Source organism: Pristiophorus japonicus, chromosome 4 (genome assembly GCF_044704955.1).
Source record: "Pristiophorus japonicus isolate sPriJap1 chromosome 4, sPriJap1.hap1, whole genome shotgun sequence".
Lineage (NCBI taxonomy): Eukaryota > Metazoa > Chordata > Chondrichthyes > Pristiophoridae > Pristiophorus > Pristiophorus japonicus.
Genome location: NC_091980.1, coordinates 148,507,933 through 148,580,021, shown reverse-complemented (window position 1 = coordinate 148,580,021; position 72,089 = coordinate 148,507,933).

Sequence of the window (72,089 nt, the reverse complement as noted above, 5' to 3'; positions counted from 1 at the left end):
GTGACACAGAGCGAGGGTGACACAGAGCGAGGGTGACACAGAGCGAGAGTGACACAGAGCGAGGGTGACACCGAGCGAGGGTGACACAGAGCGAGGGTGACACCGAGCGAGGGTGACACAGAGCGAGGGTGACACAGAGCCAGGGTGACACCGAGCGAGAGTGACACAGAGCGAGGGTGACACAGAGCGAGAGTGACACCGAGCGAGGGTGACACAGAGCGAGGGTGACACAGAGCGAGGGTGACACAGAGCGAGGGTGACACCGAGCGAGGGTGACACAGAGCGAGAGTGACACAGAGCGAGGGTGACACAGAGCAAGGGTGACACAGAGCGAGGGTGACACAGAGCGAGAGTGACACAGAGCGAGGGTGACAGGGAGCGAGGGTGACACCGACCGAGGGTGACACAGAGCGAGGGTGACACAGAGCGAGGGTGACACAGAGCGAGGGTGACACAGAGCGAGGGTGTCACAGAGCGAGCGTGACACAGAGCGAGGGTGACACCGAGCGAGGGTGACACCGAGCGAGGGTGACACCGAGCGAGGGTGACACAGAGCGAGGGTGACACAGAGCGAGGGTGACTCCGAGCGAGGGTGACACAGAGCGAGGGTGACACAGAGCGAGGGTGACAGAGAGCGAGGGTGACACCGAGCGAGGGTGACACCGAGCGAGGGTGACAGGGAGCGAGGGTGACACCGAGAGAGAGTGACACAGAGCGAGGGTGACACCGAGCGAGGGTGACACAGAGCGAGGGTGACACCGAGCGAGAGTGACACAGAGCGAGAGTGACACAGAGCGAGGGTGACACCGAGCGAGGGTGACACAGAGCGAGGGTGACACAGAGCGAGAGTGACACAGAGCGAGGGTGACACAGAGCGAGGGTGACACAGAGTGAGGGTGACACAGAGCGAGGGTGACACAGAGCGAGAGTGACACAGAGCGAGGGTGACACCGAGCGAGGGTGACACAGAGCGAGGGTGACAGGGAGCGAGGGTGACACCGACCGAGGGTGACACAGAGCGAGGGTGACACAGAGCGAGGGTGACACAGTGCGAGGGTGACACAGAGCGAGTGTGTCACAGAGCGAGCGTGACACAGAGCGAGGGTGACACCGAGCGAGGGTGACACAGAGCGAGGGTGACACCGAGCGAGGGTGACACAGAGCGAGGGTGACACAGAGCGAGGGTGACACAGAGCGAGGGTGACACAGAGCGAGGGTGACACAGAGCGAGAGTGACACAGAGCGAGGGTGACACAGAGCGAGGGTGACACAGAGCGAGAGTGACACAGAGCGAGAGTGACACCGAGCGAGAGTGACACAGAGCGAGCGTGACACAGAGCGAGGGTGACACCGAGCGAGAGTGACACAGAGCGAGGGTGACACAGAGCGAGGGTGACACAGAGCGAGGGTGACACAGAGCGAGGGTGACAGGGAGCGAGAGTGACACAGAGCGAGAGTGACACAGAGCGAGGGTGACAGGGAGCGAGGGTGACACAGAGCGAGGCAGACACAGAGCGAGAGTGACACCGAGCGAGGGTGAGACCGAGCGAGGGTGACACCGAGCGAGAGTGACACAGAGCGAGGGTGACACAGAGCGAGGGTGACACAGAGCGAGAGTGACACAGAGCGAGGGTGACACAGAGCGAGGGTGACACAGAGCGAGGGTGACACAGAGCGAGGGTGACTCCGAGCGAGGGTGACAGGGAGCGAGAGTGACACCGAGCGAGGGTGACTCCGAGCGAGGGTGACACGGAGCGAGGGTGACAGGGAGCGAGGGTGACACCGAGCGAGGGTGACACAGAGCGAGGGTGACACAGAGCCAGGGTGACACCGAGCGAGAGTGACACAGAGCCAGGGTGACACCGAGCGAGAGTGACACAGAGCGAGGGTGACACCGAGCGAGGGTGACAGGGAGCGAGGGTGACACCGAGCGAGGGTGACACAGAGCGAGAGTGACACAGAGCGAGGGTGACACCGAGCGAGGGTGACACAGAGCGAGGGTGACACAGAGCGAGGGTGACAGGGAGCGAGAGTGACACCGAGCGAGGGTGACACAGAGCGAGGGTGACACCGAGCGAGGGTGACTCCGAGCGAGGGTGACAGGGAGCGAGAGTGACACAGAGCTAGGGTGACACAGAGCGAGGGTGACACCGAGCGAGGGTGACTCCGAGCGAGGGTGACACAGAGCGAGTGTGACACAGAGCGAGGGTGACACAGAGCGAGGGTGACACAGAGCGAGGGTGACAGGGAGCGAGAGTGACACAGAGCGAGAGTGACACCGAGCGAGGGTGACACAGAGCAAGGGTGACACAGAGCGAGGGTGACACAGAGCGAGGGTGACACCGAGCGAGAGTGACAGGGAGCGAGAGTGACACAGAGCGAGGGTGACACAGAGCGAGGGTGACACCGAGCGAGGGTGACAGGGAGCGAGAGTGACACAGCGAGGGTGACACAGAGCGAGGGTGACACCGAGCGAGAGTGACACAGAGCGAGGGTGACACCGAGCGAGAGTGACACAGAGCGAGGGTGACACAGAGCGAGGGTGACACAGAGCGAGGGTGACACAGAGCGAGGGTGACACCGAGCGAGAGTGACACCGAGCGAGGGTGACACCGAGCGAGGGTGACACCGAGCGAGGGTGACACAGAGCGAGGGTGACACAGAGCGAGGGTGACACAGACTGAGAGTGACACCGAGCGAGGGTGACACCGAGCGAGAGTGACACCGAGCGAGGGTGACACAGAGCGAGGGTGAAACCGAGCGAGGGTGACACCGAGCGAGGGTGACACAGAGCGAGGGTGACACCGAGCAAGGGTGACACAGAGCGAGGGTGACACAGAGCGAGGGTGACACAGAGCGAGGGTGACACCGAGCGAGGGTGACACAGAGCGAGAGTGACACAGAGCGAGGGTGACACCGAGCGAGGGTGACACAGAGCGAGGGTGACACCGAGCGAGGGTGACACAGAGCGAGGGTGACACAGAGCCAGGGTGACACCGAGCGAGAGTGACACAGAGCGAGGGTGACACAGAGCGAGAGTGACACCGAGCGAGGGTGACACAGAGCGAGGGTGACACAGAGCGAGGGTGACACAGAGCGAGGGTGACACAGAGCGAGAGTGACACAGAGCGAGGGTGACAGGGAGCGAGGGTGACACCGACCGAGGGTGACACAGAGCGAGGGTGACACAGAGCAAGGGTGACACAGAGCGAGGGTGACACAGAGCGAGGGTGTCACAGAGCGAGCGTGACACAGAGCGAGGGTGACACCGAGCGAGGGTGACACCGAGCGAGGGTGACACCGAGCGAGGGTGACACAGAGCGAGGGTGACACAGAGCGAGGGTGACTCCGAGCGAGGGTGACACAGAGCGAGGGTGACACAGAGCGAGGGTGACAGAGAGCGAGGGTGACACCGAGCGAGGGTGACACCGAGCGAGGGTGACAGGGAGCGAGGGTGACACCGAGAGAGAGTGACACAGAGCGAGGGTGACACCGAGCGAGGGTGACACAGAGCGAGGGTGACACCGAGCGAGAGTGATACCGAGCGAGAGTGACACAGAGCGAGAGTGACACAGAGCGAGGGTGACACCGAGCGAGGATGACACAGAGCGAGGGTGACACAGAGCGAGGGTGACACAGAGCGAGAGTGACACAGAGCGAGGGTGACACAGAGCGAGGGTGACACAGAGCGAGGGTGACACAGAGCGAGGGTGACACAGAGCGAGGGTGACACAGAGCGAGAGTGACACAGAGCGAGGGTGACACCGAGCGAGGGTGACACAGAGCGAGGGTGACAGGGAGCGAGGGTGACCCCGACCGAGGGTGACACAGAGCGAGGGTGACACAGAGCGAGGGTGACACAGAGCGAGGGTGACACAGAGCGAGTGTGTCACAGAGCGAGCGTGACACAGAGCGAGGGTGACAGCGAGCGAGGGTGACACAGAGCGAGGGTGACACCGAGCGAGGGTGACACAGAGCGAGGGTGACACAGAGCGAGGGTGACACAGAGCGAGGGTGACACAGAGCGAGGGTGATACAGAGCGAGGGTGACACCGAGCGAGAGTGACACAGAGCGAGGGTGACACAGAGCGAGGATGACACCGAGCGAGGGTGACACAGAGCGAGGGTGACACAGAGCGAGGGTGACACAGAGCGAGAGTGACACAGAGCGAGGATGACACAGAGCGAGGGTGACACAGAGCGAGGGTGACACAGATCGAGGGTGTCACCGAGCGAGGGTGACACCGAGCGAGAGTGACACAGAGCGAGGGTGACACAGAGCGAGGGTGACACAGAGCGAGGGTGACACAGAGCGAGGGTGACACCGAGCGAGGGTGACACCGAGCGAGGGTGACACAGAGCGAGGGTGACACCGAGCGAGGGTGACACCGAGCGAGGGTGACAGGGAGCGAGGGTGACACCGAGCGAGGGTGACACAGAGCGAGGGTGACACAGAGCGAGAGTGACACAGAGCGAGGGTGACACAGAGCGAGAGTGACACCGAGCGAGGGTGACACAGAGCGAGGGTGACACAGAGCGAGGGTGACACAGAGCCAGGGTGACACAGAGCGAGGGTGACACAGAGCCAATGGTGACACCGAGCGAGAGTGACACAGAGCGAGGGTGACACAGAGCGAGAGTGACACCGAGCGAGGGTGACACAGAGCGAGGGTGACACAGAGCGAGGGTGACACAGAGCGAGAGTGACACAGAGCGAGGGTGACACCGAGCGAGGGTGACACCGAGCGAGAGTGACACCGAGCGAGGGTGACACCGAGCGAGGGTGACACCGAGCGAGGGTGACACAGAGCGAGGGTGACACAGAGCGAGGGTGACACAGAGCGGGAGTGACACAGAGCGAGGGTGACACAGAGCGAGGGTGACACAGAGCGAGGGTGACACCGAGCGAGGGTGACAGGGAGCGAGGGTGACACAGAGCGAGGGTGACACAGAGCGAGGGTGACACAGAGCGAGGGTGACACAGAGCGAGAGTGACACAGAGCGAGGGTGACACAGAGCGAGGGTGACACAGAGCGAGGGTGACACCGAGCGAGGGTGACACAGAGCGAGGGTGACACCGAGCGAGGGTGACACAGAGCGAGGGTGACACAGAGCGAGGGTGACACAGAGCGAGGGTGACACCGAGCGAGGGTGACACAGAGCGAGGGTGACACAGAGCGAGGGTGACACAGAGCGAGGGTGACAGGGAGCGAGAGTGACACCGAGCGAGAGTGACACCGAGCGAGGGTGACACAGAGCGAGAGTGACACAGAACGAGGGTGACAGAGCGAGGGTGACACAGAGCGAGGGTGACACAGAGCGAGAGTGACACAGAGCGAGGGTGACACAGAGCGAGGGTGACACCGAGCGAGGGTGACACCGAGCGAGGGTGACACAGAGCGAGGATGACACCGAGCGAGGGTGACACAGAGCGAGGGTGACACAGAGCGAGAGTGACACAGAGCGAGAGTGACACAGAGCGAGGGTGACACAGAGCGAGGGTGACACCGAGCGAGGGTGACACAGAGCGAGGGTGACACAGAGCGAGGGTGACACAGAGCGAGGGTGACACCGAGCGAGGGTGACACAGAGCGAGAGTGACACAGAGCGAGGGTGAACAGAGCGAGGGTGACAGGGAGCGAGGGTGACACAGAGCGAGGGTGACACAGAGCGAGGGTGACACCGAGCGAGGGTGACACAGAGCGAGGATGACACCGAGCGAGGGTGACACAGAGCGAGGGTGACACAGAGCGAGAGTGACACAGAGCGAGGGTGACACCGAGCGAGGGTGACACAGAGCGAGGGTGACACAGAGCGAGAGTGACACCGAGCGAGAGTGACACAGAGCGAGCGTGACACAGAGCGAGGGTGACACCGAGCGAGAGTGACACAGAGCGAGGGTGACACAGAGCGAGGGTGACACAGAGCGAGGGTGACACAGAGCGAGGGTGACAGGGAGCGAGAGTGACACAGAGCGAGGGTGACAGGGAGCGAGGGTGACACAGAGCGAGGGAGACACAGAGCGAGAGTGACACCGAGCGAGGGTGACACCGAGCGAGGGTGACACCGAGCGAGAGTGACACAGAGCGAGGGTGACACAGAGCCAGGGTGACACCGAGCGAGAGTGACACAGAGCGAGGGTGACACAGAGCGAGAGTGACACCGAGCGAGGGTGACACCGAGCGAGGGTGACAGGGAGCGAGAGTGACACAGAGCTAGGGTGACACAGAGCGAGGGTGACACCGAGCGAGGGTGACTCCGAGCGAGGGTGACACAGAGCGAGGGTGACACAGAGCGAGGGTGACAGGGAGCGAGAGTGACACAGAGCGAGAGTGACACAGAGCAAGGGTGACACAGAGCGAGGGTGACACAGAGCGAGGGTGACACAGAGCGAGGGTGACAGGGAGCGAGAGTGACACAGAGCGAGAGTGACACCGAGCGAGGGTGACACAGAGCAAGGGTGACACAGAGCGAGGGTGACACCGAGCGAGGGTGACACCGAGCGAGGGTGACACAGAGCGAGGGTGACACAGAGCGAGGGTGACACCGAGCGAGAGTGACAGGGAGCGAGAGTGACACAGAGCGAGGGTGACACAGAGCGAGGGTGACACCGAGCGAGGGTGACAGGGAGCGAGAGTGACACAGAGCGAGGGTGACACAGAGCGAGGGTGACACCGAGCGAGAGTGACACAGAGCGAGAGTGACACCGAGCGAGGGTGACAGGGAGCGAGGGTGACAGGGAGCGAGAGTGACACAGAGCGAGGGTGACACAGAGCGAGGGTGACACAGAGCGAGGGTGACACAGAGCGAGAGTGACACAGAGCGAGGGTGACACCGAGCGAGAGTGACACCGAGCGAGGGTGACACAGAGCGAGGGTGACACCGAGCGAGGGTGACACAGAGCGAGGGTGACACAGAGCGAGGGTGACACAGAGCGAGAGTGACACCGAGCGAGGGTGACACCGAGCGAGAGTGACACCGAGCGAGGGTGACACCGAGCGAGGGTGACACCGAGCGAGGGTGACACCGAGCGAGGGTGACACAGAGCGAGGGTGACACAGAGCGAGGGTGACACAGAGCGAGAGTGACACAGAGCGAGGGTGACACCGAGCGAGGGTGACACAGAGCGAGGGTGACACAGAGCGAGGGTGACAGGGAGCGAGAGTGACACCGAGCGAGGGTGACACAGAGCGAGGGTGACACCGAGCGAGGGTGACTCCGAGCGAGGGTGACAGGGAGCGAGAGTGACACAGAGCTAGAGAGACACAGAGCGAGGGTGACACCGAGCGAGGGTGACTCCGAGCGAGGGTGACACAGAGCGAGGGTGACACAGAGCGAGGGTGACAGGGAGCGAGAGTGACACAGAGCGAGAGTGACACAGAGCAAGGGTGACACAGAGCGAGGGTGACACAGAGCGAGGGTGACACAGAGCGAGGGTGACAGGGAGCGAGAGTGACACAGAGCGAGAGTGACACCGAGCGAGGGTGACACAGAGCAAGGGTGACACAGAGCGAGGGTGACACAGAGCGAGGGTGACACCGAGCGAGAGTGACAGGGAGCGAGAGTGACACAGAGCGAGGGTGACACAGAGCGAGGGTGACACCGAGCGAGGGTGACAGGGAGCGAGAGTGACACAGAGCGAGGGTGACACAGAGCGAGGGTGACACCGAGCGAGAGTGACACAGAGCGAGGGTGACACCGAGCGAGGGTGACAGGGAGCGAGGGTGACAGGGAGCGAGCGTGACACAGAGCGAGGGTGACACAGAGCGAGGGTGACACAGAGCGAGGGTGACACAGAGCGAGAGTGACACAGAGCGAGGGTGACACCGAGCGAGAGTGACACCGAGCGAGGGTGACACAGAGCGAGGGTGACACCGAGCGAGGGTGACACAGAGCGAGGGTGACACAGAGCGAGGGTGACACAGAGCGAGAGTGACACCGAGCGAGGGTGACACCGAGCGAGAGTGACACCGAGCGAGGGTGACACAGAGCGAGGGTGACACCGAGCGAGGGTGACACCGAGCGAGGGTGACACAGAGCGAGGGTGACACCGAGCGAGGGTGACACAGAGCGAGGGTGACACAGAGCGAGGGTGACACAGAGCGAGAGTGACACAGAGCGAGGGTGACACCGAGCGAGGGTGACACAGAGCGAGGGTGACACCGAGCGAGGGTGACACAGAGCGAGGGTGACACAGAGCCAGGGTGACACCGAGCGAGAGTGACACAGAGCGAGGGTGACACAGAGCGAGAGTGACACCGAGCGAGGGTGACACAGAGCGAGGGTGACACAGAGCGAGGGTGACACAGAGCGAGGGTGACACCGAGCGAGGGTGACACAGAGCGAGAGTGACACAGAGCGAGGGTGACACAGAGCAAGGGTGACACAGAGCGAGGGTGACACAGAGCGAGAGTGACACAGAGCGAGGGTGACAGGGAGCGAGGGTGACACCGACCGAGGGTGACACAGAGCGAGGGTGACACAGAGCGAGGGTGACACAGAGCGAGGGTGACACAGAGCGAGGGTGTCACAGAGCGAGCGTGACACAGAGCGAGGGTGACACCGAGCGAGGGTGACACCGAGCGAGGGTGACACCGAGCGAGGGTGACACAGAGCGAGGGTGACTCCGAGCGAGGGTGACACAGAGCGAGGGTGACACAGAGCGAGGGTGACAGAGAGCGAGGGTGACACCGAGCGAGGGTGACACCGAGCGAGGGTGACAGGGAGCGAGGGTGACACCGAGAGAGAGTGACACAGAGCGAGGGTGACACCGAGCGAGGGTGACACAGAGCGAGGGTGACACAGAGCGAGGGTGACACAGAGCGAGGGTGACACCGAGCGAGGGTGACACAGAGCGAGGGTGACACCGAGCGAGAGTGACACAGAGCGAGAGTGACACAGAGCGAGGGTGACACCGAGCGAGGATGACACAGAGCGAGGGTGACACAGAGCGAGAGTGACACAGAGCGAGGGTGACACAGAGCGAGGGTGACACAGAGCGAGGGTGACACAGAGCGAGAGTGACACAGAGCGAGGGTGACACCGAGCGAGGGTGACACAGAGCGAGGGTGACAGGGAGCGAGGGTGACACCGACCGAGGGTGACACAGAGCGAGGGTGACACAGAGCGAGGGTGACACAGAGCGAGGGTGACACAGAGCGAGTGTGTCACAGAGCGAGCGTGACACAGAGCGAGGGTGACACCGAGCGAGGGTGACACAGAGCGAGGGTGACACCGAGCGAGGGTGACACAGAGCGAGGGTGACACAGAGCGAGGGTGACACAGAGCGAGGGTGACACCGAGCGAGGGTGACACAGAGCGAGAGTGACACAGAGCGAGGGTGAACAGAGCGAGGGTGACAGGGAGCGAGGGTGACACAGAGCGAGGGTGACACCGAGCGAGGGTGACACCGAGCGAGGGTGACACAGAGCGAGGATGACACCGAGCGAGGGTGACACAGAGCGAGGGTGACACAGAGCGAGAGTGACACAGAGCGAGGGTGACACCGAGCAAGGGTGACACAGAGCGAGGGTGACACAGAGCGAGAGTGACACAGAGCGAGGGTGACACAGAGCGAGGGTGACACAGAGCGAGAGTGACACCGAGCGAGAGTGACACAGAGCGAGCGTGACACAGAGCGAGGGTGACACCGAGCGAGAGTGACACAGAGCGAGGGTGACACAGAGCGAGGGTGACACAGAGCGAGGGTGACACAGAGCGAGGGTGACAGGGAGCGAGAGTGACACAGAGCGAGGGTGACAGGGAGCGAGGGTGACACAGAGCGAGGGAGACACAGAGCGAGAGTGACACCGAGCGAGGGTGACACCGAGCGAGGGTGACACCGAGCGAGAGTGACACAGAGCGAGGGTGACACAGAGCCAGGGTGACACCGAGCGAGAGTGACACAGAGCGAGGGTGACACAGAGCGAGAGTGACACCGAGCGAGGGTGACACCGAGCGAGGGTGACAGGGAGCGAGGGTGACACCGAGCGAGGGTGACACAGAGCGAGAGTGACACAGAGCGAGGGTGACACCGAGCGAGGGTGACACAGAGCGAGGGTGACACAGAGCGAGGGTGACAGGGAGCGAGAGTGACACCGAGCGAGGGTGACACAGAGCGAGGGTGACACCGAGCGAGGGTGACTCCGAGCGAGGGTGACAGGGAGCGAGAGTGACACAGAGCTAGGGTGACACAGAGCGAGGGTGACACCGAGCGAGGGTGACTCCGAGCGAGGGTGACACAGAGCGAGGGTGACACAGAGCGAGGGTGACAGGGAGCGAGAGTGACACAGAGCGAGAGTGACACAGAGCAAGGGTGACACAGAGCGAGGGTGACACAGAGCGAGGGTGACACAGAGCGAGGGTGACAGGGAGCGAGAGTGACACAGAGCGAGAGTGACACCGAGCGAGGGTGACACAGAGCAAGGGTGACACAGAGCGAGGGTGACACAGAGCGAGGGTGACACCGAGCGAGAGTGACAGGGAGCGAGAGTGACACAGAGCGAGGGTGACACAGAGCGAGGGTGACACCGAGCGAGGGTGACAGGGAGCGAGAGTGACACAGAGCGAGGGTGACACAGAGCGAGGGTGACACCGAGCGAGAGTGACACAGAGCGAGGGTGACACCGAGCGAGGGTGACAGGGAGCGAGGGTGACAGGGAGCGAGGGTGACACAGAGCGAGGGTGACACAGAGCGAGGGTGACACAGAGCGAGGGTGACACAGAGCGAGAGTGACACAGAGCGAGGGTGACACCGAGCGAGAGTGACACCGAGCGAGGGTGACACAGAGCGAGGGTGACACCGAGCGAGGGTGACACCGAGCGAGGGTGACACAGAGCGAGGGTGACACAGAGCGAGGGTGACACAGAGCGAGAGTGACACCGAGCGAGGGTGACACCGAGCGAGAGTGGCACCGAGCGAGGGTGACACAGAGCGAGGGTGACACCGAGCGAGGGTGACACCGAGCGAGGGTGACACCGAGCGAGGGTGACACAGAGCGAGGGTGACACAGAGCGAGGGTGACACAGAGCGAGAGTGACACAGAGCGAGGGTGACACCGAGCGAGGGTGACACAGAGCGAGGGTGACACAGAGCGAGGGTGACAGGGAGCGAGAGTGACACCGAGCGAGGGTGACACAGAGCGAGGGTGACACCGAGCGAGGGTGACTCCGAGCGAGGGTGACAGGGAGCGAGAGTGACACAGAGCTAGAGAGACACAGAGCGAGGGTGACACCGAGCGAGGGTGACTCCGAGCGAGGGTGACACAGAGCGAGGGTGACACAGAGCGAGGGTGACAGGGAGCGAGAGTGACACAGAGCGAGAGTGACACAGAGCAAGGGTGACACAGAGCGAGGGTGACACAGAGCGAGGGTGACACAGAGCGAGGGTGACAGGGAGCGAGAGTGACACAGAGCGAGAGTGACACCGAGCGAGGGTGACACAGAGCAAGGGTGACACAGAGCGAGGGTGACACAGAGCGAGGGTGACACCGAGCGAGAGTGACAGGGAGCGAGAGTGACACAGAGCGAGGGTGACACAGAGCGAGGGTGACACCGAGCGAGGGTGACAGGGAGCGAGAGTGACACAGAGCGAGGGTGACACAGAGCGAGGGTGACACAGAGCGAGGGTGACACCGAGCGAGAGTGACACAGAGCGAGGGTGACACCGAGCGAGGGTGACAGGGAGCGAGCGTGACACAGAGCGAGGGTGACACAGAGCGAGGGTGACACAGAGCGAGGGTGACACAGAGCGAGGGTGACACAGAGCGAGGGTGACACCGAGCGAGAGTGACACCGAGCGAGGGTGACACAGAGCGAGGGTGACACCGAGCGAGGGTGACACAGAGCGAGGGTGACACAGAGCGAGGGTGACACAGAGCGAGGGTGACACAGAGCGAGAGTGACACCGAGCGAGGGTGACACCGAGCGAGAGTGACACCGAGCGAGGGTGACACAGAGCGAGGGTGACACCGAGCGAGGGTGACACCGAGCGAGGGTGACACAGAGCGAGGGTGACACCGAGCGAGGGTGACACAGAGCGAGGGTGACACAGAGCGAGGGTGACACAGAGCGAGGGTGACACCGAGCGAGGGTGACACAGAGCGAGGGTGACACAGAGCCAGGGTGACACCGAGCGAGAGTGACACAGAGCGAGGGTGACACAGAGCGAGAGTGACACCGAGCGAGGGTGACACAGAGCGAGGGTGACACAGAGCGAGGGTGACACAGAGCGAGGGTGACACCGAGCGAGGGTGACACAGAGCGAGAGTGACACAGAGCGAGGGTGACACAGAGCAAGGGTGACACAGAGCGAGAGTGACACAGAGCGAGGGTGACAGGGAGCGAGGGTGACACCGACCGAGGGTGACACAGAGCGAGGGTGACACAGAGCGAGGGTGACACAGAGCGAGGGTGACACAGAGCGAGGGTGTCACAGAGCGAGCGTGACACAGAGCGAGGGTGACACCGAGCGAGGGTGACACCGAGCGAGGGTGACACCGAGCGAGGGTGACACAGAGCGAGGGTGACACAGAGCGAGGGTGACACAGAGCGAGGGTGACTCCGAGCGAGGGTGACACAGAGCGAGGGTGACACAGAGCGAGGGTGACAGAGAGCGAGGGTGACACCGAGCGAGGGTGACACCGAGCGAGGGTGACAGGGAGCGAGGGTGACACCGAGAGAGAGTGACACAGAGCGAGGGTGACACCGAGCGAGGGTGACACAGAGCGAGGGTGACACCGAGCGAGACTGACACAGAGCGAGAGTGACACAGAGCGAGGGTGACACCGAGCGAGGATGACACAGAGCGAGGGTGACACAGAGCGAGAGTGACACAGAGCGAGGGTGACACAGAGCGAGGGTGACACAGAGCGAGGGTGACACAGAGCGAGAGTGACACAGAGCGAGGGTGACACCGAGCGAGGGTGACACAGAGCGAGGGTGACAGGGAGCGAGGGTGACACCGACCGAGGGTGACACAGAGCGAGGGTGACACAGAGCGAGGGTGACACAGAGCGAGGGTGACACAGAGCGAGTGTGTCACAGAGCGAGCGTGACACAGAGCGAGGGTGACACCGAGCGAGGGTGACACAGAGCGAGGGTGACACAGAGCGAGGGTGACACCGAGCGAGGGTGACACAGAGCGAGGGTGACACAGAGCGAGGGTGACACAGAGCGAGGGTGACACAGAGCGAGGGTGATACAGAGCGAGGGTGACACCGAGCGAGAGTGACACAGAGCGAGGGTGACACAGAGCGAGGGTGACACAGAGCGAGGATGACACCGAGCGAGGGTGACACAGAGCGAGGGTGACACAGAGCGAGGGTGACACAGAGCGAGAGTGACACAGAGCGAGGGTGACACAGAGCGAGGGTGACACAGAGCGAGGGTGACACAGATCGAGGGTGTCACCGAGCGAGGGTGACACCGAGCGAGAGTGACACAGAGCGAGGGTGACACAGAGCGAGGGTGACACAGAGCGAGGGTGACACAGAGCGAGGGTGACATTGAGCGAGAGTGACACCGAGCGAGGGTGACAGGGAGCGAGCGTGACACCGAGCGAGGGTGACACAGAGCGAGGGTGACACAGAGCGAGAGTGACACCGAGCGAGGGTGACACAGAGCGAGGGTGACACAGAGCGAGGGTGACACAGAGCCAGGGTGACACAGAGCGAGGGTGACACAGAGCCAGGGTGACACCGAGCGAGGGTGACACAGAGCGAGGGTGACACAGAGCGAGAGTGACACCGAGCGAGGGTGACACAGAGCGAGGGTGACACAGAGCGAGGGTGACACAGAGCGAGAGTGACACAGAGCGAGGGTGACACCGAGCGAGGGTGACACCGAGCGAGAGTGACACCGAGCGAGGGTGACACCGAGCGAGGGTGACACCGAGCGAGGGTGACACAGAGCGAGGGTGACACAGAGCGAGGGTGACACAGAGCGAGGGTGACACCGAGCGAGGGTGACACCGAGCGAGGGTGACACAGAGCGAGGGTGACACCGAGCGAGGGTGACACAGAGCGAGAGTGACACAGAGCGAGGCTGACACCGAACGAGGGTGACACAGAGCCAGGGTGACACCGAGCGAGAGTGACACAGAGCGAGGGTGACACAGAGCGAGGGTGACACAGAGCGAGAGTGACACCGAGCGAGGGTGACACAGAGCGAGGGTGACACAGAGCGAGGGTGACACAGAGCGAGGGTGACACAGAGCGAGGGTGACACCGAGCGAGGGTGACACAGAGCGAGAGTGACACAGAGCGAGAGTGACACAGAGAGAGGGTGACACAGAGCGAGGGTGACACAGAGCGAGGGTGACAGGGAGCGAGGGTGACACCGACCGAGGGTGACACAGAGCGAGGGTGACACAGAGCGAGGGTGACACAGAGCGAGGGTGACACAGTGCGAGGGTGTCACAGAGCGAGGGTGACACAGAGCGAGGGTGACACAGAGCGAGAGTGACACAGAGCGAGGGTGACACAGAGCGAGGGTGACACAGAGCGAGAGTGACACCGAGCGAGGGTGACACAGAGCGAGGGTGACACAGAGCGAGGGTGACACAGAGCGAGAGTGACACAGAGCGAGAGTGACACCGAGCGAGGGTGACACAGAGCGAGGGTGACACAGAGCGAGAGTGACACCGAGCGAGGGTGACACAGAGCGAGGGTGACACAGAGCGAGGGTGACACAGAGCGAGAGTGACACAGAGCGAGGGTGACACAGAGCGAGGGTGACACAGAGCGAGGGTGACACCGAGCGAGGGTGACACAGAGCGAGAGTGACACAGAGCGAGAGTGACACAGAGCGAGGGTGACACAGAGCGAGGGTGACACAGAGCGAGGGTGACAGGGAGCGAGGGTGACACCGACCGAGGGTGACACAGAGCGAGGGTGACACAGAGCGAGGGTGACACAGAGCGAGGGTGACACAGAGCGAGGGTGACACCGAGCGAGGGTGACACAGAGCGAGGGTGACACCGAGCGAGGGTGACACAGAGCGAGGGTGACACAGAGCGAGGGTGGCTCCGAGCGAGGTGACACAGAGCGAGGGTGACACAGAGCGAGGGTGACAGAGAGCGAGGGTGACACCGAGCGAGGGTGACACAGAGCGAGGGTGACACCGAGCGAGGGTGACAGGGAGCGAGGGTGACACCGAGAGAGAGTGACACAGAGCGAGGGTGACACCGAGCGAGGGTGACACAGAGCGAGGGTGACACAGAGCGAGGATGACACAGAGCGAGGGTGACACCGAGCGAGAGTGACACAGAGCGAGAGTGACACAGAGCGAGGGTGACACAGAGCGAGGGTGACACAGAGCGAGGGTGACACCGAGCGAGGGTGACACAGAACGAGGGTGACAGGGAGCGAGGGTGACACCGACTGAGGGTGACACAGAGCGAGGGTGACACAGAGCGAGGGTGACACAGAGCGAGCGTGACACAGAGCGAGGGTGACACCGAGCGAGGGTGACACAGAGCGAGGGTGACACCGAGCGAGGGTGACACAGAGCGAGGGTGACACAGAGCGAGGGTGACTCCGAGCGAGGGTGACACAGAGCGAGGGTGACACAGAGCGAGGGTGACAGGGAGCGAGGGTGACACCGAGCGAGAGTGACACAGAGCGAGGGTGACACAGAGCGAGGGTGACACAGAGCGAGGATGACACAGAGCGAGGGTGACACAGAGCGAGGGTGACACAGAGCGAGGGTGACAGGGAGCGAGGGTGACACCGAGCGAGAGTGACACAGAGCGAGGGTGACACAGAGCGAGGATGACACAGAGCGAGGGTGACACAGAGCGAGGGTGACACAGAGCGAGGGTGACACCGAGCGAGAGTGACACAGAGCGAGGGTGACACAGAGCGAGGGTGACACAGAGCGAGAGTGACACAGAGCGAGGGTGACACCGATCGAGGGTGACACAGAGCAAGGGTGACACAGAGCGAGGGTGACACGGAGCGAGGGTGACACCGAGCGAGGGTGACACGGAGCGAGGGTGACACAGAGCGAGAGTGACACAGAGCGAGGGTGACACAGAGCGAGGGTAACACAGAGCGAGGGTGACACAGAGCGAGGGTGACACAGAGCGAGGGTGACACAGAGCGAGAGTGACACAGAGCGAGGGTGACACAGAGCGAGGGTGACACAGAGCGAGAGTGACTCCGAGCGAGGGTGACACAGAGCGAGAGTGACACAGAGCGAGGGTGACACAGAGCGAGGGTGACACCGAACGAGAGTGACACAGAGCGAGGGTGACTCCGAGCGAGGGTGACACAGAGCGAGGGTGACACAGAGCGAGAGTGACACAGAGCGAGGGTGACACCGAGCGAGGGTGACACAGAGCGAGGGTGACACCGAGCGAGGGTGACACAGAGCGAGGGTGACACAGAGCGAGGGTGACTCCGAGCGAGGGTGACACAGAGCGAGGGTGACACAGAGCGAGGGTGACACAGAGCGAGGGTGACAGGGAGCGATGGTGACACAGAGCGAGGGTGACACCGAGCGAGGGTGACACAGAGCGAGGGTGACACAGAGCGAGGGTGACACCGAGCGAGGGTGACACAGAACGAGGGTGACACAGAGCGAGGGTGACACAGAGCGAGGGTCACACAGAGCGAGGGTCACACAGAGCGAGGGTGACACAGAGCGAGGGTGACACAGAGCGAGGGTGACAGGGAGCGAGGGTGACACCGAGCGAGGGTGACACAGAGCGAGGGTGACACCGAGCGAGGGTGACACAGAGCGAGGGTGACACAGAGCGAGGGTGACACAGAGCGAGGGTGACACCGAGCGAGGGTGACAGGCAGCGAGGGTGACACCGAGCGAGGGTGACACAGAGCGAGGGTGACACCGAGCGAGGGTGACACAGAGCGATGGTGACAGGGAGCGAGGGTGACACCGACCGAGGGTGACACAGAGCGAGGGTGACACAGAGCGAGGGTGACACAGAGCGAGGGTGACACAGAGCGAGGGTGACACAGTGCGAGGGTGTCACAGAGCGAGGGTGACACAGAGCGAGGGTGACACAGAGCGAGAGTGACACAGAGCGAGGGTGACACAGAGCGAGGGTGACACAGAGCGAGAGTGACACCGAGCGAGGGTGACACAGAGCGAGGGTGACACAGAGCGAGGGTGACACAGAGCGAGAGTGACACAGAGCGAGAGTGACACCGAGCGAGGGTGACACAGAGCGAGGGTGACACAGAGCGAGAGTGACACCGAGCGAGGGTGACACAGAGCGAGGGTGACACAGAGCGAGGGTGACACAGAGCGAGAGTGACACAGAGCGAGGGTGACACAGAGCGAGGGTGACACAGAGCGAGGGTGACAGGGAGCGATGGTGACACAGAGCGAGGGTGACAAAGAGCGAGAGTGACACAGAGCGAGGGTGACACAGAGCGAGGGTGACACAGAGCGAGGGTGACACCGAGCGAGGGTGACACAGAGCGAGGGTGACACAGAGCGAGGGTGACAGGGAGCGATGGTGACACAGAGCGAGGGTGACACAGAGCGAGGGTGACACCGAGCGAGGGTGACACAGAGCGAGGGTGACAAAGAGCGAGGGTGACACAGAGCGAGGATGACACAGAGCGAGGGTGACACAGAGCGAGGGTGACAGGGAGCGAGGGTGACACAGAGCGAGAGTGACACAGAGCGAGGGTGACACGGAGCGAGGGTGACAGGGAGCGAGGGTGACACAGAGCGAGGGTGACAAAGAGCGAGGATGACACAGAGCGAGGATGACACCGAGCGAGGGTGACTCCGAGCGAGGGTGACACAGAGCGAGAGTGACACAGAGCGAGGGTGACACAGAGCAAGAGTGACACCGAGCGAGGGTGACACAGAGCGAGGGTGACACAGAGCGAGAGTGACACAGAGCGAGGGTGACACAGAGCGAGAGTGACACAGAGCGAGGGTGACACAGAGCGAGGGTGACACAGAGCGAGAGTGACACAGAGCGAGGGTGACACAGAGCGAGAGTGACACAGAGCGAGAGTGACACAGAGCGAGGGTGACACAGAGCGAGAGTGACACAGAGCGAGGGTGACAGGGAGCGAGGGTGACACAGAGCGAGAGTGACACAGAGCGAGAGTGACACAGAGCGAGAGTGACACAGAGCGAGGGTGACACAGAGCGAGAGTGACACAGAGCGAGGGTGACAGGGAGCGAGGGTGACACAGAGCGAGAGTGACACAGAGCGAGGGTGACACGGAGCGAGGGTGACAGGGAGCGAGGGTGACACAGAGCGAGGGTGACAAAGAGCGAGGATGACACAGAGCGAGGATGACACCGAGCGAGGGTGACTCCGAGCGAGGGTGACACAGAGCGAGAGTGACACAGAGCGAGAGTGACACAGAGCGAGGGTGACACAGAGCGAGGGTGACACCGAGCGAGGGTGACACAGAGCGAGGGTGACACAGAGCGAGGGTGACACCGAGCGAGGATGACACCGAGCGAGGGTGACACAGAGCGAGGGTGACACAGAGCGAGAGTGACACAGAGCGAGGGTGACACGGAGCGAGGATGACAGGGAGCGAGGGTGACACAGAGCGAGAGTGACACCGAGCGAGGGTGACACCGAGCGAGGGTGACAGGGAGCGAGGTTGACACCGAGCGAGGGTGACAGGGAGCGACGGTGACACAGAGCGAGGGTGACACAGAGCGAGGGTGACACAGAGCGAGAGTGACACAGAGCGAGGGTGACACAGAGCGAGGATGACACCGAGCGAGGGTGACACAGAGCGAGGGTGACAGGGAGCGAGGGTGACACAGAGCGAGAGTGACACAGACCGAGTGTGACACCGAGCGAGAGTGACAGGGAGCGAGGGTGACACAGAGCGAGGGTGACAGGGAGCGAGGGTGACACAGAGCGAGGGTGACACAGAGCGAGGGTGACACCGAGCGAGAGTGACACAGAGCGAGGGTGACACAGAGCGAGGGTGACACAGAGCGAGGGTGACACAGAGCGAGGGTGACACAGAGCGAGTGTGACAGGGAGCGAGGGTGACACAGAGCGAGGGTGACACAGAGCGAGGGTGACACAGAGCGAGGGTGACAGGGAGCGAGGGTGACACCGAGCGAGGGTGACACAGAGCGAGGGTGACACAGAGCGAGGGTGACACCGAGCGAGGGTGACACAGAGCGAGGGTGACACAGAGCGAGGGTGACAGGGAGCGAGGGTGACACAGAGCGAGGGTGACACAGAGCGAGGGTGACACAGAGCGAGGGTGACAGGGAGCGAGGGTGACACAGAGCGAGGGTGACACAGAGCGAGGATGACACAGAGCGAGGGTGACACCGAGCGAGAGTGACACAGAGCGAGAGTGACACAGAGCAAGGGTGACACAGAGCGAGGGTGACACAGAGCGAGGGTGACACCGAGCGAGGGTGACACAGAGCGAGGGTGACAGGGAGCGAGGGTGACACCGACTGAGGGTGACACAGAGCGAGGGTGACACAGAGCGAGGGTGACACAGAGCGAGCGTGACACAGAGCGAGGGTGACACCGAGCGAGGGTGACACAGAGCGAGGGTGACACCGAGCGAGGGTGACACAGAGCGAGGGTGACACAGAGCGAGGGTGACTCCGAGCGAGGGTGACACAGAGCGAGGGTGACACAGAGCGAGGGTGACACAGAGCGAGGGTGACAGGGAGCGAGGGTGACACAGAGCGAGGGTGACACAGAGCGAGGGTGACACAGAGCGAGGATGACACAGAGCGAGGGTGACACAGAGCGAGGGTGACACAGAGCGAGGGTGACAGGGAGCGAGGGTGACACCGAGCGAGAGTGACACAGAGCGAGGGTGACACAGAGCGAGGATGACACAGAGCGAGGGTGACACAGAGCGAGGGTGACACAGAGCGAGAGTGACACCGAGCGAGGGTGACACAGAGCGAGGGTGACACAGAGCGAGAGTGACACAGAGCGAGGGTGACACAGAGCGAGAGTGACACAGAGCGAGGGTGACACCGAGCGAGGGTGACACAGAGCGAGGGTGACACAGAGCGAGGGTGACTCCGAGCGAGGGTGACACAGAGCGAGGGTGACACAGAGCGAGGGTGACACAGAGCGAGGGTGACAGGGAGCGAGGGTGACACAGAGCGAGGGTGACACAGAGCGAGGGTGACACAGAGCGAGGATGACACGGAGCGAGGGTGACAGGGAGCGAGGGTGACACAGAGCGAGGGTGACAAAGAGCGAGGATGACACAGAGCGAGGATGACACCGAGCGAGGGTGACTCCGAGCGAGGGTGACACAGAACGAGAGTGACACAGAGCGAGGGTGACACAGAGCGAGAGTGACACCGAGCGAGGGTGACACAGAGCGAGGGTGACACAGAGCGAGAGTGACACAGAGCGAGGGTGACACAGAGCGAGAGTGACACAGAGCGAGGGTGACACAGAGCGAGGGTGACACAGAGCGAGAGTGACACAGAGCGAGGGTGACACAGAGCGAGAGTGACACAGAGCGAGGGTGACACAGAGCGAGAGTGACACAGAGCGAGGGTGACAGGGAGCGAGGGTGACACAGAGCGAGAGTGACACAGAGCGAGAGTGACACAGAGCGAGAGTGACACAGAGCGAGAGTGACACAGAGCGAGGGTGACAGGGAGCGAGGGTGACACAGAGCGAGAGTGACACAGAGCGAGGGTGACACGGAGCGAGGGTGACAGGGAGCGAGGGTGACACAGAGCGAGGGTGACAAAGAGCGAGGATGACACAGAGCGAGGATGACACCGAGCGAGGGTGACTCCGAGCGAGGGTGACACAGAGCGAGAGTGACACAGAGCGAGAGTGACACAGAGCGAGGGTGACACAGAGCGAGGGTGACACCGAGCGAGGGTGACACAGAGCGAGGGTGACACAGAGCGAGGATGACACCAAGCGAGGGTGACACCGAGCGAGGGTGACAGGGAGCGAGGGTGACACAGAGCGAGAGTGACACAGAGCGAGGGTGACACGGAGCGAGGATGACAGGGAGCGAGGGTGACACAGAGCGAGAGTGACACCGAGCGAGGGTGACACCGAGCGGGGGTGACAGGGAGCGAGGTTGACACCGAGCGAGGGTGACAGGGAGCGAGGGTGACACAGAGCGAGGGTGACACAGAGCGAGGGTGACACAGAGCGAGAGTGACACAGAGCGAGGGTGACACAGAGCGAGGATGACACCGAGCGAGGGTGACACAGAGCGAGGGTGACAGGGAGCGAGGGTGACACAGAGCGAGAGTGACACAGACCGAGGGTGACACCGAGCGAGGGTGACACAGAGCGAGGGTGACAGGGAGCGAGGGTGACACAGAGCGAGGGTGACACAGAGCGAGGGTGACACCGAGCGAGAGTGACACAGAGCGAGGGTGACACAGAGCGAGGGTGACACAGAGCGAGGGTGACACAGAGCGAGTGTGACAGGGAGCGAGGGTGACACAGAGCGAGGGTGACACAGAGCGAGGGTGACACAGAGCGAGGGTGACAGGGAGCGAGGGTGACACCGAGCGAGGGTGACACAGAGCGAGAGTGACACAGAGCGAGAGTGACACAGAGCGAGGGTGACACCGAGCGAGGGTGACACAGAGCGAGGGTGACACAGAGCGAGGGTGACAGGGAGCGAGGGTGACACAGAGCGAGGGTGACACAGAGCGAGGGTGACACAGAGCGAGGGTGACAGGGAGCGATGGTGACACAGAGCGAGGGTGACACAGAGCGAGGATGACACAGAGCGAGGGTGACACCGAGCGAGAGTGACACAGAGCGAGAGTGACACAGAGCGAGGGTGACACAGAGCGAGGGTGACACCGAGCGAGGGTGACACAGAGCGAGGGTGACAGGGAGCGAGGGTGACACCGACTGAGGGTGACACAGAGCGAGGGTGACACAGAGCGAGGGTGACACAGAGCGAGCGTGACACAGAGCGAGGGTGACACCGAGCGAGGGTGACACAGAGCGAGGGTGACACCGAGCGAGGGTGACACCGAGCGAGGGTGACACCGAGCGAGGGTGACACAGAGCGAGGGTGACACAGAGCGAGGGTGACTCCGAGCGAGGGTGACACAGAGCGAGGGTGACACAGAGCGAGGGTGACACAGAGCGAGGGTGACAGGGAGCGAGGGTGACACAGAGCGAGGGTGACACAGAGCGAGGATGACACAGAGCGAGGGTGACACAGAGCGAGGGTGACACAGAGCGAGGGTGACAGGGAGCGAGGGTGACACCGAGCGAGAGTGACACAGAGCGAGGGTGACACAGAGCGAGGATGACACAGAGCGAGGGTGACACAGAGCGAGGGTGACACAGAGCGAGGGTGACACCGAGCGAGAGTGACACAGAGCGAGGGTGACACAGAGCGAGGGTGACACAGAGCGAGGGTGACACAGAACGAGAGTGACACAGAGCGAGGGTGACACCGAGCGAGGGTGACACCGAGCGAGGGTGACACAGAGCGAGGGTGACACAGAGCGAGGGTGACTCCGAGCGAGGGTGACTCCGAGCGAGGGTGACACAGAGCGAGGGTGACACAGAGCGAGAGTGACACAGAGCGAGGGTGACACCGAGCGAGGGTGACACCGAGCGAGGGTGACACAGAGCGAGGGTGACACAGAGCGAGGGTGACTCCGAGCGAGGGTGACACAGAGCGAGGGTGACACAGAGCGAGAGTGACACAGAGCGAGGGTGACACAGAGCGAGGGTGACACAGAGCGAGGGTGACAGGGAGCGATGGTGACACAGAGTGAGGGTGACACAGAGCGAGGGTGACACCGAGCGAGGGTGACACAGAGCGAGAGTGACACAGAGCGAGGGTGACACCGAGCGAGGGTGACACAGAACGAGGGTGACACAGAGCGAGGGTGACACAGAGCGAGGGTGACACCGAGCGAGGGTGACACAGAGCGAGAGTGACACCGAGCGAGGGTGACACAGAGCGAGGGTGACACAGAGCGAGGGTGACACCGAGCGAGGGTGACACAGAGCGAGGGTGACACAGAGCGAGGGTGACAGGGAGCGATGGTGACACAGAGCGAGGGTGACACCGAGCGAGGGTGACACAGAGCGAGGGTGACACAGAGCGAGGGTGACACCGAGCGAGGGTGACACAGAACGAGGGTGACACAGAGCGAGGGTGACACAGAGCGAGGGTCATACAGAGCGAGGGTCACACAGAGCGAGGGTGACACAGAGCGAGGGTGACACAGAGCGAGGGTGACAGGGAGCGAGGGTGACACCGAGTGAGGGTGACACAGAGCGAGGGTGACACCGAGCGAGGGTGACACAGAGCGAGGGTGACAAAGAGCGAGGGTGACACAGAGCGAGGGTGACACCGAGCGAGGGTGACAGGGAGCGAGGGTGACACCGAGCGAGGGTGACACAGAGCGAGGGTGACACAGAGCGAGGGTGACACAGAGCGAGGGTGACACCGAGCGAGGGTGACAGGGAGCGAGGGTGACACAGAGCGAGGGTGACAGGGAGCGATGGTGACACAGAGCGAGGGTGACAAAGAGCGAGAGTGACACAGAGCGAGGGTGACACAGAGCGAGGGTGACACAGAGCGAGGGTGACACCGAGCGAGGGTGACACAGAGCGAGGGTGACACAGAGCGAGGGTGACAGGGAGCGATGGTGACACAGAGCGAGGGTGACACAGAGCGAGGGTGACACCGAGCGAGGGTGACACAGAGCGAGGGTGACAAAGAGCGAGGGTGACACAGAGCGAGGATGACACAGAGCGAGGGTGACACAGAGCGAGGGTGACAGGGAGCGAGGGTGACACAGAGCGAGAGTGACACAGAGCGAGGGTGACACGGAGCGAGGGTGACAGGGAGCGAGGGTGACACAGAGCGAGGGTGACACAGAGCGAGGGTGACAAAGAGCGAGGATGACACAGAGCGAGGATGACACCGAGCGAGGGTGACTCCGAGCGAGGGTGACACAGAGCGAGAGTGACACAGAGCGAGGGTGACACAGAGCGAGAGTGACACCGAGCGAGGGTGACACAGAGCGAGGGTGACACAGAGCGAGAGTGACACAGAGCGAGGGTGACACAGAGCGAGAGTGACACAGAGCGAGGGTGACACAGAGCGAGGGTGACACAGAGCGAGAGTGACACAGAGCGAGGGTGACACAGAGCGAGAGTGACACGGAGCGAGAGTGACACAGAGCGAGAGTGACACAGAGCGAGGGTGACAGGGAGCGAGGGTGACACAGAGCGAGAGTGACACAGAGCGAGGGTGACACGGAGCGAGGGTGACAGGGAGCGAGGGTGACACAGAGCGAGGGTGACAAAGAGCGAGGATGACACAGAGCGAGGATGACACCGAGCGAGGGTGACTCCGAGCGAGGGTGACACAGAGCGAGAGTGACACAGAGCAAGAGTGACACAGAGCGAGGGTGACACAGAGCGAGGGTGACACCGAGCGAGGGTGACACAGAGCGAGGGTGACACAGAGCGAGGATGACACCGAGCGAGGGTGACACCGAGCGAGGGTGACAGGGAGCGAGGGTGACACAGAGCGAGAGTGACACAGAGCGAGAGTGACACAGAGCGAGGGTGACAGGGAGCGAGGGTGACACAGAGCGAGAGTGACACAGAGCGAGGGTGACACGGAGCGAGGGTGACAGGGAGCGAGGGTGACACAGAGCGAGGGTGACAAAGAGCGAGGATGACACAGAGCGAGGATGACACCGAGCGAGGGTGACTCCGAGCGAGGGTGACACAGAGCGAGAGTGACACAGAGCAAGAGTGACACAGAGCGAGGGTGACACAGAGCGAGGGTGACACCGAGCGAGGGTGACACAGAGCGAGGGTGACACAGAGCGAGGATGACACCGAGCGAGGGTGACACCGAGCGAGGGTGACAGGGAGCGAGGGTGACACGGAGCGAGAGTGACACAGAGCGAGGGTGACACGGAGCGAGGGTGACAGGGAGCGAGGGTGACACAGAGCGAGAGTGACACCGAGCGAGGGCGACACCGAGCGAGGGTGACAGGGAGCGAGGTTGACACCGAGCGAGGGTGACAGGGAGCGAGGGTGACACAGAGCGAGGGTGACACAGAGCGAGGGTGACACAGAGCGAGAGTGACACAGAGCGAGGGTGACACAGAGCGAGGATGACACCGAGCGAGGGTGACACAGAGCGAGGGTGACAGGGAGCGAGGGTGACACAGAGCGAGAGTGACACAGACCGAGTGTGACACCGAGCGAGGGTGACAGGGAGCGAGGGTGACACAGAGCGAGGGTGACACAGAGCGAGGGTGACACCGAGCGAGAGTGACACAGAGCGAGGGTGACACAGAACGAGCGTGACACAGAGCGAGGGTGACACCGAGCGAGGGTGACACCGAGCGAGGGTGACACAGAGCGAGGGTGACACAGAGCGAGGGTGACACCGAGCGAGAGTGACACAGAGCGAGTGTGACAGGGAGCGAGGGTGACACAGAGCGAGGGTGACACAGAGCGAGGGTGACACAGAGCGAGGGTGACAGGGAGCGAGGGTGACACCGAGCGAGAGTGACACAGAGCGAGGGTGACACAGAGCGAGGGTGACACCGAGCGAGGGTGACACAGAGCGAGGGTGACAGGGAGCGAGGGTGACACAGAGCGAGGGTGACACAGAGCGAGGGTGACACAGAGCGAGGGTGACAGGGAGCGAGGGTGACACCGAGCGAGGGTGACACCGAGCGAGGGTGACACCGAGCGAGGGTGACACAGAGCGAGGGTGACAGGGAGCGAGGGTGACACCGAGCGAGGGTGACACAGAGCGAGGATGACACAGATCGAGGGTGACACCGAGCGAGGGTGACACCGAGCAAGGGTGACACCGAGCGAGGGTGACACAGAGCGAGGGTGACACAGAGCGAGGGTGACACAGAACGAGAGTGACACAGAGCGAGAGTGACAAAGAGCGAGGGTGACACCGAGCGAGGGTGACACCGAGCGAGGGTGACACCGAGCGAGAGTGGCACAGAGCGAGGGTGACACCGAGCGAGGGTGACACCGAGCGAGAGTGGCACAGAGCGAGGGTGACACAGAGCGAGGGTGACACAGAGCGAGAGTGACACAGAGCGAGGGTGACACAGAGCGAGGGTGACACCGAGCGAGGGTGACACAGAGCGAGAGTGGCACAGAGCGAGGGTGACACAGAGCGAGAGTGACACAGAGCGAGTGTGACACAGAGCGAGGGTGACACAGAGCGAGGGTGACAGGGAGCGAGGGTGACACTGAGCGAGGGTGACACAGAGCGAGGGTGACACCGAGCGAGAGTGACACAGAGCGAGGGTGACACAGAGCGAGGGTGACACAGAGCGAGGGTGACACAGAGCGAGGGTGACACAGAGCGAGGGTGACACAGAGCGAGTGTGACAGGGAGCGAGGGTGACACAGAGCGAGGGTGACACAGAGCGAGGGTGACACAGAGCGAGGGTCATACAGAGCGAGGGTCACACAGAGCGAGGGTGACACAGAGCGAGGGTGACACAGAGCGAGGGTGACAGGGAGCGAGGGTGACACCGAGTGAGGGTGACACAGAGCGAGGGTGACACAGAGCGAGGGTGACACAGAGCGAGGGTGACACAGAGCGAGGGTGACACCGAGCGAGGGTGACAGGGAGCGAGGGTGACACCGAGCGAGGGTGACACAGAGCGAGGGTGACACAGAGCGAGGGTGACACAGAGCGAGGGTGACACCGAGCGAGGGTGACAGGGAGCGAGGGTGACACAGAGCGAGGGTGACAGGGAGCGATGGTGACACAGAGCGAGGGTGACAAAGAGCGAGAGTGACACAGAGCGAGGGTGACACAGAGCGAGGGTGACACAGAGCGAGGGTGACACCGAGCGAGGGTGACACAGAGCGAGGGTGACACAGAGCGAGGATGACAGGGAGCGATGGTGACACAGAGCGAGGGTGACACAGAGCGAGGGTGACACCGAGCGAGGGTGACACAGAGCGAGGGTGACAAAGAGCGAGGGTGACACAGAGCGAGGATGACACAGAGCGAGGGTGACACAGAGCGAGGGTGACAGGGAGCGAGGGTGACACAGAGCGAGAGTGACACAGAGCGAGGGTGACACGGAGCGAGGGTGACAGGGAGCGAGGGTGACACAGAGCGAGGGTGACAAAGAGCGAGGATGACACAGAGCGAGGATGACACCGAGCGAGGGTGACTCCGAGCGAGGGTGACACAGAGCGAGAGTGACACAGAGCGAGGGTGACACAGAGCGAGAGTGACACCGAGCGAGGGTGACACAGAGCGAGGGTGACACAGAGCGAGAGTGACACAGAGCGAGGGTGAAACAGAGCGAGAGTGACACAGAGCGAGGGTGACACAGAGCGAGGGTGACACAGAGCGAGAGTGACACAGAGCGAGGGTGACACGGAGCGAGAGTGACACGGAGCGAGAGTGACACAGAGCGAGAGTGACACAGAGCGAGGGTGACAGGGAGCGAGGGTGACACAGAGCGAGAGTGACACAGAGCGAGGGTGACACGGAGCGAGGGTGACAGGGAGCGAGGGTGACACAGAGCGAGGGTGACAAAGAGCGAGGATGACACAGAGCGAGGATGACACCGAGCGAGGGTGACTCCGAGCGAGGGTGACACAGAGCGAGAGTGACACAGAGCAAGAGTGACACAGAGCGAGGGTGACACAGAGCGAGGGTGACACCGAGCGAGGGTGACACAGAGCGAGGGTGACACAGAGCGAGGATGACACCGAGCGAGGGTGACACCGAGCGAGGGTGACAGGGAGCGAGGGTGACACAGAGCGAGAGTGACACAGAGCGAGGGTGACACGGAGCGAGGGTGACAGGGAGCGAGGGTGACACAGAGCGAGAGTGACACCGAGCGAGGGCGACACCGAGCGAGGGTGACAGGGAGCGAGGTTGACACCGAGCGAGGGTGACAGGGAGCGAGGGTGACACAGAGCGAGGGTGACACAGAGCGAGGGTGACACAGAGCGAGAGTGACACAGAGCGAGGATGACACAGAGCGAGGATGACACCGAGCGAGGGTGACACAGAGCGAGGGTGACAGGGAGCGAGGGTGACACAGAGCGAGAGTGACACAGACCGAGTGTGACACCGAGCGAGGGTGACAGGGAGCGAGGGTGACACAGAGCGAGGGTGACACAGAGCGAGGGTGACACCGAGCGAGAGTGACACAGAGCGAGGGTGACACAGAACGAGCGTGACACAGAGCGAGGGTGACACCGAGCGAGGGTGACACAGAGCGAGGGTGACACAGAGCGAGGGTGACACCGAGCGAGGGTGACACCGAGCGAGAGTGACACAGAGCGAGTGTGACAGGGAGCGAGGGTGACACAGAGCGAGGGTGACACAGAGCGAGGGTGACACAGAGCGAGGGTGACAGGGAGCGAGGGTGACACCGAGCGAGGGTGACACAGAGCGAGGGTGACACAGAGCGAGGGTGACACCGAGCGAGGGTGACACAGAGCGAGGGTGACAGGGAGCGAGGGTGACACAGAGCGAGGGTGACACAGAGCGAGGGTGACACAGAGCGAGGGTGACAGGGAGCGAGGGTGACACCGAGCGAGGGTGACACCGAGCGAGGGTGACACCGAGCGAGGGTGACACAGAGCGAGGGTGACAGGGAGCGAGGGTGACACCGAGCGAGGGTGACACAGAGCGAGGATGACACAGATCGAGGGTGACACCGAGCGAGGGTGACACCGAGCGAGGGTGACACCGAGCGAGGGTGACACAGAGCGAGGGTGACACAGAGCGAGGGTGACACAGAGCGAGAGTGACACAGAGCGAGAGTGACAAAGAGCGAGGGTGACACCGAGCGAGGGTGACACCGAGCGAGGGTGACACCGAGCGAGAGTGGCACAGAGCGAGGGTGACACCGAGCGAGGGTGACACCGAGCGAGAGTGGCACAGAGCGAGGGTGACACAGAGCGAGGGTGACACAGAGCGAGAGTGACACAGAGCGAGGGTGACACAGAGCGAGGGTGACACCGAGCGAGGGTGACACCGAGCGAGAGTGGCACAGAGCGAGGGTGACACAGAGCGAGAGTGACACAGAGCGAGTGTGACACAGAGCGAGGGTGACACAGAGCGAGGGTGACAGGGAGCGAGGGTGACACTGAGCGAGGGTGACACAGAGCGAGGGTGACACCGAGCGAGAGTGACACAGAGCGAGGGTGACACAGAGCGAGGGTGACACCGAGCGAGGGTGACACAGAGCGAGGGTGACACAGAGCGAGGGTGACACAGAGCGAGTGTGACAGGGAGCGAGGGTGACACAGAGCGAGGGTGACACAGAGCGAGGGTGACACAGAGCGAGGGTGACAGGGAGCGAGGGTGACACCGAGCGAGGGTGACACAGAGCGAGGGTGACACAGAGCGAGGGTGACACAGAGCGAGGGTGACACCGAGCGAGGGTGACACAGAGCGAGGGTGACACAGAGCGAGGGTGACAGGGAGCGAGGGTGACACAGAGCGAGGGTGACACAGAGCGAGGGTGACACGGAGCGAGGGTGACAGGGAGCGAGGGTGACAGGGAGCGAGGGTGACACAGAGCGAGGGTGACACAGAGCGAGGGTGACACAGAGCGAGGGTGACACCGAGCGAGGGTGACACAGAGCGAGGGTGACACAGAGCGAGGGTGACACCGAGCGAGGGTGACACGGAGCGAGGGTGACAGGGAGCGAGGGTGACACCGAGCGAGGGTGACACAGAGCGAGGGTGACACCGAGCGAGGGTGACACCGAGCGAGGGTGACACAGAGCGAGGGTGACACAGAGCGAGAGTGACAAAGAGCGAGGGTGACACCGAGCGAGGGTGACACCGAGCGAGGGTGACACCGAGCGAGAGTGGCACAGAGCGAGGGTGACACCGAGCGAGGGTGACACCGAGCGAGAGTGGCACAGAGCGAGGGTGACACAGAGCGAGGGTGACACAGAGCGAGAGTGACACAGAGCGAGGGTGACACCGAGCGAGGGTGACACAGAGCGAGGGTGACACAGAGCGAGGGTGACACAGAGCGAGGGTGACACCGAGCGAGGGTGACAACGAGCGAGAGTGGCACAGAGAGAGGGTGACACAGAGCGAGAGTGACACAGAGCGAGTGTGACACAGAGCGAGGGTGACACGGAGCGAGGGTGACAGGGAGCGAGGGTGACACTGAGCGAGGGTGACACAGAGCGAGGGTGACACAGAGCGAGGGTGACACAGAGCGAGTGTGACAGGGAGCGAGGGTGACACTGAGCGAGGGTGACACAGAGCGAGTGTGACACAGCGCGAGGGTGACACGGAGCGAGGGTGACAGGGAGCGAGGGTGACACTGAGCGAGGGTGACACAGAGCGAGGGTGACACAGAGCGAGGGTGACACAGAGCGAGGGTGACAGGGAGCGAGAGTGACACAGAGCGAGGGTGACACAGAGCGAGGGTGACAGGGAGCGAGGGTGACACTGAGCGAGGGTGATACGGAGCGAGGGTGACACAGAGCGAGGGTGACACAGAGCGAGAGTGACACAGAGCGAGGGTGACACAGAGCGAGGGTGACACAGAGCGAGGGTGACACGGAGCGAGGGTGACAGGGAGCGAGAGTGACACAGAGCGAGAGTGACACAGAGCGAGAGTGACACAGAGCGAGGGTGACAGGGAGCGAGGGTGACACGGAGCGAGGGTGACAGGGAGCGAGGGTGACACAGAGCGAGGGTGACACAGAGCGAGGGTGACACCGAGCGAGGGTGACAGGGAGCGAGGGTGACACAGAGCGAGGGTGACACCGAGCGAGAGTGAAACAGAGCGAGGGTGACACCGAGCGAGAGTGAAACAGAGCGAGGGTGATACAGAGCGAGGGTGACACAGAGCGAGGGTGACACCGAGCGAGGGTGACAGGGAGCGAGAGTGACACAGAGCGAGGGTGACACAGAGCGAGGGTGACACAGAGCGAGCGTGACACCGAGCGAGGGTGACAGGGAGCGAGAGTGACACAGAGCGAGGGTGACACCGAGCGAGGGTGACACAGAGCGAGGGTGACACAGAGCGAGGGTGACACCGAGCGAGAGTGAAACAGAGCGAGGGTGATACAGAGCGAGGGTGACACAGAGCGAGGGTGACACCGAGCGAGGGTGACAGGGAGCGAGAGTGACACAGAGCGAGGGTGACACAGAGCGAGGGTGACACAGAGCGAGGGTGACACCGAGCGAGGGTGACACCGAGCGAGGGTGACACAGAGCGAGGGTGACACAGAGCGAGAGTGACACAGAGCGAGGGTGACACAGAGCGAGGGTGACACAGAGCGAGAGTGACACAGAGCGAGGGTGACACCGAGCGAGGGTGACTCCGAGCGAGGGTGACACAGAGCGAGAGTGACACAGAGCGAGGGTGACACAGAGCGAGAGTGACACAGAGCGAGGGTGACACCGAGCGAGGGTGACACAGAGCGAGGGTGACACCGAGCGAGGGTGACTCCGAGCGAGGGTGACACAGAGCGAGGGTGAAACCGAGCGAGGGTGAAACCGAGCGAGGGTGACACAGAGCGAGGGTGACACCGAGCGAGGGTGACTCCGAGCGAGGGTGACACAGAGCGAGGGTGACACAGAGCGAGGGTGACACCGAGCGAGGGTGACACCGAGCGAGGGTGACACAGAGCGAGAGTGACACCGAGCGAGGGTGACACAGAGCGAGTGTGACACAGAGCGAGAGTGACACAGAGCGAGGGTGACACCGAGCGAGGGTGACACAGAGCGAGGGTGACACCGAGCGAGGGTGACACAGAGCGAGGGTGACACAGAGCGAGGGTGACACCGAGCGAGAGTGACACAGAGCGAGGGTGACACAGAGCGAGGGTGACACCGAGCGAGAGTGACACAGAGCGAGGGTGACACAGAGCGAGGGTGACACCGAGCGAGGGTGACACAGAGCGAGGGTGACACAGAGCGAGGGTGACACAGAGCGAGGGTGACACCGAGCGAGGGTGACACAGAGCGAGGGTGACACAGAGCGAGGGTGACAGGGAGCGAGAGTGACACAGAGCGAGGGTGACACAGAGCGAGGGTGACACTGAGCGAGGGTGACACAGAGCGAGAGTGACACCGAGCGAGGGTGACACAGAGCGAGGGTGACACAGAGCGAGAGTGACACAGAGCGAGAGTGACACAGAGCGAGGGTGACACCGAGCGAGGGTGACACCGAGCGAGAGTGACACAGAGCGAGGGTGACACAGAGCGAGGGTGACACAGAGCGAGGGTGACACCGAGCGAGGGTGACACAGAGCGAGGGTGACACCGAGCGAGGGTGACACAGAGCGAGGGTGACACAGAGCGAGGGTGACACCGAGCGAGGGTGACACCGAGCGAGAGTGACACAGAGCGAGGGTGACACAGAGCGAGGGTGACACCGAGCGAGGGTGACACAGAGCGAGGGTGACACAGAGCGAGGGTGACACCGAGCGAGGGTGACAGGGAGCGAGGGTGACACAGAGCGAGGGTGACACAGAGCGATGGTGACACAGAGCGAGAGTGACACAGAGCGAGGGTGACACAGAGCGAGGGTGGCACAGAGCGAGGGTGACACAGAGCGAGAGTGACACAGAGCGAGGGTGACACAGAGCGAGGGTGACACCGAGCGAGGGTGACACCGAGCGAGGGTGACACAGAGCGAGGGTGACACCGAGCGAGGGTGACACAGAGCGAGGGTGACACAGAGCGAGGGTGACACCGAGCGAGGATGACACAGAGCGAGGGTGACACAGAGCGAAGGTGACAGGGAGCGAGAGTGACACCGAGCGAGAGTGACACCGAGCGAGGGTGACACAGAGCGAGAGTGACACAGAGCGAGAGTGACACAGAGCGAGGGTGACACAGAGCGAGGGTGACACAGAGCGAGGGTGACACAGAGCGAGGGTGACACAGAGCGAGGGTGACACAGAGCGAGGTTGACACAGAGCGAGGTTGACAGGGAGCGAGAGTGACACCGAGCGAGGGTGACACAGAGCGAGAGTGACACAGAGCGAGAGTGACACCGAGCGAGGGTGACACAGAGCGAGGGTGACACAGAGCGAGGGTGACACCGAGCGAGAGTGACACAGAGCGAGAGTGACACAGAGCGAGGGTTGCACAGAGCGAGAGTGACACAGAGCGAGAGTGACACAGAGCGAGGGTGACACAGAGCGAGGGTGACACAGAGCAAGGGTGACAAAGAGCGAGGGTGACACAGAGCGAGGGTGACACAGAGCGATGGTGACACAGAGCGAGGGTGACACCGAGCGAGGGTGACACAGAGCGAGGGTGACACAGAGCGAGAGTGACACAGAGCGAGGGTGACACCGAGCGAGGGTGACACAGAGCGAGGGTGACACCGAGCGAGAGTGACACAGAGCGAGAGTGACACAGAGCGAGGGTGACACCGAGCGAGAGTGACACAGAGCGAGGGTGACAAAGAGCGAGGGTGACACAGAGCGAGGGTGACACAGAGCGAGGGTGACACAGAGCGAGGGTGACACCGAGCGAGGGTGACAGGGAGCGAGAGTGACACAGAGCGAAGGTGACACAGAGCGAGGGTGACACCGAGCGAGGGTGACACAGAGCGAGGGTGAACAGAGCGAGGGTGACAGGGAGCGAGGGTGACACAGAGCGAGGGTGACACCGAGCGAGGGTGACACAGAGCGAGGATGACACCGAGCGAGGGTGACACAAAGAGAGGGTGACACCGAGCGAGGGTGACACAGAGCGAGGGTGACACAGAGCGAGGGTGACACCGAGCGAGGGTGACACAGAGCGAGGATGACACAGAGCGAGAGTGACACAGAGCGAGGGTGACACAGAGCGAGGGTGACACAGAGCGAGGGTGACACCGAGCGAGGGTGACACAGAGCGAGGGTGACACAGAGCGAGGGTGACACGGAGCGAGGGTGACACAGAGCGAGGGTGACACAGAGCGAGGGTGACACAGAGCGAGGGTGACACAGAGCGAGGGTGACACCGAGCGAGGGTGACACAGAGCGAGGATGACATCGAGCGAGGGTGACACCAAGCGAGAGTGACACGGAGCGAGGGTGACAGGGAGCGAGGGTGACACAGAGCGAGGGTGACACAGAGCGAGGGTGACACAGAGCGAGGGTGACACAGAGCGAGAGTGACACCGAGCGAGGGTGACACAGAGCGAGGGTGACACAGAGCGAGGGTGACACAGAGCGAGGGTGACACCGAGCGAGAGTGACACAGAGCGAGGGTGACACCGAGCGAGAGTGACACAGAGCGAGGGTGACACAGAGCGAGGGTGACACCGAGCGAGAGTGACACGGAGCGAGGGTGACAGGGAACGAGGGTGACACCGAACGAGGGTGACACAGAGCGAGGGTGACACCGAGCGAGGGTGACACCGAGCGAGGGTGACACAGAGCGAGGGTGAAACAGAGCGAGGGTGACACCGAGCGAGGGTGACAGGGAGCGAGGGTGACACAGAGCGAGGGTGACACAGAGCGAGGGTGACAGGGAGCGAGGGTGACACAGAGCGAGAGTGACACCGAGCGAGAGTGACACCGAGCGAGGGTGACACAGAGCGAGGGTGACACAGAGCGAGGGTGACACAGAGCGAGAGCGACACAGAGCGAGGGTGACACAGAGCGAGAGTGACACAGAGCGAGAGTGACACCGAGCGAGGGTGACACAGAGCGAGGGTGACACAGAGCGAGAGTGACACAGAGCGAGGGTGACACCGAGCGAGGGTGACACAGAGCGAGGGTGACACAGAGCGAGAGCGACACAGAGCGAGGGTGACACAGAGCGAGGGTGACACAGAGCGAGGGTGACACAGAGCGAGGGTGACACAGAGCGAGAGTGACACAGAGCGAGAGTGACACCGAGCGAGGGTGACACAGAGCGAGGGTGACACAGAGCGAGGGTGACACAGAGCGAGGGTGACACAGAGCGAGGGTGACACAGAGCGAGGGTGACACAGAGCGAGGGTGACAGGGAGCGAGAGTGACACCGAGCGAGAGTGACACCGAGCGAGGGTGACACAGAGCGAGAGTGACACAGAGCGAGGGTGACACCGAGCGAGGGTGACACAGAGCGAGGGTGACACAGAGCGAGGGTGACACAGAGCGAGGGTGACAGGGAGCGAGAGTGACACAGAGCGAGGGTGACACAGAGCGAGGGTGACACAGAGCGAGGGTGACACAGAGCGAGAGTGACACAGAGCGAGGGTGACACCGAGCGAGGGTGACACAGAGCGAGGGTGACACCGAGCGAGGGTGACACAGAGCGAGGGTGACACAGAGCGAGGGTGACACCGAGCGAGGGTGACACAGAGCGAGGGTGACGCAGAGCGAGGTTGACAGGGAGCGAGAGTGACACCGAGCGAGGGTGACAGGGAGCGAGGGTGACACAGAGCGAGAGTGACACCGAGCGAGGGTGACACAGAGCGAGGGTGACACCGAGCGAGAGTGACACAGAGCGAGAGTGACACAGAGCGAGGGTGACACAGAGCGAGGGTGACAAAGAGCGAGGGTGACACAGAGCGAGGGTGACACAGAGCGAGGGTGACACCGAGCGAGGGTGACACAGAGCGAGGGTGACACAGAGCGAGAGTGACACAGAGCGAGGGTGACACAGAGCGAGGGTGACACAGAGCGAGGGTGACACCGAGCGAGAGTGACACAGAGCGAGAGTGACACAGAGCGAGGGTGACACCGAGCGAGAGTGACACAGAGCGAGGGTGATACAGAGCGAGGGTGACAAAGAGCGAGGGTGACACAGAGCGAGGGTGACACAGAGCGAGGGTGACACCGAGCGAGGGTGACAGGGAGCGAGAGTGACACAGAGCGAAGGTGACACAGAGCGAGGGTGACACCGAGCGAGGGTGACACAGAGCGAGGGTGAACAGAGCGAGGGTGACAGGGAGCGAGGGTGACAGGGAGCGAGGGTGACACCGAGCGAGGGTGACACAGAGCGAGGATGACACCGAGCGAGGGTGACACAAAGCGAGGGTGACACCGAGCGAGGGTGACACAGAGCGAGGGTGACACAGAGCGAGGGTGACACCGAGCGAGGGTGACACAGAGCGAGGATGACACAGAGCGAGAGTGACACAGAGCAAGGGTGACACAGAGCGAGGGTGACACAGAGCGAGGGTGACACAGAGCGAGGGTGACACAGAGCGAGGATGACACCGAGCGAGGGTGACACAGAGCGAGGATGACACCGAGCGAGGGTGACACCAAGCGAGAGTGACACGGAGCGAGGGTGACAGGGAGCGAGGGTGACACAGAGCGAGGGTGACACAGAGCGAGGGTGACACAGAGCGAGGGTGACACCGAGCGAGGGTGACACAGAGCGAGGGTGACACAGAGCGAGGGTGACACAGAGCGAGGGTGACACCGAGCGAGAGTGACACAGAGCGAGGGTGACACCGAGCGAGAGTGACACAGAGCGAGGGTGACACAGAGCGAGGGTGACACCGAGCGAGAGTGACACGGAGCGAGGGTGACAGGGAGCGAGGGTGACACCGAGCGAGGGTGACACAGAGCGAGGGTGACACCGAGCGAGGGTGACACCGAGCGAGGGTGATACCGAGCGAGGGTGACACAGAGCGAGGGTGAAACAGAGCGAGGGTGACACAGAGCGAGTGTGACACAGAGCGAGGGTGACACAAGCGAGGGTGACACAGATCGAGGGTGACACAGAGCGAGGGTGACACAGAGGGAGGGTGACACAGAGCGAGGGTGACACAGAGCGAGGGTGACACAGAGCGAGAGTGACACAGAGCGAGGGTGCCACAGAGCGAGGGTGACACAGAGCGAGGGTGACACAGAGCGAGGGTGACACAGAGCGAGGGTGACACAGAGCGAGAGCGACACAGAGCGAGGGTGACACAGAGCGAGAGTGACACAGAGCGAGACTGACACCGAGCGAGGGTGACACAGAGCGAGGGTGACACAGAGCGAGGGTGACACAGAGCGAGGGTGACACAGAGCGAGGGTGACACAGAGCGAGGGTGACACAGAGCGAGAGCGACACAGAGCGAGGGCGACACAGAGCGAGAGTGACACAGAGCGAGACTGACACCGAGCGAGGGTGACACAGAGCGAGGGTGACACAGAGCGAGGGTGACACAGAGCGAGAGCGACACAGAGCGAGGGTGACACAGAGCGAGAGTGACACAGAGCGAGAGTGACACCGAGCGAGGGTGACACAGAGCGAGGGTGACACAGAGCGAGGGTGACACAGACCGACGGTGACACAGAGCGAGGGTGACACAGAGCGAGGGTGACACAGAGCGAGAGTGACACAGAGCGAGGGTGACACAGAGCGAGAGTGACACCGAGCGAGGGTGACACAGAGCGAGGGTGACACAGAGCAAGGGTGACACAGAGCGAGGGTGACACAGAGCGAGAGTGACACAGAGCGAGGGTGACACAGAGCGAGGGTGACAGGGAGCGAGAGTGACACAGAGCGAGGGTGACACAGAGCGAGGGTGACACAGAGCGAGGGTGACACAGAGCGAGAGTGACACAGAGCGAGGGTGACACAGAGCGAGGGTGACACAGAGCGAGGGTGACACAGAGCGAGGGTGACACAGAGCGAGAGTGACACAGAGCGAGGGTGACACAGAGCGAGGGTGACACAGAGCGAGGGTGACAGGGAGCGAGAGTGACACCGAGCGAGAGTGACACCGAGCGAGGGTGACACAGAGCGAGGGTGACAGGGAGCGAGAGTGACACAGAGCGAGGGTGACACAGAGCGAGGGTGACACAGAGCGAGGGTGACAGGGAGCGAGAGTGACACAGAGCGAGGGTGACACAGAGCGAGGGTGACACAGAGCGAGGGTGACACAGAGCGATGGTGACAGGGAGCGAGGGTGACACTGAGCGAGGGTGACACTGAGCGAGGGTGACACAGAGCGAGGGTGACACAGAGCGAGGGTGACAGGGAGCGAGAGTGACACAGAGCGAGGGTGACACCGAGCGAGGGTGACACCGAGCGAGAGTGACACAGAGCGAGGGTGACACCGAGCGAGGGTGACACAGAGCGAGGGTGACACAGAGCGAGGGTGACACAGAGCGAGGGTGACACCGAGCGAGAGTGACACAGAGCGAGGGTGACACAGAGCGAGGGTGACACAGAGCGAGGGTGACACAGAGCGAGGGTGACACAGAGCGAGGGTGACAGGGAGCGAGAGTGACACAGAGCGAGGGTGACACAGAGCGAGGGTGACACAGAGCGAGGGTGACACAGAGCGAGGGTGACAGGGAGCGAGAGTGACACAGAGCGAGAGTGACACAGAGCGAGGGTGACACAGAGCGAGGGTGACAGGGAGCGAGGGTGACACTGAGCGAGGGTGACACTGAGCGAGGGTGACACAGAGCGAGGGTGACACAGAGCGAGGGTGACAGGGAGCGAGAGTGACACAGAGCGAGGGTGACACCGAGCGAGGGTGACACCGAGCGAGGGTGACAGGGAGCGAGAGTGACACTGAGCGAGGGTGACACAGAGCGAGGGTGACACCGAGGGTGACACAGAGCGAGGGTGACAGGGAGCGAGAGTGACACAGAGCGAAGGTGACACAGAGCGAGGGTGACACAGAGCGAGGGTGACACAGAGCGAGAGTGACACAGAGCGAGGGTGACACAGAGCGAGGGTGACACAGAGCGAGGGTGCCACAGAGCGAGGGTGACACAGAGCGAGAGTGACACAGAGCGAGGGTGACACAGAGCGAGGGTGACACAGAGCGAGGGTGACACAGAGCGAGGGTGACACGGAGCGAGGGTGACAGGGAGCGAGGGTGACACAGAGCGAGGGTGTCACCGAGCGAGGGTGACAGGGAGCGAGAGTGACACAGAGCGAGGATGACAGGGAGCGAGGGTGACACAGAGCGAGGGTGACACAGAGCGAGGGTGACACAGAGCGAGGGTGACACCGAGCGAGGGTGACACAGAGCGAGGGTGACACAGAGCGAGGATGACACAGAGCGAGGGTGACACAGAGCGAGGGTGACACAGAGCGAGGGTGACAGGGAGCGAGAGTGACACCGAGCGAGAGTGACACCGAGCGAGGGTGACACAGAGCGAGAGTGACACAGAGCGAGAGTGACACAGAGCGAGGGTGACACAGAGCGAGGGTGACACAGAGCGAGGGTGACACAGAGCGAGAGTGACACAGAGCGAGGGTGACACCGAGCGAGGGTGACACAGAGCGAGGGTGACACCGAGCGAGGGTGACACAGAGCGAGGGTGACACAGAGCGAGGGTGACACCGAGCGAGGGTGACACAGAGCGAGGGTGACACAGAGCGAGGTTGACAGGGAGCGAGAGTGACACCGAGCGAGGGTGACAGGGAGCGAGGGTGACACAGAGCGAGAGTGACACCGAGCGAGGGTGACACAGAGCGAGGGTGACACCGAGCGAGAGTGACACAGAGCGAGAGTGACACAGAGCGAGGGTGACACAGAGCGAGGGTGACAAAGAGCGAGGGTGACACAGAGCGAGGGTGACACAGAGCGAGGGTGACACCGAGCGAGGGTGACACAGAGCGAGGGTGACACAGAGCGAGAGTGACACAGAGCGAGGGTGACACAGAGCGAGGGTGACACAGAGCGAGGGTGACACAGAGCGAGGGTGACACAGAGCGAGGGTGACACCGAGCGAGAGTGACACAGAGCGAGGGTGACACCGAGCGAGAGTGACACAGAGCGAGGGTGATACAGAGCGAGGGTGACAAAGAGCGAGGGTGACACAGAGCGAGGGTGACACAGAGCGAGGGTGACACAGAGCGAGGGTGACACCGAGCGAGGGTGACAGGGAGCGAGAGTGACACAGAGCGAAGGTGACACAGAGCGAGGGTGACACCGAGCGAGGGTGACACAGAGCGAGGGTGAACAGAGCGAGGGTGACAGGGAGCGAGGGTGACAGGGAGCGAGGGTGACACCGAGCGAGGGTGACACAGAGCGAGGATGACACCGAGCGAGGGTGACACAAAGCGAGGGTGACACCGAGCGAGGGTGACACAGAGCGAGGGTGACACAGAGCGAGGGTGACACCGAGCGAGGGTGACACAGAGCGAGGATGACACAGAGCGAGAGTGACACAGAGCAAGGGTGACACAGAGCGAGGGTGACACAGAGCGAGGGTGACACAGAGCGAGGGTGACACAGAGCGAGGATGACACCGAGCGAGGGTGACACAGAGCGAGGATGACACCGAGCGAGGGTGACACCAAGCGAGAGTGACACGGAGCGAGGGTGACAGGGAGCGAGGGTGACACAGAGCGAGGGTGACACAGAGCGAGGGTGACACAGAGCGAGGGTGACACAGAGCGAGAGTGACACCGAGCGAGGGTGACACAGAGCGAGGGTGACACAGAGCGAGGGTGACACAGAGCGAGGGTGACACCGAGCGAGAGTGACACAGAGCGAGGGTGACACCGAGCGAGAGTGACACAGAGCGAGGGTGACACAGAGCGAGGGTGACACAGAGCGAGTGTGACACAGAGCGAGGGTGACACCGAGCGAGAGTGACACAGAGCGAGGGTGACACAGAGCGAGAGTGACACAGAGCGAGGGTGACACCGAGCGAGAGTGACACGGAGCGAGGGTGACAGGGAGCGAGGGTGACACCGAGCGAGGGTGACACAGAGCAAGGGTGACACCGAGCGAGGGTGACACCGAGCGAGGGTGATACCGAGCGAGGGTGACACAGAGCGAGGGTGAAACAGAGCGAGGGTGACACAGAGCGAGGGTGACACAGAGCGAGGGTGACACAAGCGAGGGTGACACAGATCGAGGGTGACACAGAGCGAGGGTGACACAGAGCGAGGGTGACACAGAGCGAGGGTGACACAGAGCGAGGGTGACAGGGAGCGAGGGTGACACAGAGCGAGAGTGACACCGAGCGAGGGTGACACAGAGCGAGGGTGACACAGAGCGAGAGCGACACAGAGCGAGGGTGACACAGAGCGAGAGTGACACAGAGCGAGACTGACACCGAGCGAGGGTGACACAGAGCGAGGGTGACACAGAGCGAGGGTGACACAGAGCGAGAGCGACACAGAGCGAGGGTGACACAGAGCGAGAGTGACACAGAGCGAGAGTGACACCGAGCGAGGGTGACACAGAGCGAGGGTGACACAGAGCGAGGGTGACACAGAGCGAGGGTGAACAGAGCGAGGGTGACAGGGAGCGAGGGTGACAGGGAGCGAGGGTGACACCGAGCGAGGGTGACACAGAGCGAGGATGACACCGAGCGAGGGTGACACAAAGCGAGGGTGACACCGAGCGAGGGTGACACAGAGCGAGGGTGACACAGAGCGAGGGTGACACCGAGCGAGGGTGACACAGAGCGAGGATGACACAGAGCGAGAGTGACACAGAGCAAGGGTGACACAGAGCGAGGGTGACACAGAGCGAGGGTGACACAGAGCGAGGGTGACACAGAGCGAGGATGACACCGAGCGAGGGTGACACAGAGCGAGGATGACACCGAGCGAGGGTGACACCAAGCGAGAGTGACACGGAGCGAGGGTGACAGGGAGCGAGGGTGACACAGAGCGAGGGTGACACAGAGCGAGGGTGACACAGAGCGAGGGTGACACAGAGCGAGAGTGACACCGAGCGAGGGTGACACAGAGCGAGGGTGACACAGAGCGAGGGTGACACAGAGCGAGGGTGACACCGAGCGAGAGTGACACAGAGCGAGGGTGACACCGAGCGAGAGTGACACAGAGCGAGGGTGACACAGAGCGAGGGTGACACAGAGCGAGGGTGACACAGAGCGAGGGTGACACCGAGCGAGAGTGACACAGAGCGAGGGTGACACAGAGCGAGAGTGACACAGAGCGAGGGTGACACCGAGCGAGAGTGACACGGAGCGAGGGTGACACAGAGCGAGGGTGACACAAGCGAGGGTGACACAGATCGAGGGTGACACAGAGCGAGGGTGACACAGAGCGAGGGTGACACAGAGCGAGGGTGACACAGAGCGAGGGTGACAGGGAGCGAGGGTGACACAGAGCGAGAGTGACACCGAGCGAGGGTGACACAGAGCGAGGGTGACACAGAGCGAGAGCGACACAGAGCGAGGGTGACACAGAGCGAGAGTGACACAGAGCGAGACTGACACCGAGCGAGGGTGACACAGAGCGAGGGTGACACAGAGCGAGGGTGACACAGAGCGAGAGCGACACAGAGCGAGGGTGACACAGAGCGAGAGTGACACAGAGCGAGAGTGACACCGAGCGAGGGTGACACAGAGCGAGGGTGACACAGAGCGAGGGTGACACAGAGCGAGGGTGAACAGAGCGAGGGTGACAGGGAGCGAGGGTGACAGGGAGCGAGGGTGACACCGAGCGAGGGTGACACAGAGCGAGGATGACACCGAGCGAGGGTGACACAAAGCGAGGGTGACACCGAGCGAGGGTGACACAGAGCGAGGGTGACACAGAGCGAGGGTGACACCGAGCGAGGGTGACACAGAGCGAGGATGACACAGAGCGAGGGTGACAGGGAGCGAGGGTGACAGGGAGCGAGGGTGACACAGAGCGAGAGTGACACCGAGCGAGGGTGACACAGAGCGAGGGTGACACAGAGCGAGGGTGACACAGAGCGAGGGTGACACAGAGCGAGGGTGAACAGAGCGAGGGTGACAGGGAGCGAGGGTGACAGGGAGCGAGGGTGACACCGAGCGAGGGTGACACAGAGCGAGGATGACACCGAGCGAGGGTGACACAAAGCGAGGGTGACACCGAGCGAGGGTGACACAGAGCGAGGGTGACACAGAGCGAGGGTGACACCGAGCGAGGGTGACACAGAGCGAGGATGACACAGAGCGAGAGTGACACAGAGCAAGGGTGACACAGAGCGAGGGTGACACAGAGCGAGGGTGACACAGAGCGAGGGTGACACAGAGCGAGGATGACACCGAGCGAGGGTGACACAGAGCGAGGATGACACCGAGCGAGGGTGACACCAAGCGAGAGTGACACGGAGCGAGGGTGACAGGGAGCGAGGGTGACACAGAGCGAGGGTGACACAGAGCGAGGGTGACACAGAGCGAGGGTGACACAGAGCGAGAGTGACACCGAGCGAGGGTGACACAGAGCGAGGGTGACACAGAGCGAGGGTGACACAGAGCGAGGGTGACACCGAGCGAGAGTGACACAGAGCGAGGGTGACACCGAGCGAGAGTGACACAGAGCGAGGGTGACACAGAGCGAGGGTGACACAGAGCGAGGGTGACACCGAGCGAGAGTGACACAGAGCGAGGGTGACACAGAGCGAGAGTGACACAGAGCGAGGGTGACACCGAGCGAGAGTGACACGGAGCGAGGGTGACAGGGAGCGAGGGTGACACCGAGCGAGGGTGACACAGAGCAAGGGTGACACCGAGCGAGGGTGACACCGAGCGAGGGTGATACCGAGCGAGGGTGACACAGAGCGAGGGTGAAACAGAGCGAGGGTGACACAGAGCGAGGGTGACACAGAGCGAGGGTGACACAAGCGAGGGTGACACAGATCGAGGGTGACACAGAGCGAGGGTGACACAGAGCGAGGGTGACACAGAGCGAGGGTGACACAGAGCGAGGGTGACACAGAGCGAGGGTGACAGGGAGCGAGGGTGACACAGAGCGAGAGTGACACCGAGCGAGGGTGACACAGAGCGAGGGTGACACAGAGCGAGAGCGACACAGAGCGAGGGTGACACAGAGCGAGAGTGACACAGAGCGAGACTGACACCGAGCGAGGGTGACACAGAGCGAGGGTGACACAGAGCGAGGGTGACACAGAGCGAGAGCGACACAGAGCGAGGGTGACACAGAGCGAGAGTGACACAGAGCGAGAGTGACACCGAGCGAGGGTGACACAGAGCGAGGGTGACACAGAGCGAGGGTGACACAGAGCGACGGTGACACAGAGCGAGGGTGACACAGAGCGAGGGTGACACAGAGCGAGAGTGACACAGAGCGAGGGTGACACAGAGCGAGAGTGACACCGAGCGAGGGTGACACAGAGCGAGGGTGACACAGAGCGAGGGTGACACAGAGCGAGGGTGACACAGAGCGAGAGTGACACAGAGCGAGGGTGACACAGAGCGAGGGTGACACAGAGCGAGGGTGACAGGGAGCGAGAGTGACACAGAGCGAGGGTGACACAGAGCGAGGGTGACACAGAGCGAGGGTGACACAGAGCGAGAGTGACACAGAGCGAGGGTGACACAGAGCGAGGGTGACACAGAGCGAGGGTGACACAGAGCGAGAGTGACACAGAGCGAGGGTGACACAGAGCGAGGGTGACAGGGAGCGAGAGTGACACCGAGCGAGAGTGACACCGAGCGAGGGTGACACAGAGCGAGGGTGACAGGGAGCGAGGGTGACAGGGAGCGAGGGTGACACCGAGCGAGGGTGACACAGAGCGAGGATGACACCGAGCGAGGGTGACACAAAGCGAGGGTGACACCGAGCGAGGGTGACACAGAGCGAGGGTGACACAGAGCGAGGGTGACACCGAGCGAGGGTGACACAGAGCGAGGATGACACAGAGCGAGAGTGACACAGAGCAAGGGTGACACAGAGCGAGGGTGACACAGAGCGAGGGTGACACAGAGCGAGGGTGACACAGAGCGAGGATGACACCGAGCGAGGGTGACACAGAGCGAGGATGACACCGAGCGAGGGTGACACCAAGCGAGAGTGACACGGAGCGAGGGTGACAGGGAGCGAGGGTGACACAGAGCGAGGGTGACACAGAGCGAGGGTGACACAGAGCGAGGGTGACACAGAGCGAGAGTGACACCGAGCGAGGGTGACACAGAGCGAGGGTGACACAGAGCGAGGGTGACACAGAGCGAGGGTGACACCGAGCGAGAGTGACACAGAGCGAGGGTGACACCGAGCGAGAGTGACACAGAGCGAGGGTGACACAGAGCGAGGGTGACACAGAGCGAGGGTGACACAGAGCGAGGGTGACACCGAGCGAGAGTGACACAGAGCGAGGGTGACACAGAGCGAGAGTGACACAGAGCGAGGGTGACACCGAGCGAGAGTGACACGGAGCGAGGGTGACAGGGAGCGAGGGTGACACCGAGCGAGGGTGACACAGAGCAAGGGTGACACCGAGCGAGGGTGACACCGAGCGAGGGTGATACCGAGCGAGGGTGACACAGAGCGAGGGTGAAACAGAGCGAGGGTGACACAGAGCGAGGGTGACACAGAGCGAGGGTGACACAAGCGAGGGTGACACAGATCGAGGGTGACACAGAGCGAGGGTGACACAGAGCGAGGGTGACACAGAGCGAGGGTGACAGGGAGCGAGGGTGACACAGAGCGAGAGTGACACCGAGCGAGGGTGACACAGAGCGAGGGTGACACAGAGCGAGAGCGACACAGAGCGAGGGTGACACAGAGCGAGAGTGACACAGAGCGAGACTGACACCGAGCGAGGGTGACACAGAGCGAGGGTGACACAGAGCGAGGGTGACACAGAGCGAGAGCGACACAGAGCGAGGGTGACACAGAGCGAGAGTGACACAGAGCGAGAGTGACACCGAGCGAGGGTGACACAGAGCGAGGGTGACACAGAGCGAGGGTGACACAGAGCGACGGTGACACAGAGCGAGGGTGACACAGAGCGAGGGTGACACAGAGCGAGAGTGACACAGAGCGAGGGTGACACAGAGCGAGAGTGACACCGAGCGAGGGTGACACAGAGCGAGGGTGACACAGAGCGAGGGTGACACAGAGCGAGGGTGACACAGAGCGAGAGTGACACAGAGCGAGGGTGACACAGAGCGAGGGTGACACAGAGCGAGGGTGACAGGGAGCGAGAGTGACACAGAGCGAGGGTGACACAGAGCGAGGGTGACACAGAGCGAGGGTGACACAGAGCGAGAGTGACACAGAGCGAGGGTGACACAGAGCGAGGGTGACACAGAGCGAGAGTGACACAGAGCGAGAGTGACACAGAGCGAGGGTGACAGGGAGCGAGGGTGACACCGAGCGAGAGTGACACCGAGCGAGGGTGACACAGAGCGAGGGTGACAGGGAGCGAGAGTGACACAGAGCGAGGGTGACACAGAGCGAGGGTGACACAGAGCGAGGGTGACAGGGAGCGAGAGTGACACAGAGCGAGGGTGACACAGAGCGAGGGTGACACAGAGCGAGGGTGACACAGAGCGATGGTGACAGGGAGCGAGGGTGACACTGAGCGAGGGTGACACTGAGCGAGGGTGACACAGAGCGAGGGTGACACAGAGCGAGGGTGACAGGGAGCGAGAGTGACACAGAGCGAGGGTGACACCGAGCGAGGGTGACACCGAGCGAGAGTGACACAGAGCGAGGGTGACACCGAGCGAGGGTGACACAGAGCGAGGGTGACACAGAGCGAGGGTGGCACAGAGCGAGGGTGACACAGAGCGAGGGTGACACCGAGCGAGAGTGACACAGAGCGAGGGTGACACAGAGCGAGGGTGACACAGAGCGAGGGTGACACAGAGCGAGGGTGACAGGGAGCGAGAGTGACATAGAGCGAGGGTGACACAGAGCGAGGGTGACACAGAGCGAGGGTGACACAGAGCGAGGGTGACACAGAGCGAGGGTGACAGGGAGCGAGAGTGACACAGAGCGAGGGTGACACAGAGCGAGGGTGACACAGAGCGAGGGTGACACAGAGCGATGGTGACAGGGAGCGAGGGTGACACTGAGCGAGGGTGACACTGAGCGAGGGTGACACAGAGCGAGGGTGACACAGAGCGAGGGTGACAGGGAGCGAGAGTGACACAGAGCGAGGGTGACACCGAGCGAGGGTGACACCGAGCGAGGGTGACAGGGAGCGAGAGTGACACTGAGCGAGGGTGACACAGAGCGAGGGTGACACCGAGGGTGACACAGAGCGAGGGTGACAGGGAGCGAGAGTGACACAGAGCGAAGGTGACACAGAGCGAGGGTGACAGGGAGCGAGGGTGACACAGAGCGAGGGTGACACAGAGCGAGGGTGACACGGAGCGAGGGTGACAGGGAGCGAGGGTGACACAGAGCGAGGGTGACACCGAGCGAGGGTGACAGGGAGCGAGAGTGACACAGAGCGAGGGTGACAGGGAGCGAGGGTGACACAGAGCGAGGGTGACACCGAGCGAGGGTGACAGGGCCGAGAGTGACACTGAGCGAGGGTGACACCGAGCGAGGGTGACACAGAGCGAGGATGACACAGAGCGAGAGTGACACAGAGCGAGGGTGACACAGAGCGAGGGTGACACAGAGCGAGGGTGACACAGAGCGAGGGTGACACCGAGCGAGAGTGACACAGAGCGAGGGTGACACGGAGCGAGGGTGACACAGAGCGAGGGTGACACAGAGCGAGGGTGACACAGAGCGAGGATGACACCGAGCGAGGGTGACACAGAGCGAGGATGACACCGAGCGAGGGTGACACCGAGCGAGAGTGACACGGAGCGAGGGTGACAGGGAGCGAGGGTGACACAGAGCGAGGGTGACACAGAGCGAGGGTGACACAGAGCGAGGGTGACACAGAGCGAGAGTGACACCGAGCGAGGGTGACACAGAGCGAGGGTGACACAGAGCGAGGGTGACACAGAGCGAGGGTGACACCGAGCGAGAGTGACACAGAGCGAGGGTGACACAGAGCGAGGGTGACACCGAGCGAGAGTGACACGGAGCGAGGGTGACAGGGAACGAGGGTGACACCGAGCGAGGGTGACACAGAGCGAGGGTGACACCGAGCGAGGGTGACACCGAGCGAGGGTGACACAGAGCGAGGGTGACACAGAGCGAGGGTGAAACAGAGCGAGGGTGACACCGAGCGAGGGTGACACAGAGCGAGGGTGACACAGAGCGAGGGTGACACAGAGCGAGGGTGACACAGATCGAGGGTGACACTGAGCGAGGGTGACACAGAGCGAGGGTGACACAGAGCGAGGGTGACACAGAGCGAGGGTGACACCGAGCGAGGTTGACACCGAGCGAGGGTGACAGGGAGCGAGGGTGACACAGAGCGAGGATGACACAGAGCGAGGGTGACAGGGAGCGAGGGTGACACAGAGCGAGAGTGACACAGAGCGAGAGTGACACCGAGCGAGGGTGACACAGAGCGAGGGTGACACAGAGCGAGGGTGACACAGAGCGAGGGTGACACAGAGCGAGAGTGACACAGAGCGAGGGTGACACAGAGCGAGGGTGACACAGAGCGAGGGTGACACAGAGCGAGGGTGACACAGAGCGAGGGTGACACCGAGCGAGGGTGACACAGAGCGAGGGTGACACAGAGCGAGGGTGACACAGAGCGAGGGTGACACCGAGCGAGGGTGACACAGAGCGAGGGTGACACAGAGCGAGGGTGACACAGAGCGAGGGTGACACAGAGCGAGGGTGACACAGAGCGAGGGTGACACAGAGCGAGAGCGACACAGAGCGAGGGTGACACAGAGCGAGAGTGACACAGAGCGAGAGTGACACCGAGCGAGGGTGACACAGAGCGAGGGTGACACAGAGCGAGAGTGACACAGAGCGAGGGTGACACCGAGCGAGGGTGACACAGAGCGAGGGTGACACAGAGCGAGGGTGACACAGAGCGAGAGCGACACAGAGCAGGGGCGACACAGAGCGAGAGTGACACAGAGCGAGAGTGACACCGAGCGAGGGTGACACATAGCGAGGGTGACACAGAGCGAGGGTGACACAGAGCGAGGGTGACACAGAGCGAGAGTGACACAGAGCGAGAGTGACACAGAGCGAGGGTGACACAGAGCGAGGATGACACCGAGCGAGGGTGACACAGAGCGAGGATGACACCGAGCGAGGGTGACACCAAGCGAGAGTGACACGGAGCGAGGGTGACAGGGAGCGAGGGTGACACAGAGCGAGGGTGACACAGAGCGAGGGTGACACAGAGCGAGGGTGACACAGAGCGAGAGTGACACCGAGCGAGGGTGACACAGAGCGAGGGTGACACAGAGCGAGGGTGACACAGAGCGAGGGTGACACCGAGCGAGAGTGACACAGAGCGAGGGTGACACCGAGCGAGAGTGACACAGAGCGAGGGTGACACAGAGCGAGGGTGACACCGAGCGAGAGTGACACGGAGCGAGGGTGACAGGGAACGAGGGTGACACCGAGCGAGGGTGACACAGAGCGAGGGTGACACCGAGCGAGGGTGACACCGAGCGAGGGTGACACAGAGCGAGGGTGAAACAGAGCGAGGGTGACACCGAGCGAGGGTGACACAGAGCGAGGGTGACACAGAGCGAGGGTGACACAGATCGAGGGTGACACCGAGCGAGGGTGACACAGAGCGAGGGTGACACAGAGCGAGGGTGACACAGAGCGAGGGTGACACCGAGCGAGGTTGACACCGAGCGAGGGTGACAGGGAGCGAGGGTGACACAGAGCGAGGGTGACACAGAGCGAGGGTGACAGGGAGCGAGGGTGACACAGAGCGAGAGTGACACAGAGCGAGAGTGACACCGAGCGAGGGTGACACAGAGCGAGGGTGACACAGAGCGAGGGTGACACAGAGCGAGGGTGACACAGAGCGAGAGTGACACAGAGCGAGAGTGACACCGAGCGAGGGTGACACAGAGCGAGAGTGACACAGAGCGAGGGTGACACAGAGCGAGGGTGACACCGAGCGAGAGTGACACAGAGCGAGAGTGACACAGAGCGAGGGTGACACAGAGCGAGGGTGACACAGAGCGAGGGTGACACAGAGCGAGGGTGACAAAGAGCGAGGGTGACACCGAGCGAGGGTGACACAGAGCGAGGGTGATACAGAGCGAGGGTGACAAAGAGCGAGGGTGACACAGAGCGAGGGTGACACCGAGCGAGGGTGACACAGAGCGAGGGTGACAGGGAGCGAGGGTGACACAGAGCGAGGGTGACACCGAGCGAGGGTGACACAGAGCGAGGGTGAACAGAGCGAGGGTGACAGGGAGCGAGGGTGACACAGAGCGAGGGTGACACCGAGCGAGGGTGACACAGAGCGAGGATGACACCGAGCGAGGGTGACACAGAGCGAGGGTGACACAGAGCGAGGGTGACACAGAGCGAGGGTGACACCGAGCGAGGGTGACACAGAGCGAGGATGACACAGAGCGAGAGTGACACAGAGCAAGGGTGACACAGAGCGAGGGTGACACAGAGCGAGGGTGACACAGAGCGAGGGTGACACAGAGCGAGGATGACACCGAGAGAGGGTGACACAGAGCGAGGATGACACCGAGCGAGGTTGACACCAAGCGAGAGTGACACGGAGCGAGGGTGACAGGGAGCGAGGGTGACACAGAGCGAGGGTGACACAGAGCGAGGGTGACACAGAGCGAGAGTGACACCGAGCGAGGGTGACACAGAGCGAGGGTGACACAGAGCGAGGGTGACACCGAGCGAGAGTGACACAGAGCGAGGGTGACACCGAGCGAGAGTGACACAGAGCGAGGGTGACACAGAGCGAGGGTGACACCGAGCGAGAGTGACACGGAGCGAGGGTGACAGGGAGCGAGGGTGACACCGAGCGAGGGTGACACCGAGCGAGGGTGATACCGAGCGAGGGTGACACAGAGCGAGGGTGAAACAGAGCGAGGGTGACACAGAGCGAGGGTGACACAGAGCGAGGGTGACACCGAGCGAGGGTGACACCGAGCGAGGGTGACACAGAGCGAGGGTGACACAGAGCGAGGGTGACACAGAGCGAGGGTGACACAGAGCGAGGGTGACAGGGAGCGAGGGTGACACAGAGCGAGAGTGACACAGAGCGAGAGTGACACCGAGCGAGGGTGACACCGAGCGAGGGTGACACAGAGCGAGGGTGACACAGAGCGAGGGTGACACAGAGCGAGAGCGACACAGAGCGAGGGTGACACAGAGCGAGAGTGACACAGAGCGAGACTGACACCGAGCGAGGGTGACACAGAGCGAGGGTGACACAGAGCGAGGGTGACACAGAGCGAGAGCGACACAGAGCGAGGGTGACACAGAGCGAGAGTGACACAGAGCGAGAGTGACACCGAGCGAGGGTGACACCGAGCGAGGGTGACACAGAGCGAGGGTGACACAGAGCGAGGGTGACACAGAGCGAGGGTGACACAGAGCGAGGGTGACACAGAGCGAGAGTGACACAGAGCGAGAGTGACACAGAGCGAGGGTGACACAGAGCGAGGGTGACACAGAGCGAGGGTGACACAGAGCGAGGGTGACAGGGAGCGAGAGTGACACAGAGCGAGGGTGACACAGAGCGAGGGTGACACAGAGCGAGGGTGACACAGAGCGAGGGTGACACAGAGCGAGAGTGACACAGAGCGAGGATGACACAGAGCGAGGGTGACACAGAGCGAGAGTGACACAGAGCGAGGGTGACACAGAGCGAGGGTGACACAGAGCGAGGGTGACAGGGAGCGAGAGTGACACCGAGCGAGAGTGACACCGAGCGAGGGTGACACAGAGCGAGGGTGACAGGGAGCGAGAGTGACACAGAGCGAGGGTGACACAGAGCGAGGGTGACACAGAGCGAGGGTGACAGGGAGCGAGAGTGACACAGAGCGAGGGTGACACAGAGCGAGGGTGACACAGAGCGAGGGTGACACAGAGCGATGGTGACAGGGAGCGAGGGTGACACTGAGCGAGGGTGACACTGAGCGAGGGTGACACAGAGCGAGGGTGACACAGAGCGAGGGTGACAGGGAGCGAGAGTGACACAGAGCGAGGGTGACACCGAGCGAGGGTGACACCGAGCGAGAGTGACACAGAGCGAGAGTGACACCGAGCGAGGGTGACACAGAGCGAGGGTGACACAGAGCGAGGGTGACACAGAGCGAGGGTGACACAGAGCGAGGGTGACACCGAGCGAGGGTGACACAGAGCGAGGGTGACAGGGAGCGAGGGTGACACAGAGCGAGGGTGACACAGAGCGAGGGTGACACAGAGCGAGGGTGACACAGAGCGAGAGTGACACAGAGCGAGGGTGACACCGAGCGAGGGTGACACAGAGCGAGGGTGACAGGGAGCGAGAGTGACACAGAGCGAGGGTGACACAGAGCGAGGGTGACACAGAGCGAGGGTGACACAGAGCGATGGTGACAGGGAGCGAGGGTGACACTGAGCGAGGGTGACACTGAGCGAGGGTGACACAGAGCGAGGGTGACACAGAGCGAGGGTGACAGGGAGCGAGAGTGACACAGAGCGAGGGTGACACCGAGCGAGGGTGACACCGAGCGAGGGTGACAGGGAGCGAGAGTGACACTGAGCGAGGGTGACACAGAGCGAGGGTGACACCGAGGGTGACACAGAGCGAGGGTGACAGGGAGCGAGAGTGACACAGAGCGAGGGTGACACAGAGCGAGGGTGACAGGGAGCGAGGGTGACACAGAGCGAGGGTGACACAGAGCGAGGGTGACACGGAGCGAGGGTGACAGGGAGCGAGGGTGACACAGAGCGAGGGTGACACCGAGCGAGGGTGACAGGGAGCGAGAGTGACACAGAGCGAGGGTGACACCGAGCGAGGGTGACAGGGCCGAGAGTGACACAGAGCGAGGGTGACAGGGAGCAAGGGTGACACTGAGCGAGGGTGACACCGAGCGAGGGTGACAAGGCCGAGAGTGACACAGAGCGAGGGTGACAGGGAGCGAGGGTGACACAGAGCGAGAGTGACACAGAGCGAGGGTGACACAGAGCGAGGGTGACACCGAGCGAGGATGACACCGAGCGAGGATGACACAGAGCGAGGGTGACACAGAGCGAGAGTGACAGAGCGAGAGTGACACAGAGCGAGAGTGACACCGAGCGAGGGTGACACAGAGCGAGGGTGACACAGAGCGAGGGTGACACCAAGCGAGGGTGACACCGAGCGAGAGTGACAGAGAGCGAGGGTGACACAGAGCGAGAGTGACACAGAGCGAGTGTGACACAGAGCGAGGGTGACACAGAGCGAGAGTAACACAGAGCGAGGGTGACACAGAGCGAGGGTGACACAGAGCGAGGGTGACACAGAGCGAGGGTGACAGGGAGCGAGAGTGACACAGAGCGAGGGTGACACAGAGCGAGGGTGACACAGAGCGAGGGTGACACCGAGCGAGGATGACACCGAGCGAGGATGACACAGAGCGACGGTGACACAGAGCGAGGGTGACACAGAGCGAGGGTGACACCGAGCGAGAGTGACACAGAGCGAGAGTGACACAGAGCGAGGGTGACACAGAGCGAGGGTGACACAGAGCGAGGGTGACACAGAGCGAGTGTGACACAGAGCGAGGGTGACACAGAGCGAGGGTGACAGGGAGCGAGAGTGACACAGAGCGAGGGTGACACAGAGCGAGGGTGACACAGCGCGAGGGTGACACAGAGCGAGGGTGACAGGGAGCGAGGGTGACACTGAGCGAGGGTGACACAGAGCGAGGGTGACACCGAGCGAGGGTGAAACAGAGCGAGGGTGTCAGGGAGCGAGAGTGACACAGAGCGAGGGTGACACAGAGCGAGGCTGACAGGGAGCGAGGGTGACACAGATCGAGGGTGACACAGAGCGAGGGTGACACAGAGCGAGGGTGACAGGGAGCGAGAGTGACACAGAGCGAGAGTGACACAGAGCGAGGGTGACACAGAGCGAGGATGACACAGAGCGAGGGTGACAGGGAGCGAGAGCGACACAGAGCGAGAGTGACACAGAGCGAGGGTGACACAGAGCGAGGGTGACAGGGAGCGAGGGTGACACAGAGCGAGGGTGACAGGGAGCGAGGGTGACACAGAGCGAGGGTGACAGGGAGCGAGAGTGACACAGAGCGAGGGTGACAGGGAGCGAGGGTGACACAGAGCGAGGGTGACACCGAGCGAGAGTGACACAGAGCGAGGGTGACACAGAGCGAGGATGACACCGAGCGAGAGTGAAACAGAGCGAGGGTGACACCGAGCGAGAGTGACACAGAGCGAGGGTGACACCGAGCGAGGGTGACACAGAGCGAGGGTGACACAGAGCGAGGGTGACACCGAGCGAGGGTGACAGGGAGCGAGAGTGACACAGAGCGAGGGTGAAACAGAGCGAGGGTGACACAGAGCGAGGGTGACACAGAGCGAGGGTGACACCGAGCGAGGGTGACAGGGAGCGAGAGTGACACAGAGCGAGAGTGACACAGAGCGAGGGTGACACAGAGCGAGAGTGACACAGAGCGAGGGTGACACCGAGCGAGGGTGACAGGGCGCGAGCGTGACACAGAGCGAGGGTGACACCGAGCGAGAGTGACACAGAGCGAGAGTGACACAGAGCGAGGGTGACACCGAGCGAGGGTGACACAGAGCGAGGGTGACACAGAGCGAGAGTGACACAGAGCGAGGGTGACACCGAGCGAGAGTGACACAGAGCGAGAGTGACACCGAGCGAGGGTGACACCGAGCGAGAGTGACACAGAGCGAGGGTGACACAGAGCGAGGGTGACACAGAGCGAGGGTGACACAGAGCGAGGGTGACAGGGAGCGAGGGTGACACAGAGCGAGGGTGACACAGAGCGAGGGTGACACAGAGCGAGGGTGACACCGAGCGAGAGTGACACAGAGCGAGGGTGAACAGAGCGAGGGTGACAGGGAGCGAGGGTGACACAGAGCGAGGGTGACACAGAGCGAGGGTGACACCGAGCGAGGGTGACACAGAGCGAGGATGACACCGAGCGAGGGTGACACAAAGCGAGGGTGACACCGAGCGAGGGTGACACAGAGCGAGGGTGACACAGAGCGAGGGTGACACCGAGCGAGGGTGACACAGAGCGAGGATGACACAGAGCGAGAGTGACACAGAGCGAGGGTGACACCGAGCGAGAGTGACACAGAGCGAGGGTGACACAGAGCGAGGGTGACACAGAGCGAGGGTGACACAGAGCGAGGGTGACACCGAGCGAGGATGACACCGAGCGAGGGTGACACAGAGCGAGGGTGACACCGAGCGAGGGTGACACGGAGCGAGGGTGACAGGGAGCGAGGGTGACACCGAGCGAGGGTGACACCGAGCGAGGGTGACACAGAGCGAGAGTGACACAGAGCGAGGGTGACACAGAGCGAGGGTGACACAGAGCGAGGATGACACAGAGCGAGGGTGACACAGAGCGAGGGTGACACCGAGCGAGAGTGACACGGAGCGAGGGTGACACGGAGCGAGGGTGACAGGGAGCGAGGGTGACACCGAGCGAGGGTGACACAGAGCGAGGGTGACACAGAGCGAGGGTGACACCGAACGAGAGTGACACAGAGCGAGGGTGACACCGAGCGAGGGTGACACAGAGCGAGGGTGAAACAGAGCGAGGGTGACACCGAGCGAGGGTGACACAGAGCGAGGGTGACACAGAGCGAGGGTGACACAGAGCGAGGGTGACACCGAGCGAGGGTGACACAGAGCGAGGGTGACACAGAGCGAGGGTGACACCGAGCGAGGGTGACACAGAGCGAGAGTGACACAGAGCGAGGGTGACACAGAGCGAGGGTGACACAGATCGAGGGTGACACCGAGCGAGGGTGACACAGAGCGAGAGTGACACCGAGCGAGGGTGACAGGGAGCGAGGGTGACACAGAGCGAGGTTGACACCGAGCGAGGATGACGGGGAGCGAGGGTGACACAGAGCGAGAGTGACACAGAGCGAGGGTGACACCGAGCGAGGGTGACACAGAGCGAGGGTGACACAGAGCGAGGGTGACACAGAGCGAGGGTGACACAGAGCGAGAGTGACACAGAGTGAGGGTGACACCGAGCGAGAGTGACACAGAGCGAGAGTGACACAGAGCGAGGGTGACACAGAGCGAGAGTGACACAGAGCGAGAGTGACACAGAGCGAGGGTGACACAGAGCGAGGGTGACACAGAGCGAGAGTGACACCGAGCGAGGGTGACACAGAGCGAGGGTGACACAGAGCGAGAGTGACACCGAGCGAGGGTGACACAGAGCGAGGGTGACACAGAGCGAGAGTGACACAGAGCGAGAGTGACACAGAGCGAGGGTGACACCGAGCGAGGGTGACACAGAGCGAGGGTGACACAGAGCGAGAGTGACACAGAGCGAGAGTGACACAGAGCGAGGGTGACACCGAGCGAGAGTGACACCGAGCGAGGGTGACACCGAGCGAGAGTGACACAGAGCGATGGTGACACAGAGCGAGGGTGACACAGAGCAAGAGTGACACAGAGCGAGGGTGACACCGAGCGAGGGTGACACAGAGCGAGGGTGACACAGAGCGAGAGTGACACAGAGCGAGGGTGACACCGAGCGAGAGTGACACAGAGCGAGAGTGACACAGAGCGAGGGTGACACCGAGCGAGAGTGACACAGAGCGAGGGTGACACAGAGCGAGGGTGACACAGAGCGAGGGTGACAGGGAGCGAGGGTGACACAGAGCGAGGGTGACACAGAGCGAGGGTGACACCGAGCGAGAGTGACACAGAGCGAGGGTGAACAGAGCGAGGGTGACACCGAGCGAGGGTGACACAGAGCGAGGGTGACACCGAGCGAGGGTGACACAGAGCGAGGATGACACCGAGCGAGGGTGACACAAAGCGAGGGTGACACCGAGCGAGGGTGACACAGAGCGAGGGTGACACAGAGCGAGGGTGACACCGAGCGAGGGTGACACAGAGCGAGGATGACACAGAGCGAGAGTGACACAGAGCGAGGGTGACACCGAGCGAGAGTGACACAGAGCGAGAGTGACACAGAGCGAGGGTGACACAGAGCGAGGGTGACACAGAGCGAGGATGACACAGAGCGAGGGTGACACAGAGCGAGGATGACACAGAGCGAGAGTGACACAGAGCGAGGGTGACACCGAGCGAGAGTGACACAGAGCGAGAGTGACACAGAGCGAGGGTGACACAGAGCGAGGGTGACACAGAGCGAGGGTGACACAGAGCGAGGGTGACACCGAGCGAGGATGACACAGAGCGAGGGTGACACCGAGCGAGGGTGACACGGAGCGAGGGTGACAGGGAGCGAGGGTGACACCGAGCGAGGGTGACACCGAGCGAGGGTGACACAGAGCGAGAGTGACACAGAGCGAGGGTGACACAGAGCGAGGGTGACAGAGAGCGAGGATGACACAGAGCGAGGGTGACACAGAGCGAGGGTGACACAGAGCGAGGGTGACACAGAGCGAGAGTGACACGGAGCGAGGGTGACACGGAGCGAGGGTGACAGGGAGCGAGGGTGACACCGAGCGAGGGTGACACAGAGCGAGGGTGACACAGAGCGAGGGTGACACCGAGCGAGAGTGACACAGAGCGAGGGTGACACCGAGCGAGGGTGACACAGAGCGAGGGTGAAACAGAGCGAGGGTGACACCGAGCGAGGGTGACACAGAGCGAGGGTGACACCGAGCGAGGGTGACACAGAGCGAGGGTGACACAGAGCGAGGGTGACACAGATCGAGGGTGACACCGAGCGAGGGTGACACAGAGCGAGAGTGACACCGAGCGAGGGTGACAGGGAGCGAGGGTGACACAGAGCGAGGTTGACACCGAGCGAGGGTGACGGGGAGCGAGGGTGACACAGAGCGAGAGTGACACAGAGCGAGGGTGACACCGAGCGAGGGTGACACCGAGCGAGGGTGACACAGAGCGAGGGTGACACAGAGCGAGAGTGACACAGAGCGAGGGTGACACAGAGCGAGAGTGACACAGAGTGAGGGTGACACCGAGCGAGAGTGACACAGAGCGAGGGTGACACAGAGCGAGGGTGACACAGAGCGAGAGTGACACCGAGCGAGGGTGACACAGAGCGAGAGTGACACAGAGCGAGGGTGACACAGAGCGAGAGTGACACAGAGCGAGAGTGACACCGAGCGAGGGTGACACAGAGCGAGGGTGACACAGAGCGAGGGTGACACAGAGCGAGGGTGACACAGAGCGAGGGTGACACAGAGCGAGAGTGACACAGAGCGAGAGTGACACCGAGCGAGGGTGACACAGAGCGAGGGTGACACCGAGCGAGGGTGACAGGGAGCGAGAGTGACACAGAGCGAGAGTGACACAGAGCGAGGGTGACACCGAGCGAGGGTGACACCGAGCGAGAGTGACACAGAGCGAGAGTGACACAGAGCGAGGGTGACACAGAGCGAGAGTGACACAGAGCGAGAGTGACACAGAGCGAGTGTGACACAGAGCGAGGGTGACACCGAGCGAGGGTGACAGGGAGCGAGGGTGACACAGAGCGAGGGTGACACAGAGCGAGGGTGACAAAGAGCGAGCGTGACACAGAGCGAGAGTGACACCGAGCGAGGGTGACACAGAGCGAGAGTGACACCGAGCGAGGGTGACACCGAGCGAGGGTGACTCCGAGCGAGGGTGACACAGAGCGAGGGTGACACCGAGCGAGGGTGACACCGAGCGAGGGTGACACCGAGCGAGGGTGACACAGAGCGAGGGTGACACCGAGCGAGAGTGACACAGAGCGAGGGTGACACAGAGCGAGAGTGACACCGAGCGAGGGTGACAGGGAGCGAGGGTGACACCGAGCGAGGGTGACACCGAGCGAGGGTGACACAGAGCGAGGGTGACACCGAGCGAGGGTGACACAGAGCGAGAGTGACACAGAGCGAGGGTGACACAGAGCGAGAGTGACACAGAGCGAGGGTGACACAGAGCGAGGGTGACACAGAGCGAGGGTGACACAGAGCGAGAGTGACACCGAGCGAGGGTGACACAGAGCGAGGGTGACACAGAACGAGGGTGACACAGAGCGAGGGTGACACAGAGCGAGGGTGACAGGGAGTGAGGGTGACACCGAGCGAGGGTGACACAGAGCGAGGGTGACACAGAGCGAGGGTGACACCGAGCGAGAGTGACACAGAGCGAGGGTGACACAGAGCGAGAGTGACACAGAGCGAGGGTGACACAGAGCGAGGGTGACACAGAGCGAGGGTGACACCGAGCGAGGGTGACACCGAGCGAGGGTGACACAGAGCGAGGGTGACACCGAGCGAGGGTGACACAGAGCGAGGGTGACACCGAGCGAGGGTGACACAGAGCGAGGGTGACACAGAGCGAGGGTGACAGGGAGCGAGATTGACACAGAGCGAGGGTGACACAGAGCGAGCGTGACACAGAGCGAGGGTGACACAGAGCGAGAGTGACACAGAGCGAGAGTGACACAGAGCGAGGGTGACACAGAGCGAGGGTGACACAGAGCGAGGGTGACACCGAGCGAGAGTGACACCGAGCGAGGGTGACACCGAGCGAGGGTGACACAGAGCGAGGGTGACACAGAGCGAGGGTGACACCGAGCGAGAGTGACCGAGCGAGGGTGACACAGAGCGTGGGTGACACCGAGCGAGAGTGACACCGAGCGAGGGTGACACAGAGCGAGGGTGACACAGAGCGAGGGTGACACAGAGCGAGGGTGACAGGGAGCGAGAGTGACACAGAGCGAGAGTGACACCGAGCGAGGGTGACACAGAGCGAGGGTGACACAGAGCGAGAGTGACACAGAGCGAGGGTGACAGGGAGCGAGAGTGACACAGAGCGAGGGTGACACAGAGCGAGGGTGACACAGAGCAAGGGTGACAGGGAGCGAGAGTGACACAGAGCGAGGGTGACACAGAGCGAGGGTGACAGGGAGCGAGAGTGACACAGAGCGAGGGTGACACAGAGCGAGGGTGACAGGGAGCGAGCGTGAAAAAGAGCGAGGGTGACACAGAGCGAGGGTGACAGGGAGCGAGGGTGACACAGAGCGAGGGTGACAGGGAGCGAGAGTGACACAGAGCGAGGGTGACACAGAGCGAGAGTGACACAGAGCGAGGGTGACACAGAGCGAGAGTGACACAGAGCGAGGGTGACACAGAGCGAGGGTGACACAGAGCGAGGGTGACAGGGAGCGAGAGTGACACAGAGTGAGGGTGACACAGAGCGAGGGTGACACAGAGCGAGGGTGACACAGAGCGAGGGTGACAGGGAGCGAGGGTGACACTGAACGAGGGTGACACAGAGCGAGGGTGACACTGAGCGAGGGTGACACAGAGCGAGGGTGACACAGAGCGAGGGTGACACAGAGCGAGGGTGACACCGAGCGAGGGTGACACAGAGCGAGGGTGACACAGAGCGAGGGTGACACAGAGCGAGGGTGACAGGGAGCGAGGGTGACACAGAGCGAGGGTGACACAGAGCGAGAGTCACACAGAGCGAGAGTGACACAGAGCGAGAGTGACACAGAGCGAGGGTGACACCGAGCGAGGGTGACACAGAGCGAGAGTGACACAGAGCGAGGGTGACACCGAGCGAGGGTGACACAGAGCGAGAGTGACACAGAGCGAGAGTGACACCGAGCGAGGGTGACACAGAGCGAGGGTGACACAGAGCGAGGGTGACACAGAGCGAGGGTGACACAGAGCGAGAGTGACACAGAGCGAGGGTGACACAGAGCGAGGGTGACACAGAGCGAGAGTGACACAGAGCGAGGGTGACACAGAGCGAGGGTGACACAGAGCGAGGGTGACAGGGAGCGAGAGTGACACCGAGCGAGAGTGACACCGAGCGAGGGTGACACAGAGCGAGGGTGACAGGGAGCGAGAGTGACACAGAGCGAGGGTGACACAGAGCGAGGGTGACACAGAGCGAGGGTGACACAGAGCGAGGGTGACAGGGAGCGAGGGTGACACTGAGCGAGGGTGACACTGAGCGAGGGTGACACAGAGCGAGGGTGACACAGAGCGAGGGTGACAGGGAGCGAGAGTGACACAGAGCGAGGGTGACAGGGAGCGAGGGTGACACTGAGCGAGGGTGACACAGAGCGAGGGTGACACCGAGCGAGGGTGACACAGAGCGAGGGTGACAGGGAGCGAGAGTGACACAGAGCGAGGGTGACACAGAGCGAGGGTGACAGGGAGCGAGCGTGACACAGAGCGAGGGTGACACCGAGCGAGGGTGACACGGAGCGAGGGTGACACAGAGCGAGGGTGACACCGAGCGAGGGTGACAGGGAGCGAGAGTGACACAGAGCGAGGGTGACAGGGAGCGAGGGTGACACAGAGCGAGGGTGACACCGAGCGAGGGTGACAGGGCCGAGAGTGACACAGAGCGAGGGTGACAGGGAGCGAGGGTGACACTGAGCGAGGGTGACACAGAGCGAGGGTGACACCGAGCGAGGGTGACACAGAGCGAGGGTGACAGGGAGCGAGAGTGACACAGAGCGAGGGTGACACAGAGCGAGGGTGACAGGGAGCGAGGGTGACAGGAAGCGAGGGTGACACAGAGCAAGGGTGACACCGAGCGAGGGTGACAGGGCCGAGAGTGACACAGAGCGAGGGTGACAGGGAGCGAGGGTGACACAGAGCGAGGGTGACACCGAGCGAGGGTGACAGGGAGCGAGAGTGACACAGAGCGAGGGTGACACAGAGCGAGGGTGACACAGAGCGAGGGTGACAGGGAGCGAGGGTGACACCGAGCGAGGGTGACACAGAGCGAGGGTGACACAGAGCGAGGGTGACACCGAGCGAGAGTGACACAGAGCGAGGGTGACACAGAGCGAGGGTGACACAGAGCGAGAGTGACACAGAGCGAGGGTGACACAGAGCGAGGGTGACACAGAGCGAGGGTGACACCGAGCGAGGGTGACACAGAGCGAGGGTGACACAGAGCGAGGGTGACATCGAGCGAGAGTGACACAGAGCGAGGGTGACACAGAGCGAGCGTGACACAGAGCGAGGGTGACACAGAGCGAGGGTGACACCGAGCGAGAGTGACACCGAGCGAGGGTGACACCGAGCGATAGTGACACAGAGCGAGGGTGACACAGAGCGAGGGTGACACCGAGCGAGAGTGACCGAGCGAGGGTGACACAGAGCGAGGGTGACACAGAGCGAGGGTGACAGGGAGCGAGAGTGACACAGAGCGAGAGTGACACAGAGCGAGAGTGACACCGAGCGAGGGTGACACAGAGCGAGGGTGACACAGAGCGAGGAGCGAGAGTGACACAGAGCGAGGGTGACAGGGAGCGAGAGTGACACAGAGCGAGGGTGACACCGAGCGAGGGTGACACAGAGCGAGGGTGACAGGGAGCGAGAGTGACACAGAACGAGGGTGACACAGAGCGAGGATGACAGGGAGCGAGCGTGACACGGAGCGAGGGTGACACAGAGCGATGGTGACAGGGAGCGAGGGTGACACAGAGCGAGGGTGACAGGGAGCGAAAGTGACACAGAGCGAGGGTGACACAGAGCGAGGGTGACACAGAGCGAGGGTGACAGGGAGAGAGAGTGACACAGAGCGAGGGTGACACAGAGCGAGAGTGACACAGAGCGAGGGTGACACAGTGCGAGAGTGACACAGAGCGAGGGTGACACAGAGCGAGGGTGACACAGAGCGAGGGTGACACAGAGCGAGAGTGACACAGAGCGAGGGTGACACAGAGCGAGGGTGACACAGAGCGAGGGTGACACAGAGCGAGGGTGACACAGAGCGAGAGTGACACAGAGCGAGGGTGACACAGAGCGAGGGTGACACAGAGCGAGAGTGACACAGAGCGAGGGTGACACCGAGCGAGGGTGACACGGAGCGAGAGTGACACAGAGCGAGGGTGACACAGAGCGAGGGTGACACAGAGCGAGGGTGACACAGAGCGAGGGTGACAGGGAGCGAGAGTGACACAGAGCGAGGGTGACACAGAGCGAGGGTGACAGGGAGCGAGGGTGACACAGAGCGAGGGTGACACAGAGCGACGGTGACACAGAGCGAGGGTGACAGGGAGCGAGGGTGACACAGTGCGAGGGTGACACTGAGCGAGGGTGACACTGAACGAGGGTGACACAGAGCGAGGGTGACACTGAGCGAGGGTGACACAGAGCGAGGATGACACAGAGCGAGGGTGACACAGAGCGGGAGTGACACCGAGCGAGGGTGACACAGAGCGAGGGTGACACAGAGCGAGGGTGACACAGAGCGAGGGTGACAGGGAGCGAGGGTGACAGGGAGCGAGAGTGACACAGAGCGAGAGTGACACAGAGCGAGGGTGACACCGAGCGAGGGTGACACAGAGCGAGGGTGACACAGAGCGAGGGTGACACAGAGCGAGGGTGACAGGGAGCGAGGGTGACACAGAGCGAGGGTGACACCGAGCGAGGGTGACACAGAGCGAGAGTGACACCGAGCGAGAGTGACACAGAGCGAGGGTGACACAGAGCGAGGGTGACACAGAGCGAGGGTGACAGGGAGCGAGAGTGACACAGAGCGAGGGTGACACAGAGCGAGGGTGACACCGAGCGAGGGTGACACAGAGCGAGGGTGACACCGAGCGAGGGTGACACAGAGCGAGGGTGATACCGGGCGAGAGTGACACCGGGCGAGAGTGACACAGAGCGAGAGTGACACAGAGCGAGGGTGACACAGAGCGAGTGTGACACAGAGCGAGGGTGACACAGAGCGAGAGTGACACAGAGCGAGAGTGACACAGAGCGAGGGTGACACGGAGCGAGAGTGACAGGGAGCGAGGGTGACACCGAGCGAGGGTGACACAGAGCGACGGTGACACAGAGCGAGGGTGACACAGAGCGAGGATGACACCGAGCGAGGGTGACACCGAGCGAGAATGACACAGAGCGAGGGTGACAGGGAGCGAGGGTGACACCGAGCGAGGGTGACACAGAGCGAGGGTGACACAGAGCGAGGGTGACAGGGAGCGAGGGTGACACAGAGCGAGAGTGACACCGAGCGAGAGTGACAGGGAGCGAGAGTGACACAGAGCGAGGGTGACACAGAGCGAGGGTGACACCGAGCGTGGGTGACACAGAGCGAGGGTGACACAGAGCGAGGGTGACACCGAGCGAGGGTGACACAGAGCGAGGGTGACACCGAGCGAGAGTGACACCGAGCGAGAGTGACAGGGAGCGAGAGTGACACCGAGCGAGGGTGACACAGAGCGAGGGTGACAGGGAGCAAGAGTGACACAGAGCGAGGGTGACACAGAGCGAGAGTGACACAGAGCGAGGGTGACAGGGAGCGAGAGTGACACCGAGCGAGAGTGACACAGAGCGAGAGTGACACCGAGCGAGGGTGACACAGAGCGAGGGTGACAGGGAGCGAGAGTGACACCGAGCGAGGGTGACACAGAGCGAGGGTGACAGGGAGCAAGAGTGACACAGAGCGAGGGTGACACAGAGCGAGGGTGACACAGAGCGAGGGTGACACAGAGCGAGGGTGACACAGAGCGAGGTTGACACCGAGCGAGAGTGACACAGAGCGAGAGTGACACCGAGCGAGAGTGACACAGAGCGAGGGTGACAGGGAGCAAGAGTGACACAGAGCGAGGGTGACACAGAGCGAGGGTGACACAGAGCGAGGGTGACAGGGAGCGAGAGTGACACCGAGCGAGGGTGACACAGAGCGAGAGTGACACAGAGCGAGAGTGACACAGAGCGAGAGTGACACAGAGCGAGAGTGACACAGAGCGAGAGTGACAGGGAGCGAGGGTGACACAGAGCAAGGGTGACAGGGAGCGAGAGTGACACAGAGCGAGGGTGACACCGAGCGAGGGTGACACAGAGCGAGGGTGACAGGGAGCGAGAGTGACACAGAGCGAGGGTGACACCGAGCGAGGGTGACACCGAGCGAGAGTGACAGGGAGCAAGGGTGACAGGGAGCGAGAGTGACACCGAGCGAGGGTGAAACAGAGCGAGGGTGACACCGAGCGAGAGTGACAGGGAGCAAGGGTGACAGGGAGCGAGAGTGACACAGAGCGAGGGTGACACAGAGCGAGGGTGACACAGAGCGAGGGTGACACAGAGCGAGGGTGACACCGAGCGAGGGTGACAGGGAGCAAGGGTGACAGGGAGCGAGAGTGACACCGAGCGAGGGTGACACAGAGCGAGGGTAACACAGAGCGAGGGTGACACCGAGCGAGGGTGACAGGGAGCAAGGGTGACAGGGAGCGAGAGTGACACCGAGCGAGGGTGACACCGAGCGAGGGTGACACAGAGCGAGGGTGACACAGAGCGAGAGTGACACCGAGCGAGGGTGACAGCGAGCGAGGGTGACAGGGAGCAAGGGTGACAGGGAGCGAGAGTGACACCGAGCGAGGGTGACACAGAGCGAGGGTGACACAGAGCGAGGGTGACACAGAGCGAGCGTGACACAGAGCGAGGGTGACACAGAGCGAGGATGACACAGAGCGAGGGTGACACCGAGCGAGGGTGACACAGAGCGAGGGTGACACAGAGCGAGGGTGACACCGAGCGAGGGTGACACAGAGCGAGGGTGACACAGAGCGAGGGTAACACAGAGCGAGGGTGACACAGAGCGAGGGTGACACAGAGCGAGGGTGACACAGAGCGAGGGTGACAGGGAGCGAGGATGACACAGAGCGAGGGTGACACAGAGCGAGGGTGACACAGAGCGAGGGTGACACAGAGCGAGAGTGACACGGAGCGAGAGTGACAGGGAGCGAGGGTGACTCCGAGCGAGGGTGACACCGAGCGAGGGTGACACAGAGCGAGGGTGACACAGAGCGAGGGTGACAGGGAGCGAGAGTGACACAGAGCGAGGGTGACACAGAGCGAGAGTGACACGGAGCGAGAGTGACAGGGAGCGAGGGTGACTCCGAGCGAGGGTGACACAGAGCGAGGGTGACAGGGAGCGAGAGTGACACAGAGCGAGGGTGACACAGAGCGAGAGTGACACGGAGCGAGAGTGACAGGGAGCGAGGGTGACTCCGAGCGAGGGTGACACCGAGCGAGGGTGACACCGAGCGAGGGTGACGCAGAGCGAGGGTGACACAGAGCGAGGGTGACACCGAGCGAGGGTGACTCCGAGCGAGGGTGACACCGAGCGAGGGTGACACAGAGCGAGAGTGACACAGAGCGAGGGTGACACCGAGCGAGAGTGACACAGAGCGAGGGTGACACCGAGCGAGGGTGACACAGAGCGAGAGTGACACAGAGCGAGGGTGACACCGAGCGAGGGTGACACAGAGCGAGGGTGACACAGAGCGAGGGTGACACCGAGCGAGAGTGACACCGAGCGAGGGTGACACAGAGCGAGGGTGACACCGAGCGAGGGTGACACAGAGCGAGGGTGACACAGAGCGAGGGTGACACAGAGCGAGAGTGACACAGAGCGAGGGTACCGAGCGAGGGTGACTCCGAGCGAGGGTGACACCGAGCGAGGGTGACACAGAGCGAGGGTGACACAGAGCGAGGGTGACTCCGAGCGAGGGTGACACAGAGCGAGGGTGACACAGAGCGAGGGTGACACAGAGCAAGGATGACACAGAGCGAGGGGACACCGAGCGAGGGGACACCGAGCGAGGGTGACACAGAGCGAGGGTGACACAGAGCGAGGGTGACACAGAGCGAGGGTGACACAGAGCAAGGATGACACAGAGCGAGGGGACACCGAGCGAGGGTGACACAGAGCGAGGGTGACACAGAGCAAGGGTGACACAGAGCGAGGGGACACCGAGCGAGGGTGACACAGAGCGAGGGTGACACAGAGCAAGGGTGACACAGAGCGAGGGGACACCGAGCGAGGGTGACACAGAGCGAGGGTGACACAGAGCGAGGGTGACACAGAGCGAGGGTGACACAGAGCGAGGGTGACACCGAGCGAGGGTGACACAGAGCGAGGGTGACACAGAGCGAGGGTGACACCGAGCGAGGGTGACACAGAGCGAGGGTGACACAGAGCGAGAGTGACACAGAGCGAGGGTGACACAGAGCGAGGGTGACACAGAGCGAGGGTGACACAGAGCGAGAGTGACACGGAGCGAGGGTGACACAGAGCGAGGGTGACACAGAGCGAGGGTGACACCGAGCGAGGGTGACACAGAGCGAGGGTGACACAAAGCGAGAGTGACACAGAGCGAGGGTGTCACAGAGCGAGGGTGACACAGAGCGAGGGTGACACCGAGCGAGGGTGACACCGAGCGAGGGTGACACAGAGCGAGGGTGACACAGAGCGAGGGTGACACCGAGCGAGGGTGACACAGAGCGAGGGTGACACAGAGCGAGGGTGACACCGAGCGAGGGTGACACAGAGCGAGGGTGACACCGAGCGAGGGTGACAGGGAGCGAGAGTGACACCGAGCGAGAGTGACACAGAGCGAGGGTGACACAGAGCGAGGATGACACAGAGCGAGGGTGACACCGAGCGAGGGTGACACAGAGCGAGGGTGACACAGAGCGAGGGTGACACAGAGCGAGAGTGACACAGAGCGAGGGTGACACAGAGCGAGGGTGACACCGAGCGAGAGTGACAGGGAGCAAGGGTGACAGGGAGCGAGAGTGACACCTAGCGAGGGTGACACAGAGCGAGGGTGACACAGAGCGAGGGTGACACAGAGCGAGGGTGACACAGAGCGAGGGTGACACAGAGCGAGGGTGACACAGAGCGAGAGTGACAGGGAGCGAGGATGACACAGAGCGAGGGTGACACAGAGCGAGGGTGACACAGAGCGAGGGTGACACAGAGCGAGAGTGACACGGAGCGAGAGTGACAGGGAGCGAGGGTGACTCCGAGCGAGGGTGACACCGAGCGAGGGTGACACAGAGCGAGGGTGACACAGAGCGAGGGTGACAGGGAGCGAGAGTGACACAGAGCGAGGGTGACACAGAGCGAGGGTGACACAGAGCGAGGGTGACACAGAGCGAGAGTGACACGGAGCGAGAGTGACAGGGAGCGAGGGTGACTCCGAGCGAGGGTGACACCGAGCGAGGGTGACACCGAGCGAGGGTGACGCAGAGCGAGGGTGACACAGAGCGAGGGTGACACCGAGCGAGGGTGACTCCGAGCGAGGGTGACACCGAGCGAGGGTGACACAGAGCGAGAGTGACACAGAGCGAGGGTGACACCGAGCGAGAGTGACACAGAGCGAGGGTGACACCGAGCGAGGGTGACACAGAGCGAGAGTGACACAGAGCGAGGGTGACACCGAGCGAGGGTGACACAGAGCGAGGGTGACACAGAGCGAGGGTGACACCGAGCGAGAGTGACACCGAGCGAGGGTGACACAGAGCGAGGGTGACACCGAGCGAGGGTGACACAGAGCGAGGGTGACACAGAGCGAGGGTGACACAGAGCGAGAGTGACACAGAGCGAGGGTACCGAGCGAGGGTGACTCCGAGCGAGGGTGACACCGAGCGAGGGTGACACAGAGCGAGGGTGACACAGAGCGAGGGTGACTCCGAGCGAGGGTGACACAGAGCGAGGGTGACACAGAGCGAGGGTGACACAGAGCAAGGATGACACAGAGCGAGGGGACACCGAGCGAGGGGACACCGAGCGAGGGTGACACAGAGCGAGGGTGACACAGAGCGAGGGTGACACAGAGCAAGGATGACACAGAGCGAGGGGACACCGAGCGAGGGTGACACAGAGCGAGGGTGACACAGAGCAAGGGTGACACAGAGCGAGGGGACACCGAGCGAGGGTGACACAGAGCGAGGGTGACACAGAGCGAGGGTGACAGGGAGCGAGAGTGACACAGAGCGAGGGTGACACCGAGCGAGAGTGACACAGAGCGAGAGTGACACCGAGCGAGGGTGACACAGAGCGAGGGTGACACAGAGCGAGGGTGACACAGAGCGAGGGTGACACAGAGCGAGGGTGACAGGGAGCGAGGGTGACACAGAGCGAGGGTGACACAGAGCGAGGGTGACACAGAGCGAGAGTGACACAGAGCGAGGGTGACACCGAGCGAGGGTGACACAGAGCGAGGGTGACAGGGAGCGAGAGTGACACAGAGCGAGGGTGACACAGAGCGAGGGTGACACAGAGCGAGGGTGACACAGAGCGATGGTGACAGGGAGCGAGGGTGACACTGAGCGAGGGTGACACAGAGCGAGGGTGACACAGAGCGAGAGTGACACAGAGCGAGGGTGACAGGGAGCGAGGGTGACACCGAGCGAGGGTGACAGGGAGCGAGAGTGACACTGAGCGAGGGTGACACAGAGCGAGGGTGACACCGAGGGTGACACAGAGCGAGGGTGACAGGGAGCGAGAGTGACACAGAGCGAGGGTGACACAGAGCGAGGGTGACAGGGAGCGAGGGTGACACAGAGCGAGGGTGACACAGAGCGAGGGTGACACGGAGCGAGGGTGACAGGGAGCGAGGGTGACACAGAGCGAGGGTGACACCGAGCGAGGGTGACAGGGAGCGAGAGTGACACAGAGCGAGGGTGACAGGGAGCGAGGGTGACACAGAGCGAGGGTGACACCGAGCGAGGGTGACAGGGCCGAGAGTGACACAGAGCGAGGGTGACAGGGAGCGAGGGTGACACTGAGCGAGGGTGACACTGAGCGAGGGTGACACCGAGCGAGGGTGACAGAGCGAGGGTGACAGGGAGCGAGAGTGACACAGAGCGAGGGTGACACAGAGCGAGGGTGACAGGGAGCGAGGGTGACACAGAGCGAGGGTGACACAGAGCGAGGGTGACACGGAGCGAGGGTGACAGGGAGCGAGGGTGACACAGAGCGAGGGTGACACCGAGCGAGGGTGACAGGGAGCGAGAGTGACACAGAGCGAGGGTGACAGGGAGCGAGGGTGACACAGAGCGAGGGTGACACCGAGCGAGGATGACACCGAGCGAGGATGACACAGAGCGAGGGTGACACAGAGCGAGGGTGACACAGAGCGAGGGTGACACCGAGCGAGAGTGACACAGAGCGAGAGTGACACAGAGCGAGGGTGACACAGAGCGAGGGTGACACAGAGCGAGGGTGACACAGAGCGAGTGTGACACAGAGCGAGGGTGACACAGAGCGAGGGTGACACAGAGCGAGGGTGACAGGGAGCGAGAGTGACACAGAGCGAGGGTGACACAGAGCGAGGGTGACACAGCGCGAGGGTGACACAGAGCGAGGGTGACAGGGAGCGAGGGTGACACTGAGCGAGGGTGACACAGAGCGAGGGTGACACCGAGCGAGGGTGAAACAGAGCGAGGGTGTCAGGGAGCGAGAGTGACACAGAGCGAGGGTGACACAGAGCGAGGCTGACAGGGAGCGAGGGTGACACAGATCGAGGGTGACACAGAGCGAGGGTGACACAGAGCGAGGGTGACAGGGAGCGAGAGTGACACAGAGCGAGAGTGACACAGAGCGAGGGTGACACAGAGCGAGGATGACACAGAGCGAGGGTGACAGGGAGCGAGAGCGACACAGAGCGAGAGTGACACAGAGCGAGGGTGACACAGAGCGAGGGTGACAGGGAGCGAGGGTGACACAGAGCGAGGGTGACAGGGAGCGAGGGTGACACAGAGCGAGGGTGACAGCGAGCGAGAGTGACACAGAGCGAGGGTGACAGGGAGCGAGGGTGACACAGAGCGAGGGTGACACCGAGCGAGAGTGACACAGAGCGAGGGTGACACAGAGCGAGGATGACACCGAGCGAGAGTGAAACAGAGCGAGGGTGACACCGAGCGAGAGTGACACAGAGCGAGGGTGACACCGAGCGAGGGTGACACCGAGCGAGGGTGACACAGAGCGAGGGTGACACCGAGCGAGGGTGACAGGGAGCGAGAGTGACACAGAGCGAGGGTGAAACAGAGCGAGGGTGACACAGAGCGAGGGTGACACAGAGCGAGGGTGACACCGAGCGAGGGTGACAGGGAGCGAGAGTGACACAGAGCGAGAGTGACACAGAGAGAGGGTGACACAGAGCGAGAGTGACACAGAGCGAGGGTGACACAGAGCGAGGGTGACACAGAGCGAGGGTGACACCGAGCGAGGGTGACACAGAGCGAGAGTGACACAGAGCGAGAGTGAAACAGAGCGAGGGTGACACAGAGCGAGGGTGACACAGAGCGAGGGTGACACAGAGCGAGGGTGACAGGGAGCGAGAGTGACACAGAGCGAGAGTGACACAGAGCGAGGGTGACACAGAGCGAGAGTGACACAGAGCGAGGGTGACACCGAGCGAGGGTGACAGGGAGCGAGGGTGACACCGAGCGAGAGTGACACAGAGCGAGAGTGACACAGAGCGAGGGTGACACAGAGCGAGAGTGACACAGAGCGAGAGTGACACAGAGCGAGGGTGACACAGAGCGAGGGTGACACAGAGCGAGAGTGACACCGAGCGAGGGTGACACAGAGCGAGGGTGACACAGAGCGAGAGTGACACCGAGCGAGGGTGACACAGAGCGAGGGTGACACAGAGCGAGAGTGACACAGAGCGAGGGTGACACAGAGCGAGGGTGACACAGAGCGAGAGTGACACAGAGCGAGAGTGACACAGAGCGAGGGTGACACCGAGCGAGAGTGACACCGAGCGAGGGTGACACCGAGCGAGAGTGACACAGAGCGATGGTGACACAGAGCGAGGGTGACACAGAGCGAGAGTGACACAGAGCGAGGGTGACACCGAGCGAGGGTGACACAGAGCGAGGGTGACACAGAGCGAGGGTGACACAGAGCGAGAGTGACACAGAGCGAGGGTGACACCGAGCGAGAGTGACACAGAGCGAGAGTGACACAGAGCGAGGGTGACACCGAGCGAGAGTGACACAGAGCGAGGGTGACACAGAGCGAGGGTGACACAGAGCGAGGGTGACACAGAGCGAGGGTGACAGGGAGCGAGGGTGACACAGAGCGAGGGTGACACAGAGCGAGGGTGACACAGAGCGAGGGTGACACCGAGCGAGAGTGACACAGAGCGAGGGTGAACAGAGCGAGGGTGACACCGAGCGAGGGTGACACAGAGCGAGGGTGACACCGAGCGAGGGTGACACAGAGCGAGGATGACACCGAGCGAGGGTGACACAAAGCGAGGGTGACACCGAGCGAGGGTGACACAGAGCGAGGGTGACACAGAGCGAGGGTGACACCGAGCGAGGATGACACAGAGCGAGGGTGACACCGAGCGAGGGTGACACGGAGCGAGGGTGACAGGGAGCGAGGGTGACACCGAGCGAGGGTGACACCGAGCGAGGGTGACACAGAGCGAGAGTGACACAGAGCGAGGGTGACACAGAGCGAGGGTGACACAGAGCGAGGATGACACAGAGCGAGGGTGACACAGAGCGAGGGTGACACCGAGCGAGAGTGACACGGAGCGAGGGTGACACGGAGCGAGGGTGACAGGGAGCGAGGGTGACACCGAGCGAGGGTGACACAGAGCGAGGGTGACACAGAGCGAGGGTGACACCGAGCGAGAGTTACACAGAGCGAGGGTGAAACAGAGCGAGGGTGACACCGAGCGAGGGTGA